The 72,089-nt window shown below is 43.9% G+C and overlaps 1 protein-coding gene across 2 annotated transcripts; it reads left to right on the top strand.

The window, feature by feature from the left end:
• Positions 1-31,075: 31,075 nt before the first annotated feature.
• Positions 31,076-65,779, top strand: LOC120048536 (dual specificity tyrosine-phosphorylation-regulated kinase 1B-like). Of its 2 annotated transcripts, none has more exons than XM_038994601.1 (11): positions 31,076-33,315; positions 46,950-47,092; positions 56,167-56,286; positions 57,010-57,198; positions 57,951-58,098; positions 58,596-58,882; positions 60,150-60,296; positions 60,378-60,518; positions 61,704-62,022; positions 62,719-62,822; positions 62,986-65,779. In XM_038994601.1, exons 1-11 carry the CDS (start codon positions 33,171-33,173, stop codon positions 63,745-63,747), a joined length of 2,505 nt encoding a protein of 834 aa, XP_038850529.1. In that variant the 5' UTR covers positions 31,076-33,170; the 3' UTR covers positions 63,748-65,779. The 2 variants fall into 2 exon arrangements, with proteins under 2 accessions (XP_038850529.1, XP_038850528.1); XM_038994600.1 differs by having other exon boundaries at positions 60,378-60,539; positions 61,704-62,007.
• The last annotated feature ends 6,310 nt before the right edge of the window (positions 65,780-72,089 follow it).

The raw sequence follows: 72,089 nt of genomic DNA, 5'->3' as shown, positions 1-72,089 counted from the left end.
ATTGGACTTTGGAGCAGTGGAAATGCGTTCTCTGGAGGGATGAATCACGCTTCACCATCTGGCAGTCCGACGGAAGAATCCGAGTTTGGCGGATGCCAGGAGAACGCTACCTGCCCCAATGCATAGTGCCAACTGTAAAGTTTGGTGGAGGAGGATTAAGGGTTTGGGGCCGTTTTTTCATGGTCCCGGCTAGACCCCTTAGTTCCAGTGAAGGGAGATCTTAATGCTTTAGCATGCAATGACCATTCTAGATTATTCTGTGCTTACAGCTTTGCGGCAACAATTTGGGGAACGCCCTTTCCTGTTTCAGCATGACAATGCCCCTGTGCACAAAGCGAGGTCCATACAGAAATGGTTTGTAGAGATCAGTGTGGAAGAACTTGACTGGCTTGGACAGAGCCTGACCTCAACCCTACAGTTAGGGATTTTTATTTTTAGTTGACGGTCTTATCCAGAGCAATTTACAGGAGCAATTAGAGTTAAGTGCCTTTCTCAAAGGCACATCAACAGATTTCCCCCCTGTACCTTGTTGGGTCTGGGATTTTCAGTTACTGGCCCAATGCTCTAACAACAAGGCTAACTGCCACCCTGGGATGAATTGGAACGCCGATTGCGAACCAGGCCTAATCTCCCAAATTCAGTGCCCGACCTCACTAATGGTCTTGTGGCTGAATGGAAGCAAGTCCCTGCAGCAATGTTCCAACATCTAGTGGAAAGCCTTCCTAGAAGAGTGGAGGCTGTTATAGCAGCAAAGGGGGGGACCAACTCCATATTAATTTCCATGATTTTGGAATGAGATGTTCAACAAGCAGGTGTCCACATACTTTTGGTCATGTAGTGTATGACAATCTGGATACCGCCCAAGCCTAGTGAACATGTTTTTGATGCACCAGGAAGATGCAGAACGGTGTGAGAGGGGTGAGTTGGTGTGTGTGAGAAAAATGCATGTTTCTGTGTGAGTGTGTTTGCAGTCAGCGGCTGCTCTCCTTGGTGCTGCTTTTTTCCTCGGCAGCCTGCTGACCTGCTTAACTCAGCTGAGAGGGAGCTGATGGAGGAGACAGAGACACTGAAAAGCAAGGTAACAGAGGAAGAAAATAAATAAGGAGATTAATCAAGTAAAGTGGAAAGGGGTTTACAAGGAGAAAGAAAGAGGGAGAAAGACGACAAGTCAAGATAAGAAAGTGTAGGTAGCCACTGTTTGTCAGTGTGGGGGAGGGAAGAGGGACAGCAGCTCTTAAATAGACCTTACTACTTCATCACTTCAGCAAGCCTTGATCCATGCCTGTACTGTACTAGATGATCCTCCTATGAATAAAAACATCTCTTCATTATGCATATTTTATATATGATGAGCTTTTATAGATGGTGGAGCATACAGAGACACAAAACCTGACTGATGGATTGGTTAATGACTCTTCTACTGTAGGTTTTATACATTTCCATGTGACCAAGGCTTGGAATTTAATCAAACCACCCATAGCAATGTTTACATTGTTTGTTAACAAACTACTATCACTGCACTCACCTATTCTGAAAACTGGAAGCATATGGGCATTTCCATATAATAGGACACATGAGCATCAACATGTGAAGTTCATAGGAGCATTTCAAATGAAAGTTGAGTCTATTTTTTAGAAAGTAAGGCATATATAACATTTTTCAACCATTTTCCATCCTAAAAATTAGGGATACGCAAAGGCTTTGATTTCTGGTCAAATAGATGGAAAAGGGGTCTTCGACAATATCTACCAGAAAGTCTTAAAAGGTATTAGAAATACATCAAAACACAATGTTAAAGACCCCTGCCAACTAATATTGAATTCATTTTTATTTAACCATTATTTAACTAATTAATATCAACACTTATATTTAGTTTTGGAGAAATTATTTACCTTCTGTAAGTTTAAGAAACATTGCCTTGTGCCTTGTAATTCCGTTACCAAAAGCACACATCTGTTTAAGTTTTTTCTAATTTCTCTCCCTCGTGAGGGAGGATACTGAAAGTTCACAAAGTAACAAGTAATGGTAGATCTACCAATTAGTTCGTGTTTTTACTGATATCAAGTTTGTTTTTGAATGATGTGACTAAAACTCTTAACTCTGTTACGAAATTGTAGTCACAAACCCCAGTTGGGTCACCTGCTACTGTTCTCCCTTCCACTGGCATACTGTTATTCAACTCAGAACAGTTATTTTGTCTTTCTGTCGTCTGGTGGTCAAAGCAAGACTGTGAAAACAGTCTGGACAATCCCTCCCTCGCTCTCTGTATCTCCAGTTGTCACCTCTCCCAGCCCTTACTGACACCTACCACCTACCCTGTTTCCATCTACTGTAACAAGCATCCTCGCCCCTCATCACCGACAAATACCGGATGTCCATGGATGTTGAAAAGTAGTTGAAATTTGGTCAGTCCGCCCTGGCCAGACCAAATCTGTGTTTGGACAGTACAGCACAGTAGAAAACAGTAAAGAAAAGTACACTACTGTAGAGCTCAGTACAGTAGCGCACACTACTATAAACTCTACGGTACTGTACTGTACTCTAGTGTGCTCTACTTTGCTGTACTGTAATGACCAAACTTATGAAGCATGTCTATGATTGTTTCAGATTTGGTCTGGTCCGGACAAAACTTATGGGGCCTTCTTTAGGGGCGGAGCTTATTACAATAATATGCAAAAGAAGGATATTGCTTATTTCTACCTTTGTATCTATTCAGGATACATCACCATGCAGGGGTCGTGTTAATAACACAGAATTCTGTTTTTTCACGCAGATTTTTTTTTTTTTTTTAAAGCATAAGAAATATCTTGCTGCGTTTTGTAAACGCAGATCTAATATGCTTCTTATTGTAATTTTTGCTCCGCATCAGACTAATTTTGTGCTTCCGTTGCACTTCTCCACTCGGATGAGAATTCACGGCATTCAATCAGCAGACAACGCTCTAGCTGGTGTGTAGCATCTTTTCTCCAGTAAAATGCAATATTAACTTCAAACAAAACATTAGAAAATGTTGCTGGCTACATTCTTTTTATGATAAACATTAGAAATATTATGGTCATGGATAGTTTTTGCAAAAGAAACCTTGCTTTTTCATTGTAATCTCATTTACTTGTGTGGCTGCTAGCCTAATAGTGTTGCACTTCTATTGTCATCTGATGACAATGAAGCTTTTTTCTGCGGAATGTTTTGAACTAATGTATTTCTATAAAGAAATACTATAGGAAAACACGCCCCTGATCACTCTGTTGAAGCAAAAAAAAAAAACACTGACTTTCAATATAAAACATAGATTGTTTTTATGATCTGCATTTTGAAAATGCTTATTTCTGAACTCTAATGCAACCCCTGCCATGAAGAGAATGCTATTCATATCCATAATTATGCAGGTCTGAATATTACAGGTCAGGGACCCATGATGTAAATCCATTTTACCTACTGTAGTTCAGTAACCAAAATTTAAAAAAAATCAAACTCAAGATGTCATAGCTGACACCCATTCTTTCTGCAGACATTATTGATTCTTAATTCTGCGATTTTGGAAAACATGGTCACACAAAAATAAGAAGTATTAAAAAAAAATAGTAAATGTGTTTTTGAGATTCTATTTTAAATTGTTCAAAGTAGTCCTTGTGTATGGTGTGTTAAACTTTGAAGTGTAATGTTTTTTTTAGCATACAATTTAGCATACAATTTAAAATGAGAAATCTGAGTCAAAGTGTAATTCCTTTACCGTGGTAATTCCCATCTACAAAAAAGCTAATGTGGAGACTAAATACACCATTGCAGATTTGATTGAATTGAGCCATAACTTCTTTACATTGAAGGTTAACCTGGAATGTATTACTGCTGTGGATGACTTTGCACTTGTGGAATACACTGTGCTGTATTTGTTAATGATAGGTTGGTGTATGAATGACAAGATTGTGACCTTTTATCCCCGCAGGTTCACATATTGCTCTTGTACTCTTACAGTGCATTCGGAAAGTATTCAGACCACATTTTGTTACGTTACAGCCTTGTTCTAAAATGGATTACATAAAAATGTTCCTCATCAATCTACATACAATACCCCATAATGACAAAGCGAAAACATGTTTTTAGAAATGTTTGCAAATTTATGAACAATTAAAAACAGAATATTTATTTACATAAGTATTCAGACCCTTTGCTATGAGACTCGAAATTGAGCTCATGTGCATTTCATTTCCCTTGATCATCCTTGATGTTTCTACAACTTGATTGGAGTCCACCTGTGGTAAATTCAATTGATTGGACATGATTTGGAAAAGCACACATCTGTCTATATAAGATCCCACAGTTGACAGTGCATGTCAGAGCAAAACCCAAGCCATGAGGTTGATGGAATTGTCTGTAGAGGCTTGTGTCGAGGCACAGATCTGGGGAAGGGTACCAAAAGCTATCTGTAACATTGTAGGTCCCCAAGAACACAGTGGCCTCCATCATTCTTAAATAGAAGAAGTTCGGAACAACCAAGACTCTTCCTAGAGCTGGGCGCCCGACCACACTGAGCAATCGGGGGAGAAGGTCACCTCCCTGACCAAGGCCCAAGAACTCGATGGTCACTCTGACAGAGCCCCAGAGTTTCTCTGTGGGTGGAAGATCCTTCCAGAAGGACAACCATCTCTGCAGCACTCCACCAATCAGGCCTTTATGGTAGAGTGGCCAGACGGAAGCCAAAGGGCACCTAAAGAACTCTCAAACCATGAGAAACAAGATTCTCTGGTCTGATGAAACCAAGGTTGAACTCTTTGGCCTGAATGCCAAGCGTCACTTCTGGAGGAAACCAGGCATTGCTCATCACCTGGCCAAAGAGTTCCTTACGGTGAAGCATGGTGGTGGCAGCACCATGCTGTGGGGATGTTTTTCAGTGGCAGGGAGACTAGTCAGGATTGAGGGGAAAAATGAACAGAGCTAAGTACAGAGAGATCCTTGATGAAAACCTGCTCCAGAGTGCTCTGGACCTCAGACTGGAGCGAAGGTTCACCTTCCAACAGGACAATGACCCTAAGCACACAGTCAAGACAATGCAGGAGTGACTTTGGGACAAGTATCTGAGTGTCCTTGAGTGGCCCAGCCAGAGCCCGAACTTGAACCCGATCGAACATCTCTGGAGACCTTACAATAGCTGTGCAGCGACGCTCCCCATCAACCTGACAGAGCTTGAGAGGATCTGCAGAGAAGAATGGGAGAAACTCCCCAAATACAGGTGTGCCAAGCTTGTAGCGTCATACCCAAGAAGACTTGAGGCTATAATCGCTGCCAAAGGTGCTTCAACAAAGTACTGAGTAAAGGGAGTCTGATTACTTATGTATATAGAATATTTCTGTTATATTTTGTTTTATATACATTTGCAAATTAAAATAACCCGTTTTTTCTTTAATTGTGGTATTTGTGTGTGTGTGTATATTGGTGAGGAAAATAATGCATTTAATACATTTTAGAATAAGGCTGTAACGTAACAAATTGTGGAAAAGTGAAGGGGTCTGAATACTTTCCTAATGCACTGTGTGTAAATGCCGAGGTCCTTGCTATCCAGATGTTGAATATTACAGAAAATCCATGATATCTCCTTTGACCAGCCGTCTGAATAATGAGACCCTTAAGTTTTGCTAGAGTTAACTCCTAAATCCAGTGTGTCCTCCTTTCAGCATGCAACAAACACATCTTTCATCAGAGATGACCCTCGAGGCACCGTCTGTGTAACGCTATCACATTGTCTATGGGGAATGTTTACGAGAGAGGAAGGGGTATCAGGTGGTCGGTTTGACTATAGGTAGTAGGCCTACTTGTTTGTTACTATCACTTTTAAGCTGTTGCTATGGCAGTATCCATCCACACAGTGGCTTGCTTGTTGTGAATATTGTCCATTCACATCTCCCACAGCAGGGTGTTTCACTGACGCAGGTCAGGTCCAGTTTAAGGGCAAACTCCACAAGAGTGAACCCTCTTCATTCCAAGGAGTATCTCTTACCTCTTATTCTCTCTTAACGTCTCTACTTGTGCCCTTCTATCCCACTCTCTATATCTACCTCATCTCACTCACCCTTTTTTCATTTCTCCCCTACCTTCTTCAGCTTGCTCTCGCTCCCACCTTCCTCCACCTTTCTACCTCTTCATTTCTTATTCCTCCCTTAGCTCTGTTTCTCCACCCCTCTCTCTTAGAGTTTTCATTCAGCCGCAAATTTTGAGAATTGTTTCGGCCGCCGGGATTCGGGCTTGCCGTGCTGTGTAAAATAAAACATTTAAATAATAACTCTATGTCTACATACCTTTTACTACTGCGCTCTCTCAGCAGCTGCAGCCACTAGCGGCGCCAGGATTCCAATATTGTCTGGGCTAGAGAAATTTGTGGCCATGATGAAACACATTTTTCTGGAGATTTCAATGTTTTAAATTGCATTACGAATATGCTGGAGTGTACTCGGCAGAATGATGATCCACAAGACCACGACTGGCAGCGCATCCCAGAATTAGGAGAAGCCCATATTCCAATGGCATATGTTAACACCGATACATCCTAAGAAATTACACCCTATGACTGCCCTGCTACTGTACCTTGCTGGACCTGGTAAACTATTGAAATTGGACCCAAAACTGATCAAAATGTTTTCCTAATCAGGCATAGGCTTCATGCAGTTATTTTGTAATAAAACATGCATTCATGTTTGGCAGAAAATCTTATTTATTTATTGTTTAATTATTAAAAGCTCTTTTATTTCCCTTTCAAAAGAAAATGGTTAATACACTTGATTTATGCTACATAATTGAATACTAAATGTTTCTGATCAGTGATAGATGACCAAATGAATAAATGAGCTACCACCTCCACTTGTTTGCCCAGCCATGTAGAGATCAATTAGTTAAACCAAATCACATTGATTCATTATCAGGCAAGTCACAGGCTTTTGTTTGGGAGTTGGACAGGCTGCTACTATGCGAGTGAAGATCTACTTGTTAAGCTACATAAAATTAGGGCTGCACGATATATCGGTGAGCATATCGGAATCGGCCGATATTAGCTAAAAATGCCAACATCGGCCCGATGTCTAGTTTAATGCTGATGTGCAAAACTGATGTCAAAGCTGACGTGCATACCTATATAACGTAGGTAGATGATGTAATGACGCCGCAAAAAATACAGCGCTACACAGAACAACGCAGAAAAATATTAAGCGCACACTTCCAACTACTAAACAAGTTCAAGTTGAGCAGTTGTGGGCTAGTTGTAAATCATGCAGCACCTTATGTCAAGATCGCAGATTTTAGAGAAACAACAAATGTCGGTACATATAAGTGTCTTATATTGGCTGAAAGCTTAAATTCTTGTTAATATAACTGCACTGTCCAATTTACAGTAGCTATTACTGCGGAAAAAATGCCATGCTATTGTTTGAGAGCTCCTAACAACAAAACACTTTTTTCACTACGATAGGTTTGATAAATTCACCTCTGAAGGTGAAATGTGTACTTACATTCTGAAATCTTGCTCTCATTTATCATCCCAAGGGTCCCAGAGATAACATGAAGTGTCGTTTTGTTAGATAAATCCTTTTTCATATCCTAAAAAGGTCCATATAGCATGCACGATCAATTTTGTATTTCCACTCGTTCAATTTGCAAAGAAAGGAATCTGAAAGTCTCACCCTAAACGTTGTTTCAACGAGTCAAATCACGGTTGTATGTATTCCTCAGAGATCCGAGAACGTAACAAGACTTCACTTTATCATTAGGGGTGTAGTATATCCTGTAGGACAGCATATTTGGTCAGAGAGCGACGCCTTAATGGCACGCCGATAATGCGGGCGGTCTTCACTTGAACGACCGTATCTTTGTCAAATAAGCACCAATCGGGGTCAAACAAAGCTAGCTAGATAGCCAATGAGCTGGGCTTTACACGAGTATCCGGAAACCCTGTGTCTGTCGCAAAATGTAGGTGCTTACCTTTTGCGACAGCATGCCTTTTCCTTTTGGACAAAAATTATAAGAATATTCAGAGTTATGAAGTTATGAAAACCGGTTGTTTTGCAAATGTTGAACTTATAATATGGCTACTAATACAGGAAAAGCTAAATCAAAGTCCAAGTATACAGATTTGACGATATTCTTGCAGAGAAATGTAATATGAATGCAACTGTCTCCTTCACGATTTGCCCAAATGGTTCTGGGTGACTTCACACTAAATGTCATGGAGAACGCTCATACTTCAAGTTAACCGTCTGAAGCTTTGCACATACACTGCCATCTTGTGGACACCATCGGAATTACAACCAGAATGATGGCTAGAACTGGGACCTTTCTCTTGCATTTCAAAGATGGTGGTAGAAAAAAACTGTTTTCCCCCTTTGTTTTCTTCTACCAGATCTATTGTTATATTCTCCTACATTCAATTCACATTTCCACAAACTTCAATGTGTTTCCTTTTAAATGGTACCAAGAATATGCATATCCTTGCTTTAGGGCCTGAGCTACAGGCAGTTAGATTTGGTATGTCATTTTAGGCAAAAATTGATGCCAAAAATGTCAAATCGGTGCATCCCTACATAAAATGCTATCAAAATGTTCTGATCAGTGATAGGCCTATATGAGAAAACTAGAATAAAGATGATCATGAGCACACCTCAATTTAGCCAGATATCCAGATATCTGGTAACCAGATATCCAAAGATTCAGTGAAAAGATAAGTCTGACATTGATTTATCAAGACGAGTCCCCACGCTTGTCTCAAAGCTACGTGATGGCACTGTCCCAATCAAAACGGTGCTGAAATTATCATCTTGTTGACCACACACTGCTATTACTTTACATTTTGTGTAATGGTTGGATATGACTTTTGGGAATTTCAGTATAAGCAACAGTTTGATACATGCATTGCCTTCAATTGCATTAGCCTACTTTATACCAATATTTTCCGTCATTCAGTTGCTCATAACTACGGTGAGTTTTCCTCTCTCGCTTTTCTAAGATGAGGCCTGTTTCCTCTCCTCACTCAGCTGCCTCCCGCCTCCGCTGCATTGTTCTCAACACCAGTTTTAAATTAATATACAGTTCTAGAAATCAGGCTTTTCCCCCGGGTTCGGGCTTAATACATTTCTGTGATGTAGGACCGAGCCTGGGTTCAGGCTTCAGTTCACCAGGCTGGGTTAAGACCGGGCTCTACTCTCTATACCCCTCACTCTGTCTTTTACCCATCCTCCTAACATCCCTACTCACCCTTCCCCATGTTTGACTTATGCAACTCATCCCTCCCCTCTCCCCCTCCAGTCTGCAGCTCCCTGCCTGCATGATGTTGGGACACTAATGCTACGGTGGTGGACAGTAGGGGGGTAGTGCTGTTGCTAGGGCTGCCTCCCAGCCCTCTTATGGAGAGAAGAGAGAAAAGTAGAATGGTTTGATTTCTGAGTCCTGAAACTGGAAAAATGTCAGTGTCAGGTCTCAGGAAAAGCAAGCATCCCATTTATCTTGGCATGAGGGGTTTTGAAAGCATTGAATGGTGTACCTGTATATGTTATGTGACTTCTCTTAGCAGGACTTTTACAGAGCGGTTGTGCGTGGTGTCACTGACAGGTGTGGCATTGTGACTTTTCTGAGGTGAACGGATTCCTGAACTGAGGGGTCTTACATCACTGTAAAGGTAAATAATTGAGGCCATCCCCTCGCATGTAAAGTAGCGTTGCTCATTTCCCCCCAAAAGAGGACTGTATTGTTAGCAGAAGTATCGTAATCTACATAGAAAAGATGGGGTGTCACATTCTAGTTGTAAGAGTGGGGGAAGCTATTTAGTGTGACACCTGCTTATTCCTCAATAGCTCTAAATGGGCTGTCGCTGATGGTGACTGTGCTGTTCCTGGCGCTTCACTTTAGCTCTAGTGGGTGGTGGTGGGGATGTGTCAGTGACCATTGACAAGTCTGCAGTTTCTCTCTCCGTCTCGCTCTGTCTTTCTCTTTCTCTCTGCCTCGCCCTCTCTCTGTCTCTGTTTCTCCCTCTCACAGCCTGGCTCTTCAGGCGCTGAACGCATCACTGTGATGTAATTTTACTTATGGAACAGGGTGGTTATGTGTGTGATGTCTATAAGGGCTGTTTGCTGTGGCGTATGATGGCTATAGGATAGGATGTACACTGTGAGCAGTGCGGAGAGCGTATAGGATCTGTATCAGGGATGATGCTGGCTGGGTCAGCAGAAAGTGGGTCAGCACTGGGGGAAGAGAAGAGAAGCTTTACACTGAAAACATGCCACACAGAGACAGCCACGGATGGAGCGGGCCTCTATTATTTCATCATGGTGCTCTCAAACACAGACGTGACCATGGTGGCCACCTTTCCACTCCCAGGTTGACAAATGTATCTGTGTCTTTCTGTGGGTTCTTAGAAGACCCAGTCGAGGAACAGAACATTACCCTGATCCCTTTCAGGCCAACCCAGGGGCTTTGTCCCCTAACTAGTAAATAGTCTGCTTGTCTCACAGCCTTTGTGATCCCTGAAATAAAAGCATCAGGCTACAGTTATGGGCTTTAATGAGTCATTGGTTTCACCTCAGAAAAGGTTTTCGATGGAACGGATACGAGGAGAGGTTACCAATTTTTTTTCAGGGACAAAGTAACAGGGGCTTAGGAGAGGGTTGAAGAGCCTATGACATGTGTGAACCTGTGTGACATATGGCCTAGTCAAACATTTGACCAATGACGTATATAAACCCTGGATAGCTGACGCTATGTCTTGGCCAATAAGAGCCTTTGAAGCCACCCGGCCGCCATATTCATACTCCTCCTTTCGAGGCTTTGCGTAATGGGAGTGAATCGAGGAAAAACGATATCTCCACATTAAAATACCCAACTTGTGAAAAATACCACGATGTACGGCATATGGATGCAGCCAGCCCCAATTCAAGGAATATGGGAAGACCTTTCAAATTTAAGTATTGAAATTATTAGTGTAGAAAATGTAATTGTAGGTCTATTTTGAGAGACTACTCCTGACAGCTTGTGGTCCTGTGTAACCATAGTAACGCATGTAAGCATGTGTCTGTGGTTTAACTAAATTACATTAGCTAGCTAGTTAACGGCTAATGTATGCTAGCTAGCTTACAAAGCAATAACCTATTGTTGATGTTATTAAGCATTGATAAGGTGGTGATAAATGTGTACCATTGAACTGCTGTTCTTACGGAATTATATATAGTCCTTTCACCGTTGTGACAATGGATGTAGTTAACGTTAGCAGCCAGCCTAGTAAGAAGGCCAACAGTGAACCAGTTCCTAGGTTTATTATACTAAGAGTAATTTATTGATCTTGACTTTCTTGCAATTTCTTTTTACTGGCTTCATGGGGGGAGTAAATTTACATCAGATTGATCTTAAATTGGTCAACAATATTTAAAACATTATGGGATCCTGCGTTAACTTCTCCAGCTTTACATTCTAGAAATTAACATTGTGCTGCTTTGTAGGGTAGAGGGGTGAGCTACATGTATTCATTTCAATCAACTTTTTCCCCCATTACAAACACTGTAATGCATACTTTTTAAACAATACATAATATTGTATGAACTGAACAGAAGTCAATCCTTTCTCAATAAATATGAAAAATATTAACAACATTTCAATAAATTTTTTGAGTTTGTATGTTGCCGTCCCCACTACAACAAATAAATACTTCAATGCATGTATTTTTGTCCTTGAAACATTCCATTGAAATAGTGTAAATTCCCATTAATTCCTACGGAGTCTGTTCCTAATGAGTAGTATCAATATGGCGGACGGTGACTTCAGAACAACCTCTGTCAGTCATCTAGTGAATACATATAGAGTACCAGTCAAAAGTTTGGACACACCGACTCATTCAAGGGTGTTTCTTAATTTCTACTATTTTCTACATTGTAGAACTATGAAATAACACATACGGAATCATGTAGTAACCAAAAAAGTGTTAAACAAATCAAAATATAATTTCGATTTTTCAAAGTAGCCACCCTTTGCCTTGATGACAGCTTTGCACATTCTTGGCATTCTCTCAACCAGCTTCACCTGTAATGGAACAGTGGGTTAACTGCCTTGTTCAGGGGCAGAACAATGTGTATATATACACTGCTCAAAAAAATAAAGGGAACACTAAAATAACACATCCTAGATCTGAATGAATTAAATATTCTTATTAAATACTTTTTTCTTTACATAGTTGAATGTGCTGACAACAAAATCACACAAAAATTATCAATGGAAATCAAATTTATCAACCCATGGAGGTCTGGATTTGGAGTCACACTCAAAATTAAACTGGAAAACCACACTACAGGCTGATCCAACTTTGGTGTAATGTCCTTAAAACAAGTCAAAATGAGGCTCAGTAGTGTGTGTGGCCTCCACGTGCCTGTATGACCTCCCTACAACGCCTGGGCATGCTCCTGATGAGGTGGCGGATGGTCTCCTGAGGGATCTCCTCCCAGACCTGGACTAAAGCATCCGCCAACTCCTGGACAGTCTGTGGTGCAACATGGCGTTGGTGGATGGAGCGAGACATGATGTCCCAGATGTGCTCAATTGGATTCAGGTCTGGGGAACGGGCGGGCCAGTCCATAGCATCAATGCCTTCCTCTTGCAGGAACTGCTGACACACTCCAGCCACATGAGGTCTAGCATTGTCTTGCATTAGGAGGAACCCAGGGCCAACCGCACCAACATATGGTCTCACAAGGGGTCTGAGGATCTCATCTCGGTACCTAATGGCAGTCAGGCTACCTCTGGCGAGCACATGGAGAGAAATGGAAAGAAATGCCACCCCACACCACATGGAAAGAAATGCCACCCCACACCATGACTGACCCACCGCCAAACCGGTCATGCTGGAGGATGTTGCAGGCAGCAGAACGTTCTCCACGGCGTCTCCAGACTCTGTCACGTCTGTCACATGTGCTCAGTGTGAACCTGCTTTCATCTGTGAAGCGCACAGGGCGCCAATGGCGAATTTGCCAATCTTGGTGTTCTCTGGCAAATGCCAAACGTCCTGCACGGTGTTGGGCTGTAAGCACAACCCCCACCTGTGGACGTCGGGCCCTCATACCACCCTCATGGAGTCTGTTTCTGACCGTTTGAGCAGACACATGCACATTTGTGGCCTGCTGGAGGTCATTTTGCATGGCTCTGGCAGTGCTCCTCCTTGCACAAAGGCGGAGGTAGCGGTCCTGCTGCTGGGTTGTTGCCCTCCTACGGCCTCCTCCACGTCTCCTGATGTACTGGCCTGTCTCCTGGTAGCGCCTACATGCTCTGGACACTACGCTGACAGACACAGCAAACCTTCTTGCCACAGCTCGCATTGATGTGCCATCCTGGATGAGCTGCACTGCCTGAGCCACTTGTGTGGGTTGTAGACTCCGTCTCATGCTACCACTAGAGTGAAAGCACCGCCAGCATTCAAAAGTGACCAAAACATCAGCCAGGAAGCATAGGAACTGAGAAGTGGTCTGTGGTCACCACCTGCAGAACCACTCCTTTATTGGGGGTGTCTTGCTAATTGCCTATAATTTCCACCTGTTGTCTATTCCATTTGCACAACAGCATGTGAAATTTATTGTCAATCAGTGTTGCTTCCTAAGTGGACAGTTTGATTTCACAGAAGTGTGATTGACTTGGAGTTACATTGTGTTGTTTAAGCGTTCCCTTTATTTTTTTGAGCAGTGTATATATTATTTTTACCTTGTCAGCTCGGGGATTTCATCTAGCAACCTTTCGGTTACAAGTCCAACGCTCTAACCACTAAGCTACCTGCCTCCCAAATGATTCCATATGTGTTATTTCATAGTTCTAATGTCTTCACCATTATTCTACAATGTAGAAAATAGTAAAAATAAAGAAAAACCCTTGAATGAGTAGGTGTGTCCAAACTTTTGACTGGTACTGTATATCATTGCATATGACCATGTTTGACAAAAAAAATAGCAGTAAAGACATGTCTTTTTCCCATGTCATTTCAGCAAGCCATGACACTGGAAGAAAGCAAGCCATGACACCCACCATCCCAGATTGTTCTGGAATTGTAGAGAACTGGTTGTTAGGTTGGAATTGGTGTGGGGGGTCCGCCAGTGGCTTTTGTTCATTTTATTGGATTCCTCATGTCTTACTCATTATTAAGAATATTATGGTCCAAATCAAATGTTCGGTACTATATTTATTGAAGATAGTAATCCTATGAATTAAAATGGCCAATTTGGGTGAAATCTATAAGCTTAATTTCTCAAATCAAATGATAGTTCAACTAAATGTTTCAGGAACGCTAATCTTATATGTTTCCTAATTACAGAAACAATTTCAGCACAATCTGAGATGGTGGGTGTCAAAACCCTCTTTCTTGTGCTTTTTGAGGTGGAACGACCCTATTACAATTAGGGATGCACGATATATCGGAATCGGATGATTATTAGCTAAAAATGCATTTGTCTGTCAAAAAAGATGCAGTAGCACTGCCAAAGCTGTACAGAAACGTCTGCAAACAAGCAAACAACGGCCACGACCAATGTGTTTACAATACCGTGTTGGTAATAATGCATCATTTGTTCAACCGGAACTTCTGGGGTAGCTAGCTTTAGCTTGTTACCTAGCTAGCACCAATACAACCAGCCTGAAAACAATGATCAGTAGAAACTGCAGTCATTTTCATTATTCTTAGCAATGATTTTCGGGAATCCTTTTTAGTAAGTATTAGCTATGTTGCCATTTGTTCATCTATTGAAATTGAACTTCAGTTCATGAAAATAAATAGCTAGCCAGCTACTTAACCCTGTTGCACAAAGCTAATGTTATACGCAGCCAGCTAGCTTCATCTGGCTAGTGAGGCTCGACCGGACCGGGTTATGTGTTGTGAAGCTAGCCACAATAAGGATTAGGCACAATAGTAGAGGTTGCCTTCATAATATAAGTATGTCTTTGACAGTGATGCAAATGAATAAAGAGTAGAATTATGCCATACCTTTATTTTGAAGGCTAACCGCAAAGTCCACTATTGTGGCTAATCCTCATTGTGGCTAGGTTCACCATTAATCAATTAAGAACTGTCTTATAAGTTAGGGTTATTTTAGATGATGACACCTAGCTATATAGTTAGCTAGCTAACTAAAGCTACTGAAATAGATTGTCGTGTTATTTGACATGTCTCTTTTTTGACACGCAAAGACCCAAACGGTGTTCCATAGAAATCCTGGTTGAGAATGAAACGACTGAACAAATGAACAACGAAACAGCACAGCAAGTAAGTGAAAGAAATAGGTTTTGATTATGTTTTACTGGTAATGGGGACATGCGTAAATGCCAACAAAATAACTTGTTGGTCAGTGTGTGTGTGTAACCTTTATTTAACTAAGCAAGTCAGTTAAGAACAAATTCTTATTTACAATGACGACCCGGACGACGCTGGGCCTATTGTGCCCCACCCTATGGGACTCCCAATCACGGCCAGATGTGATACAGCCTGGATTCGAACCAGGGACTGTATTGATGCCTCTTGCACTGAGATGCAGTGCTTGAGACCGCTGCGTCCATGTGTGTGTGTAACTATTTAACTGGACTAGAATGCTTAATAGGGATCGGCGTCCCGTCAACGGGCTAGTTGTAAATCATGCAGCACCTTATGTCAAGATCGCAGATTTTAGAGAAACAACAAATGTCGGTACATATAAGTGTCTTATATTGGCTGAAAGCTTAAATTCTTGTTATTATAACTGCACTGTCCAATTTACAGTAGCTATTACTGCGACTAGAATGCTTAAAAGGGCGCAAAAATGTTAAATATCGGTATAGTTGTTGTTTTTTTGCAAGGAAAATATTGGTATCGGCCGAAAATGTCATATTGGTGCATCACTAATTACAATTCATAAATCTGACAACATCAATGCGGGGTAGAGTAGTGTTTTTGACTTCGATACCAGGTTTAGTATCACAATACTTAATACCAAAACAATACCACTGCATAAAAAGGCATATTATCCAAAGTCACAGAATAGCACTTGATCCAGACAAACTCAGCTACTGCTTTATTCAATCGTTGGGCGTCTTGAGTTCAATATCAGTACATTTGCATTTTTTTACATAATGGAATTCACTTATTTGAATGGTAAATCTCTATTGATAAACTCGGTAAATCAAGCTGTAGTCTATCCACAATACAGGTGAATGTATATTCAATGTGTGCATGCATTGAATTAATAATTAGGCTACAAAATAAACTTTCCAGTGACACTGACACACCCAATGATGAAGATGAAGCATAGACTACTCACCGGAGATGGCCGAAGCACTCGTGCCAATATCTCAAGGTAAGCTACTTTTAAAAACAGTGCTGTTTGCTCCGACTCACTCAAAAGTTGAGAAAAAAATGGTTCGCTTTTACAGACAGATTAGTCTTCTCTTTTCAGCAGTAGGCATTTGCTTTACAAACGGTAGGCCTACATTTTTCTCACAATTGTATTTTGAAATTTGTGAAAGGCAAACTGACAGCCGCAACCAACCATAAAAATATAATTCATAGATGGCGGTTCCCATTCAAGTCAGGTGCACACAGTCCGACGCACAAAGTGCCAGGGTTAGAGCTTCCAAAATCCTTCTGTGGATTATATCTATGACCACAACGCAACAAGCTGTTTTACACTGAGTGTACAAAACATTAAAGACACCTGCTCTTTCCATGACAAACTGACCATGTGAATTCAGCTGGAAGCTATGATCTCTTATTGATGTCACTTGTTAAATCCACTTCAATCTGTGTAGATGAAGGGGAGGAGACAGGTTAAAGAAGGATGTTTAGGACTTGAGACAATTGAGACTGGGATTGTGTGTGTGTGTGTGCCATTCAGAGGGTGAATGAGCAAGACAAAATATGTAAGTGCCTTTGAACGGGGTATGGTGTCAGGTGAACCTGTTTGTGTCAAGAACTGCAACCCTGATGGGTTTTTCACATTCAACAGTTTGCTATGTGTACCAACAATGGTCCACCACCCAAACAACATCCAGCCAACTTGACACAACTGTGGGAAGCATTGGAGTCGACATGGGCCAGCAAAGCTGTGGAAGGCTTTCGACACTTTTGTGAAGTCCATGCCCCGATGAGTTGAGGCTGTTCTGAGGGAAAAGCGTTTCAGTATACAGAAGTTTCATATACTGTTCGTGCAACACTAGGGTAGAGAGCAGAGACCAAGTCACATATTCATAATTGCGTCTCTTGAAACACTTAGGCTGCATTTATACAGGCAGACCAATTATGCTATTTTTTCCACTAATTGTCTTTTGACCAAACACATCAAATCTTTTCACCTCAGCTCTTTTTCAGAGGTGATTAGATTGGTCGAAAGACCAATTCGTGAAAAAAGATCAAAGATGTGTGAACACCGCCATAGAGATCCACTCACACAAACAATTATCCACACCATAAAGATGTTCAGACACCTGAGGGGCCACATTACCCTTGAGCATACTGAGCCCATATCCATGCACTCGCTGATCCCATGGCAAGCAGACACATACCAACCCGCCTTGACATATGTTCACCCCTTGCACACACCTCCATGTGCCCACATACCCGAATGCATCCATATGACACTGGCAAACAGTGGCAGGGTCCAAAACATGCCACCAGTCCGAGCCGCCCAGCCCACCCACCTGCCACAAAGATCCCTTGTTTGGACACAGGAGTGACCAGTAGATCAGCCAGACCACTCAGACCCAGTTGGACTACGGACAAAGAGCACCATTCCTTAATCCCTTCCTTGAAGTAAACACAGATCTGAGATGGTATGGAGTGGTGAAAGCTCTCTCTTATCCAATCACACATAGATCTGTGATTACCTCTAGGAATGAGGAAACATTGTCCAACTATTGGAGCAGGGCCCTAAGAGGTAGAGTTATGTGGGAGTGTCAGGAAGCAGCGCTTGGAATTTCCAGGTGCGTGGCGTGATGGGTAGGGTGGGGAAAGGGGGTGGTGGATGTGCCCCCTCCGGTTGGTCTGCCCCAAGGTAACACCCGGCACTTTACCCGGATTGCCCTAGAGATGAACCCCTACTACAGAAATGGGTTCCACAAATTGTAAGTGGCTTTGGATTAAACATGTCAAATTAATTAGCTAGCTCGTCTGTCTGCTCAGTAGACTCTAGGCAATGGCTATCCATCTGTGTTAATGATTGTGAATATTTACATCTTTTGTCCCTTTTGACATCCTGCGCTTGTACACCTTTGCTTGTGCTGCAGACCGTGTGCTCCCATGGACAGGCTATTTGTGCTCACATACGTGTGTTTGTGTGTGTATGCTTGTAAGTGAAAGGCCCTGTTGTCTCTGTGGGAGTGTGAGACTGTTCCCAGCTTCAACAATGACAGCCAAAGTGACTGTCTGTGTGCCTGCATGCCTGCACATACCCTTTGCCAGCCACCATGCCAGCTCTAAACTGGCACAGCAAGAATTAAATAGCCAGAGCTTCTAGAGATTATAGCTGGCTTAACAGAAGCTTAATCACATCATATGTGCAGTATAGGGTGAATAGGAAAGGAACAGCGACCAAGAGGGGGAGGAATATATATATTTACAGTGAAGAGTGGGAGAGGACTTTTAAAAGGAGATGGGAAATTGTTATTTTAGGTACTTTGCAGGCTACAGCTCTACCACTGTGGATTTGAATAGAATGAATGGTAGGTGCAGGTTCCCCTAATAAAAGCCTGTTTAACCCTTAAGCCAACATCAGCTACCTTCTGTTTTTAGGGTTTTCAACTCTGGTGCTCTTTGTGCTGTAACACATCTCACAAAGTTTTTTTCACCACTGCTAGCTGAGTCACTGAAGTCAGAACTCTTCAGATAAACTTGACGACAGCACTCTTCACTGATAACGCAGAGCCAAACATGCTTTTGTGAGGCAAACCAGTAACCACAGGAGTAACGCGGTCCTTGTTATCGACGGACTGTCAAGCATGATCCTTTAAATTACAGTCAGATTTTCTCTTGGGGACTTTCCTTTACTCCTAAGGTGTCAGTTGGAATTAAATTGTGCAGCTATTTATAAACCGTGATCCATCTTTACCCATTTTGTCTGTGTAAGTAGTCCCATGTCCGGTGCTGTGTCAGTTACAGGGCAACCTTGTATCCTAGTGCCGATGCAGCGCTGGACTGGCTGGATCCTTCCAAGTGAGGCAATTATTACCCCACGAATGTGATAAGTAGTTAGTATTGATTGAATTTGTATTTGACTACATCCTCCACAAGCCCTCCCTCTGCAGGAAGAGGCCACATCTGTGACAGATCCATGTCAATTAACCCACAGTGGCCTGTTAACCCGTGTACCTGAAGTTAATGCAACGTTATTCAATACTCAGATGTGCCTGGTGTGAAACACTGGACATGAGAGGAAGACTCTAATGAAATGCTGCTGCAGAGTGTTGGGCTCCCGTGAGGAAAAGACCACCACATTTGAGACCTTGGGGTGATTGGAGGGCAGAGGCCCTCCAGTGCATTTTTGTCATCAGTTTAAAGGTGCAATATGCAGAAATCGCTCTGCTATTTCCTGGTCACATTGAAGTTCTCTTTTTTTTTTTTTTTTTTTTTTTTTTCACTTTTATTTAACCAGGTAGGCAAATTGAGAACACGTTCTCATTTACAATTGCGACCTGGCCAAGATAAAGCAAAGCAGTTCGATATATACAACAACACATAGTTACACATGGAGTAGAACAAACATACAGTCAATAATACAGTGAAAAATAAGTCTATATACAATGTGAGCAAGTGAGGTGAGATAAGGGAGGTGAAGGCAAACAAAATATATATAAAAATAAATAAAAATATAAAAAGGCCATGGTGGCGAAGTAAATACAATATAGCAAGTAAAAAAAACACTGAAATGGTTGGTTTGCAGTGGAAGAAAGTGCAAAGTAGAGAGAGAAATAATGGGGTGCAAAGGAGCAAAAATAAATAAATGAATACAGTAGGTAAAGAGGTAGTTGTTTGGGCTAAATTATAGATGGGCTATGTACAGGTGCAGTAATCTATGAGCTGCTCTGACAGCTGGTGCTTAAAGCTAGTGAGGGAGAGTTTCCAGTTTCAGAGATTTTTGTAGTTCGTTCCAGTCATTGGCAGCAGAGAACTGGAAGGAGAGGCGGCCAAAGGAAGAATTGGTTTTGGGGGTGACCAGAGAGATATACCTGCTGGAGCGCGTGCTACAGGTAGGTGCTGCTATGGTGACCAGCGAGCTGAGATAAGGGGGTACTTTACCTAGCAGGGTCTTGTAGATGACCTGGAGCCAGTGGGTTTGGCGACGAGTATGAAGCGAGGGCCAGCCAACGAGAGTGTACAGGTCGCAGTGGTGGGTAGTGTAAGGGGCTTTGGTGACAAAACGGATGGCACTGTGATAGACTGCATCCAATTTATTGAGTAGGGTATTGGAGGCTATTTTGTAAATGACATCACCGAAGTCGAGGATTGGTAGGATGGTCAGTTTTACAAGGGTATGTTTGGCAGCATGAGTGAAGGATGCTTTGTTGCGGAATAGGAAGCCAATTCTAGATTTAACTTTGGATTGGAGATGTTTGATGTGAGTCTGGAAGGAGAGTTTACAGTCTAACCAGACACCTAGGTATTTGTAGTTGTCCACATATTCTAAGTCAAAGCCGTCTAGAGTAGTGATGTTGGACAGGCAGGCAGGTGCAGGCAGCGATCGGTTGAAGAGCATGCATTTAGTTTTACTTGTATTTAAGAGCAATTGGAGGCCACGGAAGGAGAGTTGTATGGCATTGAAGCTCGCCTGGAGGGTTGTTAACACAGTGTCAAAAGAAGGGCCAGAAGTATACAGAATAGTGTCGTCTGCGTAGAGGTGGATCAGAGACTCACCAGCAGCAAGAGCGACATCATTGATGTATACAGAGAAGAGAGTCGGTCCAAGAATTGAACCCTGTGGCACCCCCATAGAGACTGCCAGAGGCCCGGACAACAGACCCTCCGATTTGACACACTGAACTCGATCAGAGAAGTAGTTGGTGAACCAGGCGAGGCAATCATTAGAGAAACCAAGGCTGTCGAGTCTGCCGATGAGGATGTGGTGATTGACAGAGTCAAAAGCCTTGGCCAGGTCAATGAATACGGCTGCACAGTATTGTTTCCTATCGATGGCGGTTAAGATATCGTTTATGACCTTGAGCGTGGCTGAGGTGCACCCATGACCAGCTCTGAAACCAGATTGCATAGCGGAGAAGGTATGGTGGGATTCGAAATGGTCGGTAATCTGTTTGTTGACTTGGCTTTCGAAGACCTTAGAAAGGCAGGGTAGGATAGATATGGGTCTGTAGCTGTTTGGGTCAAGAGTGTCCCCCCCTTTGAAGAGGGGGATAACCGCAGCTGCTTTCCAATCTTTGGGAATCTCAGACGACACGAAAGAGAGGTTGAAAAGGCTAGTAATAGGGGTGGCAACAATTTCAGCAGATAGTTTTAGAAAGAAAGGGTCCAGATTATCTAGCCCGGCTGATTTGTAAGGGTCCAGATTTTGCAGCTCTTTCAGAACATCAGCTGACTGTATTTGGGAGAAAGAGAAATGGGGAAGGCTTGGGCGAGTTGCTGTGGGGGGTGCAGTGCTGTTGACCGGGGTAGGGGTAGCCAGGTGGAAAGCATGACCAGCCGTAGAAAAATGCTTATTGAAATTCTCAATTATAGTGGATTTGTCGGTGGTGACAGTGTTTCCTATCTTCAGTGCAGTTGGAAGCTGGGAGGAGGTGTTCTTATTCTCCATGGACTTCAGTGTCCCAGAACTTTTTTGAGTTTGTGTTGCAGGAAGCAAATTTCTGCTTGAAAAAGCTAGCCTTGGCTTTTCTAACTGCCTGTGTATATTGGTTCCTAGCTTCCCTGAAAAGTTGCATATCACGGGGGCTGTTCGATGCTAATGCAGAACGCCATAGGATGTTTTTCTGTTGGTTAAGGGCAGTCAGGTCAGGAGAGAACCAAGGGCTATATCTGTTCCTGTTTCTAAATTTCTTGAATGGGGCATGCTTATTCAAGATGGTGAGGAAGGCATTTTTTTAAAATATCCAGGCATCCTCTACTGACGGGATAAGATCAATATCCTTCCAGGATACCTCGGCCAGGTCGATTAGAAAGGCCTGCTCGCTGAAGTGTTTCAGGGAGCGTTTGACAGTGATGAGTGGAGGTCGTTTGACCGCTGACCCATTACGGATGCAGGCAATGAGGCAGTGATCGCTGAGATCTTGGTTGAAAACAGCAGAGGTGTATTTGGAGGGCAAGTTGGTTAGGATGATATCTATGAGGGTACCCGTGTTTACGGAATTGGGGTGGTACCTGGTAGGTTCATTGATAATTTGTGTGAGATTGAGGGCATCAAGCTTAGATTGTAGGATGGCTGGGGTGTTAAGCATGTTCCAATTTAGGTCGCCTAGCAGCACGAGCTCTGAAGATAGATGGGGGGCAATCAGTTCACATATGGTGTCCAGAGCACAGCTGGGGGCAGAGGGTGGTCTATAGCAGGCGGCAACGGTGAGAGACTTGTTTTTAGAGAGGTGGATTTTTAAAAGTAGAAGTTCAAATTGTTTGGGAACAGACCTGGATAGTAAAACAGAACTCTGCAGGCAATCTTTGCAGTAGATTGCAACACCGCCCCCTTTGGCCGTTCTATCTTGTCTGAAAATGTTGTAATTAGGGATGAAAATGTCAGAATTTTTGGTGGTCTTCCTAAGCCAGGATTCAGACACGGCTAAAACATCCGGGTTGGCAGAGTGTGCTAAAGCAGTGAACAAAACAAACTTAGGGAGGAGGCTTCCTTCTACCAAGGTATGGTAGGATGTGAATACAGTGGAGGTAAACCTAGGTATTGAGTGATGATGAGAGAGATATTGTCTCTAGAAACATCATTGAAACCAGGTGATGTCATCGCATATGTGGGTGGTGGAACTGAAAGGTTGGATATGGTATAGTGAACAGGGCTAGAGGCTCTACAGTGAAATAAGCCAATAAACACTAACCAGAACAGCAATGGACAAGGCATATTTACATTAAGGAGAGGCATGCTTAATCGAGTGATCATAAGGGTCCAGTGAGTAGAGGTTGGTTGGGGTCACGGCGATCCAGACAGCTGGCCGGGTAGCTGGCTATCGGTAGCAAGATAGCATAGGATGGAAGTCTATTTTTAGACACCTCGTGCGTTTCCGTCGGTAGATTAGTGGGGTTCCGTGTGGTAGAGGGGATCAATCCAATTGGCAAAATAGATATAGTGACCCAAGAAAAATTGTCCGATATACTTATTCAGATAGCAGCCGATAAGACAGCTAACGATTAGCGGGCCCCAGATGAGCGTTCAGGTAACGTTGCGACGGAGGTGCCAGTTGGATAACTCCCTCGGGCAGATAATGTCGGCAGTCAGTCGTGAAGGCCCGATGGGGCTCCGCATCTGCAGCAAAAAATAAATAAAAAACGGGTCCGGATAGGTGACTGTAGCCCAGGAATGGCTGATGGAACTCCTCAGCTGGCTAGCTCCGGAATAATTGAAGTTTGCTCCGGGATCGACGTAAGCCAATAGTCACACGGTTTGCAGCTAGCTAGCTGCGAAATCAAGGTGCAAACGTCCAGAGCCTGCGGCTGAAATCCGGGGACACTGAGAAAAATAGGCCCGGTATGCTCCGGTCCGAGTCGCGTTGCACAAAAGTGCCGATAGATTATCGAGCTAAAGAAATAGCTGAAGACCACAAAACGTGGGCAGCTGAAACACCAACGCTAGCCAGCAAACCGGCTAACTTCTGGGCAGCTTCAGATCAGCTACTGGTTAGCTTCTGAGTAGCTTCCGGCTAGCTTCTGGCTAGTTTCGGCCGGCTTCTGGTTAGCCTCTGGCTAGCTTCCACTGTGGATTTCAGATTTGAGGTAAATAATACTTTTTTTTGTAATTGGTGAGGCGGGTTGCAGGAAAGCTTTTGTAGTTGAGTTCTTGGATAATAAAATATATAAAGATATGCAAAGAAAGGTGTAAATATATATGTATACAGGACACGACAATACGAGGACAAAAAAGACGTCTGAACTGCTATGCCATCTTGGAACGATGATAAGTTAATAGTTTGCCTAATTTCAGTTTGTGACCCAAACAAGTGTAGAGAATCATTGTACCATCTAAACCGCTGTGAAATATATTTTCAATAACCAAAAATATTGTATTTTCAACTGTTTGAAGCTGGTGCTCAAAACCAAAAGTAAAAGACGCAAAAATTAAACTTAAAAACGGTAAGCATAGAAATAGCCCACATAGAACAGATCTATTGCTTCTTAGACTTGCTTTCAATGAGTGACAGATCTATAACTCACATTTAAAATCAAATGTTATTTGTCACATGCGCCGAATACAACAGGTGTAGACCTTACAGTGAAATGCTTACTTACAAGCCCTTGACCAGCAATGCTTTAAGAAGTTAAGAAGAAAAATTTTAAATAGATAAGTAAAAACAAACAAAAAAAGGAACATAATTAAACAAGCACAATTTCTATGTCAATTTGGTCAGGTCGCCCAAAAAGTTATATATTGCAGCTTTAAACTGGATCGGTTGCTTGCTGGATGGCAAATTGAGTGTCTTATTATTTTTATGTCTCTGTTTAGATATTTGAATAGATCCTGCAGCTGTCCTTGTCTGTCTGTTCTTCCTTACTGTACTTTTTTCTGTAGCAATGCTACCGTACCTGTAGACTTACGGTAATTGTGCTAACGCTAGTTAGCATTGGCTTGCGAAACTTCCTTCTTACTGCACGCAGAGACATAAACATTTTATAACTCCAGATAAATGCCAGAATCTCGCAGTATCTCTAAGGCAGATGTTTAGATTTATATAAAGAAAACTGCCACTGCTGTTCATTGATAACAGCTAACCGTGTGGTGTTCAGCTGGGGGTTTTGGGAGAGACCACAGCCTACAATATATAATGTCCTCACTCCCCTATCAGAATTGAGTCGGTGTCTACAACCGGCCGGTACTTAGGCTACAATTTATTAATTTCAGTCGCTGTTATGTCACTGTTTCTTCATCATTATGCATAGATATTGTAATGAATCTAGGATGGAGAGCAGGTAGATTTGACTCTCCAAACTGTAGGCTAAAAATAACTTCAGCCTGTTTCCAGAAAATCTGCAAATTATTGTTGTGATGCTATTTCAGTTAGATAGTCAGTACAAGGTCTAGTCCTGGCTGTGGTGGTATGTGTTCTGTTTTCCAATAGATTTTGTAATGGGTTTGTCTTTTGGCAAGTCATACTGCCGGAGCCGTTTCTAATAATGTTATTGGTGACTGTGAAATGTTTCTGCCTGCCTATCCCTCTCCAAATCCATCCTGACAGTATAAACTGCAGCTATTTTAGGAGTTATAAGTTCATGTTGAAGCAGGAGCTGATGGTAAAAAGGAGTTTTTCTATACTTGACACTGAATCTAGAAAATGTTGACCTACATTTAAAAAAGCATTGTGTGATGTGATCCTAGCCACATCCATGTAGTATTTAATTGCACTTTGCACTGGAGTGAGTTGCTCCCCTATAACACAGTGTGTCAGAACTAGAACTGTGCCATTGCCTCTTATGGGTATATCCCAAACAGAAACCTGATCTCAACATAAACTCTCCCTGACCCCTTAAGAAAAAATAACCCTTAATCCTGGCATTGTAAACCATGACATAGTGCAACATTGGAAATGTCTACATGCATGCCGAGACAGCATTGTGTTATGTACAATAGATGAGGATCCTGTTTAACGCTTTTGGGTCTCTGTGTGACACCGTTTTGTGGTATGTGTGACTAGCCCCTTCTGTCTGTCTGCTGGAATGAATGTGTGCTTTTCAGGTGAAAGGTCGAGCAGGGGGAGGGGGAGCCTCATCAGGGATTAAGGGTGGGGATTCTCTGTCTCTCTCCGGAAAGGGTCAGGCATAAACGCAAAGACACTTGCATAGTGATGCCGTGTAAGCCCTCTGTGCCATTATCCCTCCCCCTTTAATACAGACACAGTAATGCACACAAATGAGGGTGGACCTGCACCTGCTTGAGAACAGGTTACAAGTTTCTGGCAAAAAAATATATATATATAAATAAGGAGCCAAAAGAAATTTGGGAATTAAAATATTGTAAAATGTAAATTATAGAGAAGTATAATTAATGAATTAAATTGTGATGAAAATTATCATTTATGTTGTAGAATGCTTCCTGAATTTATTAGAATTGAAATGGAAATGATGGTAACTCTGAGCAGAACACATTTATACCTCAGTTATGTTCAGCGGTTTCATACAGGAGAATGGAGACCTCTAGGTGTCATTAGCAGACATTGAAGGAGATGTTTGACTAGAAAGATTTTCCTTTTTTTTTTTTTTTAAGTGATCATACAAAAAAGTAATTTCCTCTTTTCTATTCAACAGTTATCATTTCTAAGCATCACATAACAAAAACATAAGAGATTATGGGACTTTATGAAATGCTTTCTGTGTTGAATTTCATTTGTAAATCTGCATGGTTACTCGCAAGGAAGCAAACAGTTTAAGTTTACCCCTGCTATAAAAAACAATGTCATAACTTTATGACACTAATATTATCTAGATTGCTCAATCTGTTTGTCCAGTATTCCCGGCACGGCCCAAGTATTTGCCTCCCCTTTACTTCACTCCTACACCTGTTCTTGCAAGGACCTCCCGGGTCCTATTTATGGACGAAGCGCCTCTAACTTCTTTCAGTGTTCAACTTGACTCTCTGCCTGCTCTTGGGTTTCTTGGCAGAACTCTAGTGGCAGTAGCAACATTAGGCCATTTTTGTCACATGTAACTCCAACCTTTCCTGTACACTATATAGCCCACTGGGAAACATAACACATGCTCATGCTCATCACCTATGACATGCCTTGCGCCTGTTTTGTAAACGCCTGTAGTTGCCGGGTGGAATTATGGGTCATGGCTAGAAGGGATCCAGCTTTTGTCAAATTAATGTCAAAAGTATACTTTTTTGCATTTTAGCTAACCCTAAACCTTTTCCTAACCTTAACCTAATTCTCCTAACATGCAACGAAAAGTCAACTCTGATGTTAATTTCACAAAAGCTGGATCCCTTCTAGGCATGACCAGGAATTCTGCCACATTTCCCATTCCTCCCTGAGGTCCTTGAGCTGTTGTGATGATCAGAGGGGCATGTTGTAACAGAGGATGAGGCATAGATGTATATTTTGTTTTACATTGTTTCACTCAAGTCAAAGTTAGAGATTCAAATATCAGTTTCTTGTCAGTGTGTTACTTTTAACAGTTGCAGCTTGATGTACCATACTGCAAGTTCTAGATAACTTTAATAAATCAAGCGTTTTACATCACTTTCTATTGCATATTTCTATGTTTTACAAAGTGAATTGTATTATTGGCTAATTTTATTATATTCCATTCCAAAGGGACTGGCATGGGGTGTCAACGGGTAGTAAAAAGGTTAGTGCCTATTTATAAAAAATAAAAAAAATCTGGAGACCTTGGCGTCACAAGGAGCCATGTAACCTTATTTAGTTGTCAGGATTTCACCGGTCGGCAATGAGAGCTATGATATATATTTGGATATTCTGCCTGTAGATAGGGAGGTTGAAAATACAGCAGAGAAGCATGTGATTCGTTGTTGGTAAGGATTCCATCATCCCTGCGCTGGGTGAGAATGAGTGATGATTAAGATGGGTGAAATCAGTGCTTGTCTCTGGGTCTACTTATCGCAGAAATTAAATGACATTTAGTTCAACAGTATACACACACCTTATAAAACATCTTCCCAGGCTTTAGCTGAGTTGAAACGCAACCCCGGTAACCTCCCCGCAGTGTAATTGTAATTCGCTGCTGTGTTACCCCTCCGTTCCTCTGGCGCTCGCTAGCTTCTTCTGTAGAGTTCGACTACCGTATCTTCCCACTGCATCATGTTTACCTAGCAACACGCATCACCCGCTGCCGGCCCTCCCATTGGTCATTTCAAAACGCACCCGGGACCAATGGCAGGGCTGTTACCATGGTACAGTGTGTAGTTGCCGGGTGGAATTTTGCTGCAAGGCACGTGAGTCCCGGAGTCTTCGCCTTGCGTTTTTAATCTCGGGTGTCTGGGAGCTTTGCAAACGTGATTTATTGGAACCGAGTCACACTCCCTTTGGAGAGTCAGCTCACATAATACACGTACACAGTTATCTATACATTTGTGTGTATACAATCAAAATAGTGTAATGACACAAGGAGGCTGCACCAGTTCGGTTTGGACTGTATGTGCCATGCTGTGCCTCTGTTCGGCGCTAAGGGGAAAGGGGGACTGAATTTGCTGGCTAATTGCTCAACCAAGTTTAGTATAACGTTATGATGTTGCTATTCATATTTGGTGTGTCATATTTTGGAACAAAGATGGAGAGCGGCTGTGGTGTCAGTCTCCAGATCCGATTAAAGACTGTCAAAGTCCCTGGCATTTTGGAATTAAGTTATAAGCAGTTTACACATACATTTGGGGACATAATTGTTATTTATTCTATTAGATAGTAAATGTATTGTTATTTTTCTCATCATTTGTATGTTTCTGGTAACACAGGTTTTTTTTATGTTCAGACCATTGAGTCATTGTTGTTGGTGACTGTTTACATCCTAATTTGTGGTCTAGAGAGCATTCGTAATTGAGAAATATAGCAATACCCTGCGACTTTTAAATTGCCAGTCTTCCCCAGAACATAGCAAATGCATACACAGTGCAAACTGCAGAGCAACCCCAGGTGCTATTGCAAAAGTAATTCTAAAGTTCTTGTCCTGCATGCAAATTGTACATTTATTTTGGGTGTGAGCACCCACACCCCCCTTCCCATGTCGCCTACCACCTCAGTAACATCCCTGACCTATAACCTGTCATTGGGGTTTAGTTTTTGCATCAACAGTGCTCTCTTATGGAAGTGACACGTGCTGCATAGCTATTGCAAATATCTCCAGCTCGCAGTTTGATTAAATTGTGTGCTGAAATCTATCCCAATCCTTGCATGACGACAGTAGCTGTCTGCAGTGAAGTGAAGTTAAAGTTTTTCTGAAGGGGGAACACGCACATTCACTGGCTACCGTGGAGGATGAATGACGGCATGGTTAACCTCGTTTTGTACATCCCCTCCCATCTCCAGTTGCTGTTCTTTTGGGGGAGAATATGGAAACGGATACCCAACATGAACACGCAGGGATTCACAACATGCAATCTCCTTGAGAACAGACAATGTTGTTTCAGCTCCATACTTCACAGGGAATTATTTTCAGAGCTTTCAAAATACCAAGGCTAAATTATCACAACATTACTTAACCTGCCCTTTTGTGTTTTACTGGATTGAGATACATATACATTTTTGAAGTCTGTTATTATGTCATAGATAATCATTTACCCCATTGCCATTTATTGGTGTCATAAGGGTGTAAAATAGTTTTTCTTCCTGTATTTGATCTGAAGAAACAAAGTATATTTTGTTAATATTCCCCAAAAAGTAACTCAGTTTGATCACATTGTCAGTGTTTTCAGATATCCTGGATCATGTAATTGCCTGTTTTGCTTGTTAGCCTAGTTTGTGTGACTTGCAGGCAAGTTTTTTATTTTTTATTTACTGGACATACTATTTTAACTAGATGTGAATGGTCACCTGACAGATGTCCCTGTGCATTAGATATTCTCGTTTTCAGTTTTTTTGTGCTCTATCAAGTAATGCATGCTATTTATGGGAAGTTTAAAGTATTGTTTGAAGTTTTCTATATAGATCTTTTTTGCATGACTTCATGAGCTACCCCTTTGGTCGCATTTCTAGTGGTATTTCCCCCTTCCCCTATCTGTCTACCTGAGGTATTTAACTGTTTCCGCGGGCACGTCTTTCTGCCTCCGCGATGCATTTGGCGACGACGAGGAGGCAAGGGGACAGGGCAGCCTCATTTTCTATCTCCGCCCACATATCCAATTTGACCAATTCAAGCAGCTGAAGGGACGTCGTCTGACCAATCACGCTCGAGCTGCCGCGGCGTCGGATAGCAACAGAGTCTGCGAACGCGCACACTGGGGGTGGGGAGTGTTGAGCTCACGATCGAGGAAGGCGCGCCAGGGAAAGCGGAGAGTAGTGGCGGTGGAAAGCAATAAGAGAAGGGGAAGGGTTTTGCCAGTGTGCGTTCTTTAGCACAGAAAAGGTGAAATCATTCTCAAGGACTGGTAGAACTAAATGAAGCTTGCAGAAATAGACATGGTGAAGGACAGCAAACAAATTAGCTGTCTTAGTAATTATTTTCTGAATAAACCTGAGGAACAGGAAACAACTTTTGTCATTATCATGACTTGTAATACACTTCTGAAAGATATAGTCATAAATAGGCTACAGCTTCAAGTTGACTCAAATATAGTGTCACAAAATGCTTGCTTTAACGATTACATTACTGGTTCTAAGGTAACTTGTTTGACTTTATCCAATACCTTAGTTATTAGTTAGTTATAACTCACTTGCATATTTTCGTTATGCTCCATCGGACTCAACCTTTTGTTATATATTGAGATGAGTTGACAAGTTTTACCCATAGCATGTATACTAGTTGCGGAATATTGTTGCGGTTGTCAATTTCAGATATTGTGTGAATAGTGGTAAGGGCTTTTATTTGGGCACGCGCACCTAGTGTCGCCCCATCAATGTAGTCTTTGTCTATATATATATGTGTATGTGTGTATGTACAGTATATATATGTAATGTATATATATCTGCCTGTTACTATAAATGGAGAGGAGCAACTTTGTGGCGCAACTACTCTCGAAAAGGGGGGATATGAAAAGTCTCAGGGTTGACATCATGTAGCTGTGTGTGTTACAATATTTAAAGTGCCCCGCGTGTAATTTCACATAAACAGATAAATAAATCTCTGCGTAATGTCTCCTTGCTGTACTGTGACTCTACGTAGCCCCGCTAATTTAAGAGTTTTAAACATTAATGTGCGTGGAGCTGCGTCAACCCAGCTGCTATCGGAGTGTATCTCCACAGCCCCCCCTGCGCTCGAATAGCTGTTGGAACAATCCGCATCGCAGGGTGTGGATCCAGAGCGGTCCAGAAAGGGTAGCCAGCACAGGGAGTAATAACGGGAGAGGGGCGAATATGAGTTAATGCTACCCGGGAAGAACACCACCTCGGAGGTGAATATCCTGCGAGAAAAATTAGAGGATTGAATGAAAGAATAGTTAATTGTTTGACCTGGAGGTATCAAAGGCGCGAGGAGAGAGCATCGAGCCACATACGGAAGCTCCGAACTGACTGGCAGCGAACGACTGCGTAGAAGACAGTGTGAGAGGGAGGTGACAGTGTTGAAAAGTATATTGCTTTTGTTCATTTGTAACTACGGAGTATTGGGTTTTGTTTTAAAGGCACGTTTTTATTTTACTTTCGCGGGGATCGCGACTCACTTCCGGAAACCCACTTTATTTTTTTGTTGAGCAGTCGCTACATTTTTGTATCAACACTGACGAAGAGACTCCAAAACCGGAATATTGTACTGTCGTCAATGTTTTGTCAGACGAGATACGGCAATTTAAAATAAAAAATATATGGGAGAGTGCGGACCGGATTTATTGAATATATGTTAAATATTATATTCAAGTATTTGACATTCTGTAGTTAAACAAACAGCCTTTGCCACCCAAGTGAACTGGCGAGAGAGAAGGATACATTTTTGCTACGTATGTGGACGCGTCTCTGGCACATCAAAGAAAATCGAAATTGAAGATTCACTTCTCTTTTTTTTATTATCAAGAGAGGCGCATTGACTCTACCTAGATCAGAGACTTTGGAATAGAGCGCAAGAAACTGACACTGAAAACGGTTTTACTTTTGTTGTGCCTTGGAATACCCTTACTTGCACATTAACACTTTGCTTTGTCGTATTTCTTTTTGCATGCACATGTTTATTTCCTCTTCCTGCACACGATAACATTTTTCACAAGCTAAAGGTTGTCACTCGTGTTTTTAGTTCCGTGTCCCTCTCCTCCCACCGTTTCGACCTGGCAGCGCTTAAGGGCACCAGTTAACTGTGGACTTCGCTAGTTCCGTTCAAGGGGGAAGGGTAGATTTTCATGTTTATGCATCTGGTGAAGGAGACAAAGACAAAAAGCTTTTACTGTGGATGATTTATCTCTCTGAACTGTACCTTTTGTGTCACTGGATTAAACCACCAGGTTGAAGTTCGGGAAAGAAAACAGCACAGATGTTTTTGGATTGCTTTCACCTGCTTATTTTTTGAGTGATTCGTTCACAATAGGATACTTACACAGAATCTAAGAGGCAAAGGCTATTTTTAGGGAGAGTGATGGGGTAAATGGTGGTAGTTGGAAATTGAGACCCCCACCCTCAGGCCAACAACACTTCCAGCTTTAGCTCTGGTTCCATTGTCAGCTGCTGAATTATCAAAACTGGAAATCCGAGTGGGGGTCCTGTCTCAGTCAAGCTCCCAGATATACATCTCACCCTTGTCTACAATCTGACTGTATCTTCTTTGCATCTTTGACTGGAATTAAAAAAGAAATTCAACAAGGAATAATGCATGAAACTCCGCACTTATAAGAAGCAAACTTGAGTAACCAAATATTTTCTTCCCCATATACACAGAGAAGCATATTTTTATATATAATATATATATATATATAATATATATATATATTAAATAAGAAATAGCTATGAATTATATAAGAATATGTAGTTTAAATAATTATATTATATTTTTACGTCAGAAATAAATAAGTATTGTTGCCTGAAACCCAGTTCATTGCCTTAGAGAATCATTGTAATAAAGAAAACAGGAAAGACGACGTGAAACTTTTTTGGAAACAAGTTAATGGTGCCTTTTTAGTTTCGTTGGTTCCTAATGTCTCCACCACTTCAGGATTGAATTGTTGACAAAGAAATATTTTTGTGTGAAACCCTTATATATACCTGCCTTTCCGGTTCAAACTTGAGTTTTATTGTCGTTGGATGTATATTGCTGAATTGCAGAGATTTCTGAAGATTTCTGAGGCGAGGATTACCCCTTCACTCTACACTTGATGCATCCTCATAGTTTTCCAAAGTAATTTTGGAATCCCCAAATTATAAACTTTGACTTGATTTCTGGGATACAGCGGCCCAACACACAAGAGTTTCCGATGGTGATCACTTCGTCAGTGGAGGAGAAGCCACAGCCTTCTAACAGAATGGTCGCAAATCTGCCGACTGAATCCTGGATCAACAACCCAGAGCAAAGTCGCTACTTACCAACTCAGTCACACCTACTCCGGAAACCGACAAAAAGTTAGTACCAACTTGAACATACTGATGCACATAAACACTCACACTCTCGCTCTCACTAATCACATGTGTTGTAAACTTTTAGTGGATCAATCTAAGCAAAGATAGTTATTTGTCATACTTGAATGATGAGTGTGGAATTATAAGTAGTAAAGTATGTCACTATTGCATCACCTGTGTAGTTCTCTGTGAAACCCCTCCTCTCTTCCAAAAGGTTCACCACCTCTGTGGGATGTTATCATGGAGCTTTTGTACCATGTGATATCCTCAATGCTCTTAGTTGAGATATGAGTGTTGTGTATCCTTACACGTTCATCCTGTATGAAACAAACCGATAAGACCAATGTTCATCATAGCATGAGTTGAATCAAGAAGTGTCTGCCTATGGCACAACTTCCTGGTTTCTCTTGGTTGGTTCAATGCGTGTAAATGTTCGGTGTTGTGAGCTGAAGCAGTTTGGTCTCTTTGACTTGAGCATTGTTCATGCACAGTTTTGACTTGTGCGTTGTTCATGCATAGTTTCTACGATCTGGGGTGTTGATGACACTGTGGCGCTTATCCTCCTCCAAAAGTCATGAACAATGACAAAACTGCGTGCCATCTTAATTGTAAAAAAACAAAAAAGAAGCAAGCATTATAGTGATGACGTAATGAGAGGAGGGCGAGAGAATCGGGGAAAGACCTATCCATTATTTCCATAAGAGTCGGAGGATTAAACTTGAAGCTGCAGAGCTCCATTGGTCGGTGTCCTACTACTGTTCTCATGGATGCATCAAGTACAGTTTTCATCATTGTTGTAGAGCGCTTCGGTGGAATAGCGTACACGTGTTTTAACGTAGTAGAATGGAACTAATACAGATATTGTAATGTTTTGTCACTGGCATAACAATGATGTAATTACAGACTCAACCTGTTCATATTGTTCTGACTTCATTTTGGACCTCGGGTTGGACAAAACCACTACCTCAACAATAGCTGTGTTAAACTTTTATGCTCTATCATTTTAAGTCGTTTTAGGTTTATTTTAGGTTTATTTTAGTAGGGCCTGGGATTTCCAGGAATACTCATCACAAAAACTCAAGCAAGCCCCACCTAGAGGAGTTCCACCTAGGAGACCCCTGCCAACCCCCTCTCCCCTTCTCCTTTCCCACAATTGTCTCCAGCCACTTGTTCAAACAATTGTGGGAATAAATTCATTCCCTTTCAAGGTTACTGTTGCTCAGGCTTTACTACTGGAGTCCATTGATCTTTTGGTCCCAGTGTTTCCATGGATGGACACATGCCTTTTATGTTCTGCACAGCTGTGCTCTACTTGTACGAGTCGTGTGGTTCACACTAGAGCGTGTTTTACCATGACAGCCCGGCAGCTGGGAAATCCTAGCGAAGCTGGGAGATCCACAGTCCGTGCGTGTGGTTGCAAAACACCTTTATTGATCTGAGTGTTAAACCTCAAAGCCTGTGATGGGGCCCTTCTCCACCTATCCTTTCTTGGGGTCTGATGCATATTTTTAATTCTTAGATTACGTTTCTATCACCTCTGTTGTGGAGATTCCCTTAAAGTTTCACAGGGTTACATAATATTTGACATTTGGGCAATTCACAGTTTATTTTACGAGTATCATGACAGATTTATGTTGTTGCTGTACAAGTCAAGTGCCTCACGGAATCCCTGCCCCTGGGGAATTGCACATCTTATGTTCTGTCACGTTTCACAGTATCTAACTGTTTTAGATGGATTCTCACTGTCTGGACCTGCTGGATCAATACAGGTCAATCAAAAGCAACACCTGGACCTACAGGTGCAGGGGTTCAAACTACTTTTGAACACCAGGCTTATTGTTGTGTTATTACAGAGGATGTAGCCTGTTTTATTAATGACAAAGATACCTTAGTGTGGTGACATTCAGGCAGTGAATAGCAAGGTCTGTGTTTAGTACAGGAAGCAGCTTGTGGAGATGGTGATGCCTATTCAATGGACGGAATAATAAAGGTGGAAGTGGAGGGAGAGTTGGGGATGGGGGTAGATGAAGGCATGAATGAATACTGAGTTTGGGGTTTATCGGTTTATCCTTTCATTTGATTATTTATTTGTATAGGGGTTTCCCATTCTTTCCCAGTTCCGGCACTGGCTCAAGAAGGGAATTCAATTGTCCGTCAATCATTTATCCACTTAATGCTCTTTAGATATAAATTACTTAATTGTCCCATTTTTAAGAAAGTTTTCAAGCAAGCAATCTAAAGCTTCTACGAGGACGACCACACCAGCCACCACCCCCACTGATCCCAGTCTAACCAGCTGGTCCAGCATGGTAGCATGGAGCCACCTCTGACACTGCCATTGGTCAATCACAGTCAGCCATGCACTTTGTCCATGGCTGTGCCCTTGATGCTTGACATTGTAGCACTTATTTTAAGGTCACAGCTTTCCATGGTGCTGTTTATCTCAGGAGTTTCCCATAAAGCTTAAGCGAGTTATCGGCATGCGGCTGAGAGGCCAGGAGAAAGGTTGGGTTGAAAAGTGAAGCACGAGGAGGACACTTGTTGAATAGCTGACGGGATTCACCTTGTAGACTGCTTAGTGTACTGTAGTTTAATGCAGGTTCTCCCCATAAGCCTTAAATTGGATTGCAGCTTGGCTCAGGAAAGGACTGTCTGTGTCCCTCGCTGGCCTGTCGTCCCATCCCCCCGCTGAGAGACTCCCTCTCGTGACAGTGAGCCGCCACTGAAGTGGGCACGGTGTCTGGGGGTTACATTGAAACTTAGCTCACCTACTGTTGTCTGTCATAGCATGGTTGGTAGAAGTCTAGTCGATATTCAACAAGGTTTCTGCTTGATCAGAAACAAAAATGATCATGCACTGAAATAACGACTTGGTGATTACCTAAGTTGGTGGCCAGAATGTTTTGGCAGTTGGAAAGTTATCTAGTCGCCCCGCCTCCCCTCAACCATAAGTATTTCTCATTGGCCAGACCTCGGGCTCACTCCTAATATTGCTATCTCTATTGGAAGGGGGTAGGGAGATGGTGACACTTTGAGTCCAAGTTTACAGCTGAGTGCATAACTTTTCAATGCTGCCATTATCACTTCCTAGTAACAGCGATTTAGCAGGCTAATTGTAAATCAACGCATGGCTGTAGTTGTCAATTGTAACTCAAAGCTCCTCTCTGGACTTTAAGAGGTATCAGACTCTGTGAGACAGGAATAGAAAGTGCAGTCTTTATACCCACATATCTGGGTGACTTCAGCTATTTCCCCCTTTAATTTAAGTTATTTTTATCTGAGTATCCAACTCTCTTTCTCTGCTGCCTATTTCCATCCTCACAGTGTGGTGCGGGCTGAGCGGACGTGTGTAGGTTACTGACTTGAGTAACTGGGTAAGCATTTCACTGTTAGTCTACACCTGTTGTTTACGAAGCATGTGACAAATAACATTTGATTTAACTGTCTGAAAGATGCCGGAGAGAAATAAGTAATGTTTGAGAAAGTGTGACTTTCTGTCTGGTTCATTTATTTTCTGTCTGGAAATGTTGAAGATATGATAATAGTTAGGCCTAAGGCCAAAGGTAAAGGCATGGTGGAAGCTTCTTTTCCAGAAGTAGAAAAACACACGGAGAAGACAAGGGCCATATCAGAGCTGGGGAAAGAAAACAAATCTCAGGTTAGGCCCTCCGTTAGTGGAGTTTGGACTGTGAGACTGAAAGCAGAGGTATCTGAAGCAGTCACACAAACACCACGCCCCCACCGCTGCCCTTTGCTCCTTTCCCTCCCTTCATCTTGTTTGTTTCCTGCACTAATTTATGGTCTAAAGGTGAAACGTCTCGTCCCCTTGCTTACTGTGGTTGAGTTCTGTTTATCCTTCTGACTTTCCAGTAAACAAGATACTGAAGTTATCATTCATTCCCCCCTCCAAGAATGTGACTGAAGTGATGTAATCAATGCTCTTGATTGCTGTGTTTAAAACAAGATCCCCAGACAGTATTGCCTGTTGGACTGTGTTGTGTTTTGTGTGGTTACAGTTCGTGGCAGGTGGCTGTTACAATGAGCCTGTCCTCCTATAGCTCCTCCCACCAGCCTCCTCTGGTGTAGAGGAGGTGGTGGTGGAGTGGTGCTCTATAAACTGCTGTCCCTTGAGATTGTCCCACTCTGTGGAATGTGATTCATGTGGAAGTAAACAAATGCACCGTCCAATAAATCAGTCTGGATTGAGTATCCTTGTTGTTGTAGCTTAGCTGGTATACAGGGTTAGGGGGGACCTCTGCAACGCTCCCAAGTCTGTCAAAATGGCCCTTTAGGCTTCACCCCTCCATCTCCCTCAGAATGTAGCTAAGGGGGAAAGTAAGTTTGTCCTTTTCTGTGGCTGTGACTTTTAGACTGGTGATGAAGCAATAGGGATGTGTGGACTAGAGATTGTTAGGGAGGCGAGTACGTAGGCTAAGTGTTTGTGGTGGGGGAGGGTTGAGGAGATTTGTGTTGTGGTGGTGTTTCGCTTCACACTAGTTAAAAACGTTAAAGGGTAGGAAGCATGAGTTTTTACTCACCAATGTAACACAGTGTGGTCAGAGACTTAGTTGGAGTCATGATCTGGTTACTTAAAAGTACAAACATAGTTATGTTTTTGGGTTATTACATATTTATTACCTTATTCCTGGATAACTTCTAAACTTCCTACAATGCGCTATTTCTCAGTCATTTGGAGGATATATGCTGTGCTATTGAGTTTGTATGCTTGCTCAGTAGCCATCTTAAGCTGGCTAACGTTAGCCACTAGCCATGCTAGCATGTAATTCAATTCCAGACCATGTGTTGGCGGTGGTGACCTACAATCCACCAATCACAGGAAGTGTGACGTGAACAAGAAGTAGATGGGGCACGTACGGCCATGGACACGGCAGGCTCTAGTGCCTTCGTGCAGTGGGCTTGTCTGTTCTCCTTTTTGTTTTGTCAACTTTTCGGGCATGTTCTCTAACATTAGCTCTCTAGTTAGCTTGCTGGCTAAGATAACTGCATATAGCTAGCATTCTTTGATAACTGGTTAGATGGCGTTATGTATTTCTAAAACTTTGGTTTACTTTGATGTAGCTATAAGCTAGTTGTTAATAGCAACTGGCTGACTCGTAGTGCTAAGGTAACGTTAGCAGCCTGGTAGGGCTAACCTTAGCAGGCTAGTAGGGTTAACGTTAGCAGGCTAGTTGGCTAGCAACCTTGCAGGTTGATTTGGTACAATAAATTGATAAAGTATTTGCTTTTAAGTTGGCTGAAAATGTATTTGAAACCAATAGTCATGAGTGCAAACAATTTGGTTTAATTTTAAGTTATACATTGTGTTAGTTTACCACCCCTTCGACCTCCTCTAAACCTTCCCTCCCCAACACCCCCTTTGATGACGCAAGTTTGAAAGGAAAACATTTATTGTGCAGCAGAAGCAGAGCTCAGTGTGCTTGTAGCCTGCATCTGCGTGACCAAGCGGTGGTCCAGCCGTCCGACATCTTTTGGCAGACAAACAAACCCCCCCGGCCTCCCCCTGCTGCGCATAACTCACAGTATCCACGCTGACACAGCCACTTCCATCATGGAAAGCACATAAAACATTTAGCAAGCAAACTCTCCCGTGCTTCTCTCCATCTCTCTCGACTCTCGACTCATCTCTCTCGACATGCCCAGGCTGCTGCCTACCAAAGGAGCTTGGTCACACTGAGATCGATTAGACAGTCTAATGAGTTAGTCCAGAGCTGAGGAGAACCTGCAGCCGTCCTAAGATGTGAACAAGCCCTTCTCAAAAGGGGGTGAGAACCTAAGGTCCTTTGGGTCACAGTTGAAACTTATTGGGAAAGGGGGAGTGGTGTAGGTGAGCGGCTGTAGGTTGCTAAGTTTTTGGAAACAATAACAAACATGGCCACCTGACCCAAGAGGCATGGGAAAGCTTGCATGACGTTGTGTGTGTGTTTGATACCTTCTGTTGTGCCACCCTATGTGCCATCAGGGGTTTCAGGCAGCAGATTAGCTTCAGTCGTTGCTGACAAGATGGGCATTTGGGTACTAAGCACATCCTCATCCGTACTAGCTCTCTCTGTAGTAGAAGTTGTCGAGCCAGAGCCCAGAAAGTACCACGGCCACAAATCGTCCTGTACCAGGGCTGTCGTCGGCCCTCTTCTCCCATTGCATTTGGGAGAGGATTTAGTTATATTTGTATGTACTGTGTGAGCGCTCAATTTACCAGTGTCACTGTTTGATTAGAGGTCGACCCAGATGGGTGTTATTTATTGCTTTCAGTCTGACTCAGCTTTGGGGGGCTGACTGTCTAAAGTTCATTGGGGGTGTTGGGGTAGAGGAGAATTATTTGAGCTGCTCTCAAATAAATAAAGCACTCTGTTGCTGCCCGCCGGCCGGCGCTGTGAGCAGGCCAGTGATATGAGGAGGTTTAGCTGGTGTCTGGGCATTGGCAGGTGGAGATTGTCACCAGGAGAACAAGGAGTTTTTCCTGACCTAATCGTCAGTCAGTCCACTCCATAGGATGGCTCACACTTCCAGGGAATGCCCAGAACTTCCTCCTTTATCAAACTACTGTGATCGGTCATATGATGCTACTTCCCTCCGGCCTGTCTTTATCCTGTTGGATTGTATCCAAAGCCAAGGTGGTTGTATTTTCAGTCCAGTGATTGACAATGACCAGATGTACAAGCCAGTCATGTCATGACAATGATCTGATGCAGCAATCATGTCGGGCAGTGCAGGCTGGAAGCGGACATTACCGCTGTGTTCTGATTGGATTGTTGCCCGGTATGTGGACGCAATAGTATGACATTTGACCTTTGAGAAGTAGCTAATGGTCAGGGTCAGTATAGTGAGGGTCCAGAGCCTTTACATTGAGGGACATACTGAGATTCTGGACAACTAGAGATGTCGTGTGGAGGGACAGGAGGGACACACAGGTACGGTATGACATAGAACATGACATGACAGATGGAATGTCATATTCATGATGTACAAGTGATGTACAAGTGATGTACAAGCAGCCAGTCTTGCTTTCACACACCCCCTTTCACACTCTTTCACAGTCTGGGCCTGAAAAGTGCAGTGTCAGAGTGCGCAGTATCTGTGTCTCAGCTGTGCCTGTCCCTCAGTGCCAGCGAGCCGGCCATGGAGGGAGAGAGGAGAATGAGTGTCCTCAGTGACCTGACCTGGCCCAGACACAGTCGGCACCACGAGGGCATGGGCTTAGCTTCCTCTGCCACTCTCCCTCGCCGGGTCTGCACCCTGCACGAGGTCAGCTCAGAGACAGTTCTAGAAGAAGATTTAGCTTTTGGAACTTTCTATAGACAGTGGTGCCTTCTCTTGTGACCACTGACAATGGACAAGATCAGTCAGGAAAGTAGTCTGGCTGTCGTCAGCGTGACAGAAGGAAAAGTGTTCTATTTACTGTTGTTCTAAACACTGAAGTAACTTGTTGGCAGCATTGTGAATGAGTTGCTGTCTTCAAAGTTCAAGGTGATCTTACCATTCACAGAGGGAGCTCTAACGGTACTGCATTACCTGCCTGTTACCTGGCTCTGTCAGGTGTGCCTGTATGAGAGCTTGGAGATCCTGACCGGACAGTGTAGAGATGACGGTGGTCCTCCTTGCCCGTGTTGTGGCGGTGAGTGTGTTAATGTGTGTTGTTAGTGTTGTTAGTGTGTCAGTGTACCAGCCAGGCATCCACAGTGTCATTGCCTGAATGGGAGCATACAGACCTGCCTCTTTACCTCCACTCTATCCCTTCCTTCCATCATTCCATAGCCCCCCCCCCCCCCGCCTTTTGCTCTGTGTCCAACTTTGGCTTGGTGGCACCACTGCTCCCGTTACCCTAACAGGGTATAAGAGGGGTCGACAGGGCCAGGGAGGGGGAAGGGACGGTGGGTTCAGCTGTTGGCCTTACACACCCCACCCCATTTCATTCCTGTTCCTTGGAGACAGGGAGTGGGCTAGTCTGTTGCTATGGTGACACCCTGATTGGCAGCTGTATTTGGTCAGCTGTAGAGGGGTGGGGTGGGATACCTCATGGTCCATGCACGGTTAATTGGTGTAAATGATTACTTTAGTATGTATATATTTAACCCAGTCCGATTTGACTCTTGCATAAGTGAGGATGAATTTTACCCTGTGCAGTACACCTGTGTGTCTGTCTATAGATGGCTGTGTGCCCTTACCTACTATATTTTATTAATATCCAGCCCCATTAGAGACAACATTTGTGTGAGTGCTTTGGCCGGTTAGGCGAGAGAGACTGGGGGAGACAGAGAGCGAGAGAGACTGGGGAGACAGAGAGCGAGAGAGACTGGGGGAGACAGAGAGCGTGAGAGACTGGGGGAGACGGAGAGCGTGAGAGACTGGGGGAGACGGAGAGCGTGAGAGACTGGGGGAGACGGAGAGCGAGAGAGACTGGGGGAGACGGAGAGCGAGAGAGACTGGGGGAGACGGAGAGCGAGAGAGACTGGGGGAGACGGAGAGCGAGAGAGACTGGGGGAGACGGAGAGCGAGAGAGACTGGGGGAGACGGAGAGCGAGAGAGACTGGGGGAGACGGAGAGCGAGAGAGACTGGGGGAGACGGAGAGCGAGAGAGACTGGGGGAGACGGAGAGCGAGAGAGATTGGGGGAGACGGAGAGCGAGAGAGACTGGGGGAGACGGAGAGCGAGAGAGACTGGGGGAGACGGAGAGCGAGAGAGACTGGGGGAGACGGAGAGCGAGAGAGACTGGGGGAGACGGAGAGCGAGAGAGACTGGGGGAGACGGAGAGCGAGAGAGACTGGCGGAGACGGAGAGCGAGAGAGACTGACGGAGAGCGAGAGAGACTGACGGAGAGCGAGAGAGACTGACGGAGAGCGAGAGAGACTGACGGAGAGCGAGAGAGACTGACGGAGAGCGAGAGAGACTGACGGAGAGCGAGAGAGACTGACGGAGAGCGAGAGAGACTGACGGAGAGCGAGAGAGACTGACGGAGAGCGAGAGAGACTGACGGAGAGCGAGAGAGACTGACGGAGAGCGAGAGAGACTGACGGAGAGCGAGAGAGACTGACGGAGAGCGAGAGAGACTGACGGAGAGCGAGAGAGACGGAGAGCGAGAGAGACGGAGAGCGAGAGAGACGGGGGGAGAGCGAGAGAGACGGGGGGAGAGCGAGAGAGACGGAGAGCGAGAGAGACGGAGAGCGAGAGAGACGGGGGGAGAGCGAGAGAGACGGGGGGAGAGCGAGAGAGAGACTGGGGGAGAGCGAGAGAGAGACTGGGGGAGAGAGAGAGAGAGACTGGGGGAGAGAGAGACTGGGAGAGAGAGAGACTGGGAGAGAGAGAGAGGTAACATGCAGAGCGAAATAGAGGAGGAAAGAGGGAGGGCGAGAGCGGCATTGTGGGAAGGGTTGCTGATACAGCACAAGCTACCAGGTTTATTTATAGAGACCTCGCCGCCCAGCCCTTGGATACTAGCAGCCAATGAGCAGCTAGAGAGGAAGGGGGTGTCACACTCAGGAAGTTCTCAATGTGTTCACTTCAGCATTTAAAGGCACAGTGTGACATTTCTCAGTGCTCGGCAGATAGCCCTCATAACTATCGTCATATCCCTCCCAACTGAGGCCAGGGCAGAACAAGGCCTCTCATAACAACAGCAGTTTCCGTGCGTTATGAAATTTCTCTTCTGTTTTTTGTAGACCGGTTTTCTACTGCTTTGCAATTCTGATTCCAGTGCATCTACAGTCATTACTGTAGCATAAAACCACAACATTGCAGGTGCAACTCCATTTTAAAGCTGGGTTGTATTGTTAACCTCTCACAATGCATGTCCAATGCTGATGGAGATTTATTAAACAGTCTTTGCTGTAGAACGTTGTCGTATTGATCTGAAAGGCTGATTAACTGTAGCCCTGTAAGCTTTTGATACAGGTCTGTGTGAGTGCGGTTACATGCACACAATAATGCAATTTATTGTGGATAGTCAGATTAATATAATAGTTTGATTAAAACGTTTACATGCTTTGCAAGAAATAATACTGTTTATATGGACACATCTGAGATCAGGCTACCTGAAAATAAATGTTCTACCACAGCGAGCATATTTCATTCTGAATTCGGACAAAGTTTGTATGTGAAAACGACTTCTAAAACGCATATATTGTTGTTCCAAACACACTTCACTCGGGCTACAGAGGGAGGCTCGCCCTGCTGGTGCTAGCACATGTGCAGATCAAAGACACCGCTGGAATGTCGGTGTTCACATGTCCTAATAATGAAAAAGATTGCTCAGAAAATGATCTGCCTACTGACATAATCAGTTTAATATTGAATTATTAGTGTACATATAAACATACTGTGTGTGTTTTTAAGTTTTATTAGTGGTAGTATGTACAGGATACACATGGCATACACTGTTCAACGAAGTGCTTACTTGCAGGTTCCTTCTCGACAATGCAACAACAATAAGAAATATGATAAATATTTGTGTCTGTGTTTCTTTCTTTCTCTCTGTATCTGTGCCGAGACAGAAAGCAGTTTGAGATGAGTCACATATGTAATGTTTCCTCCTTCCCTCTCAGCCCACTCCTGATGCCGGTGTTGGGACTCATCCTATCATTGGATGGAATGCGTGCAGTCACCCCTCAGGACTGATGGTGCTCAGATGTGCTGTTTTGCACTTTGTTTAAACTACGGCCATTGACCGGCGGGCTATTTCAAGTTGTAATGTGTCGTTGATAAATTTCACCCCGTTATTCCTCACTTTAAAAGCCAGTGATAAAAGCATTGGCTGTGAAATATCTCAATTTCATTAACCCCTTTTCATATTATTTTTTTCTGCACTTTACTGGAGATGTGCAATTAATCTGTTGGTTTTGCAGGACACTAGCACAGTGGTTGAGATTTTCATCAGCAACTTAGGACATTGCACTGTAAGATGTGTTGAAAGAGTTTGCACTAAAAGTAACCAAACCGTTGAACAGGACATGCTGTTGGTACTGTTCAGTAGTGTAAGGTCATTGGAGCCCCATGTCCTCTGTTTAATCTTCCTCACATCTGGAGGGAAGAACAGAGTTGGGGACGGACAGACTGTATAAGTTAAGGGACATCATTTCCCCGTCTTGACATTTGACCGGCAGCATTTTTAATTTACCGGACATTTGAGAGATTTACCGGAACCATATGCATTTGATGCATAACCTGATCAGGGAGTCCACCCACAGTCCTCAGAATGACAGAAATCACATTTTAAATGATGGTAATTCATATTAACAGAACATGCAATTCCAGGATGCAACGATGTGCGTCCTTCTTACTGAATTCTGACGTGCACTTTGAAGATGTTAGAATAACTGCACGTTTACTTTTCCTCAGCCAACAAGAAGAGTAACGAACAGCAACATCACTAGCCTGTCAATCTACTATCCCCATAGTGGAAAAGTTTACTGGTCAGCTTGTCGAGAAAGAAATAGCCCATTCCAAACAGACTCTGGGACAGTTGTGGAACGTTATATCCCAAATTCATACAACCAGTAGGCCTAGGCAACATGAAAATGAGTCTGATGCAACCGATCAGAACGTTTAGCTTAAAATGTTGATAAAATATTATTTCACATTATAAGCGCAGCAAAGCACACATGGTTGTAGGTTACGCGCGAATGTTCGTTCCATAATGCAATTCGCGGGAAAGACAGTTAGCAAAAGCGTAAAGCACATACGAGTGGTTTCATGTGACAGAGATGGAAAAATCTGTTCGAAATTTAAGAAAGAGGGAAATGTAATATGCAACAACTAGCACGGGTTGCTAATATGACTAGTATTGTGCCTTTGGCTACTGGACAATGAAAGAAAAGTTGTCTAATTTTGGCTAGGCTTTTTTGAGGCAAGGTAAGACATGCCTCATAGGTAGTAAAACGTTCATGTTTCAAACAATTAAGTATATGTTTTGAAAATGCGTACTGCCTCCAGCTCATTGCAAAGTGGTGTGTGACACGCTGATGAAGCCTGCTTTTCGTTGCCTATGCATTTTCTGTTTGAGCTGCTGTAGAAGCAGTTCTCGCGCTGTCTGACAGATTCTCCCCTCTGTATCTGTACGTGTGTGATAAATATGATACATAACCAATGTACTGTATATGCGCCAATTTAATTCCACTAAATTATGCAAATTAACCTAATAGACCGATAAGCATGACCAGTCAAATGTATTTCCATCGACTGGTATTTCCATCAATGAATAGCCTAAAAAGCATTAGTTTTCAATGTTTTGGCCGGCGCCAAATTTTATTCACCAGCTTTTCTTTCTTTTTTTTATTGGCTAAAAGCCGTCTATTACAGGCTAACGGAAACCCTGGTCTGAACTTAAATTTGATTCAAACTTTAACTTAGAACAACCAGGATGAACATCTTGTCGTAAACCTTCTACCATCCACAACTAGGTCAAAGCGTGGTCTGACTCCTTATATGTTTAATGCCAGTGGAATGAGTTTCCAGGCTGGTTTGCTGAGCCACTGGCGGATGTTTTTTGTTTTTGTACAAGCGACCAGCCCCCCTCTAGCTAAGTGAGTGAGTTCAAAATTCTGCAGAGGCCAAGGTTTACCCAGGAGCCAGCGGTCCAAACTGCTGTGTCTTGGCTTTGGTGGAAATCAGGCTTGAGCGTGCGGCACTGTCAACCCCACACTGGACTGCTCTTACCAAGCCTGCTGTGTTCCAGCCATGATTTTAGCTCGACTGCAGTCAAACTGCAGGCAAAGCAAAGTCTCAAGACTGCAGAGAATCTCAGTCAAGTTGAACCTGGGATTCTGACAGAAAAACAAGTCTGGTGGAACTTAATGACAAAGCAAAGCAGCACACTAAACAGTGACTCATAATTTTTTTGTAGGATGATGCAACAGTCTTGTCACACAGTGGTTTGTCCCATTGAAGCTTTAACCCACATTGTCCATCTTTGCTAGCTCCCTTGATAGAATCAGAAGATTTTAGTGCTCACAGCATTCAGCAACAAAAATGGTTTTGGTTAAGTTCCATCTTCTATATCTTGTGAGAAGCCACCTCTCCTTTCTCTTTTCATATAAAAGCAGGAGTTGCAGTGAAAGAGTTCTGCTTGGAAATGTCCTCCTGGTTTTGAGGTGTGACAATGTGGACTACTGACCTCCACAAAGGTCTCTTATATCTTTCTCTCTGTCACACACTCACAGACTCACACACACACACACACACACACACACACACACACACACACACACACACACACACATATACACTCACAGACATACCGGCTTTGTCAGGTTGACCTGCGCTAATGCTTTTTCTACTGAAACAGGACACCCTCTTGCATAGAGATATTTCACACCACCATTATTTGTATGATCTTTCTGACAGTGAGCTAAATGGCCCTGTGGAGTGGTACCCTACTAAGTAGCCACCCTACCCTCTTGCTCTACATCCTTGATAGGGTGTATGTGTGTGACTTCAAAGAACAGCTAAGAAGGGTGTGTGAGAGAGCACATGTGTGCTTCTCCTCTGCAGTGCAGTGCTCGTGCCCACACCCACGGCAGTGCCAGTGTATGTATGATGAGTTAGGAAGCTTCATGTCGATGTATTTTTTCTAAAAACCTCTCGTCCTTTCTCCCCCTTCCCTCCATCTCAACGTCTATCCTGCGAAGGTGGAAGCAGCTCAGGATGCAAGCCCCCCTCTACCCTCTGCCAGCCTGCCGCCTTGGGCTTCTCCCCCGCTGAGCCAACCATGTCGAGCCAGCACAGCCACCCCTCCTTCAGCAACATCCACTCCATGGCTGAACAGCAGCAGGTACCCAGCGGCTAACGCCCTCACAGGACACTCCTCTAATGCTCTGTTTAGAATAATACTCTGTTTAGGAACTGACCTTATACTGACGCTATATACACACACACACACACCCTGATGCTATACACACACCCTGATGCTATACACACACACACACACACATTCCTGATGCTATTCACACACCACACACATCCTGATGCTGTTCACACACCACACACACCCTGATGCTATACACACACACACACACACACAACCTGGCGCTATTCACACACACACAACCTGGCGCTATTCCCACACACCCTTATACTGACGCTATACACACCCACAACTCATCACGTGAACGTAGGTATTAGCATCACATACTGAATGGACATAATGATAGGCTACCTACCTGTTGGATTGTACTACACATCCACAACCTCAAACACGTCAGCATCACGTACAGTACCAGTCAAAATTTTGGACACACCTACTCATTCAAGGGTTTTTCTTTATTTTTACTATTGCAGAATAATAGTGAAGACATCAAACTATGAAATAACACATATGGAATCATGTAGTCAAGAAAAAGGATTAAACAAATCAAAATACACTGCTCCAAAAAATAAAGGGAACACTTAAACAACACAATGTAACTCCAAGTCAATCACACTTCTGTGAAATCAAACTGTCCACTTAGGAAGCAACACTGATTGACAATAAATTTCACATGCTGTTGTGCAAATGGAATAGACAAAAGGTGGAAATTATAGGCAATTAGCAAGACACCCCCATTAAAGGAGTGATTCTGCAGGTGGTGACCACAGACCACTTCTCAGTTCCTATGCTTCCTGGCTGATGTTTTGGTCACTTTTGAATGCTGGCGGTGCTCTCACTCTAGTGGTAGCATGAGACGGAGTCTACAACCCACACAAGTGGCTCAGGTAGTGCAGTTCATCCAGGATGGCACATCAATGCGAGCTGTGGCAAGAAGGTTTGCTGTGTCTGTCAGCGTAGTGTCCAGAGCATGGAGGCGCTACCAGGAGACAGGCCAGTACATCAGGAGATGTGGAGGAGGCCGTAGGAGGGCAAAAACCCAGCAGCAGGACCGCTACCTCCGCCTTTGTGCAAGGAGGGGCACTGCCAGAGCCCTGCAAAATGACCTCCAGCAGGCCACAAATGTGCATGTGTCAGCATATGGTCTCACAAGGGCTCTGAGGATCTCATATCGGTACCTAATGGCAGTCAGGCTATCTCTGGCGAGCACATGGAGGGCTGTGCGGCCCCACAAAGAAATGCCACCCCACACCATGACTGACCCACCGCCAAACCGGTCATGCTGGAGGATGTTGCAGGCAGCAGAACGTTCTCCACGGCGTCTCCAGACTCTGTCACGTCTGTCACATGTGCTCATGTAATCAGTGTGAACCTGCTTTCATCTGTGAAGAGCACAGGGCACCAGTGGCGAATTTGCCAATCTTGGTGTTCTCTGGCAAATGCCAAACGTCCTGCACGGTGTTGGGCTGTAAGCACAACCCCCACCTGTGGACGTCGGGCCCTCATACCACCCTCATGGAGTCTGTTTCTGACCGTTTGAGCAGACACATGCACATTTGTGGCCTGCTGGAGGTCATTTTGCTGGGCTCTGGCAGTGCTCCTCCTTGCACAAAGGTGGAGGTAGCGGTCCTGCTGCTGGGTTGTTGCCCTCCTACGGCCTCCTCCACGTCTCCTGATGTACTGGCCTGTTTCCTGGTAGCGCCTCCATGCTCTGGACACTACGCTGACAGACACAGTAAACCTTCTGCCACAGCTCGCATTGATGTGCCATCCTGGATGAGCTGCACTACCTGAGCCACTTGTGTGGGTTGTAGACTCCGTCTCATGCTACCACTAGAGTGAAAGCACCGCCAGCATTCAAAAGTGACCAAAACATCAGCCAGGAAGCATAGGAACTGAGAAGTGGTCTGTGGTCACCACCTGCAGAATCACTCCTTTATTGGGGGTGTCTTGCTAATTGACTATAATTTCCACCTTTTGTCTATTCCATTTGCACAACAGCATGTGAAATTTATTGTCAATCAGTGTTGCTTCCTAAGTGGACAGTTTGATTTCACAGAAGTGTGATTGACTTGGAGTTACATTGTGTTGTTTAAGTGTTCCCATTATTTTTTGGAGCAGTGTATATTTGAGATTCTTCAAAGTAGCCACACTTTGCTTTAATGACAGCTTTGCACACTTGGCATTCTCTCAACCAGCTTAATGAGGATTGCTGAGCACTTGTTGGCTTCTTTTCCTTCACTCTGCGGTCCAACTCATCCCAAACCATCTCAATTGGGTTCAGGTCAGATGATTGTGGAGGCCAGGTAATCTGATGCAGCACCTTCACTCTCCTTCTTGGTCAAATAACCCTTACGCAGCCAGGAGGTGAGTTTTGGGTCATTGTCCTGTTGAAAAACAAATGATAGTCCCACTAAGTGCAAACCAGATGGGATGGCGTATCGCTGAAGAATGCTGTTGTAGACATGCTGGTTAAGTGTGCCTTGAATTCTAAATAAATCACCAACAGTGTCACCAGCAAAGCACCATCACACCACCTCCTCCATGCTTCACTGGCGGAACCACACATGCAGAGGTCATCCGTTCATCTACTCTGCGTCTCACAAAGACACGGCTGTTGGAACAAAAAATCTCAAATTTGGACTCGTCAGACCAAAGGACAGATTTCCACTGGTCTAATGTCCATTGCTTGTGTTTCTTGGCCCAAGCAAAGTTGTTCTTATTGGGGTCCTTTAGTAGTGGTTTCTTTTAGAGGTCGACCGATTAATCGGAATGGCTGATTAATCGGGGCCGATTTCAAGTTTTCATAACAATCGGAAATCAATATTTTTGGGCGCCGATTTGCTGTTTTTTGTTGTTGTTTTTTTACACTTTTATTAAATCTTTATTTTTTTTTATTTTTTTTTTTAAATAAATTTTATCCCCTTTTCTCCCCAATTTTCGTGGTATCCAATCGCTAGTAATTACTATCTTGTCTCATCGCTACAACTCCCGTACGGGCTCGGGAGAGACGAAGGTCGAAAGCCATGCGTCCTCCGAAGCACAACCCAACCAAGCCGCACTGCTTCTTTAACACAGCGCGCCTCCAACCCGGAAGCCAGCCGCACCAATGTGTCGGAGGAAACACCGTGCACCTGGCCCCCTTGGTTAGCGCGCACTGCGCCCGGCCCGCCACAGGAGTCGCTGGAGCGCGATGAGACAAGGATATCCCTACCGGCCAAACCCTCCCTAACCCGGACGACGCTAGCCCAATTGTGCGTCGCCCCACGGACCTCCCGGTCGCGGCCGGCTGCGACAGAGCCTGGGCGCGAACCCAGAGACTCTGGTGGCGCAGTTAGCACTGCAATGCAGTGCCCTAGACCACTGCGCCACCCGGGAGGCCCTATTTCATCTTTATTTAACTAGGCAAGTCAGTTAAGAACACATTCTTATTTTCAATGACGGCCTAGGACAGATTTTTTATCTTGTCAGCTCGGGGGATCCAATCTTGCAACCTTACAGTTAACTAGTCCAATGCTCTAACACCTGATTACATTGCACTCCACGAGGAGCCTGCCTGTTACGCGAATGCAGTAAGCTAAGGTAAATTGCTAGCTAGCATTAAACTTATCTTATAAAAAACAATCAATCAATGACTATCATTGCTCCAATGTGTACTTAACCATAAACATCAACACCTTTCTTAAAATCAATACACAAGTATATACACGGCTCAAAAAAATTAAAGGGAACACTAAAATAACACATCCTAGATCTGAATGAATGAAACATTCTTATTAAATACTTTTTTCTTTACATAGTTGAATGTGCTGACTACAAAATCACACAAAAATTATCAATGGAAATCAAATTTATCAACCCATGGAGGTCTGGATTTGGAGTCACACTCAAAATTAAAGTGGAAAACCACACTACAGGCTGATCCAACTTTGATGTAATGTCCTTAAAACAAGTCAAAATGAGGCTCAGTAGTGTGTGTGGCCTCCACATGCCTGTATGACCTCCCTACAACGTCTGGGCATGCTCCTGATGAGGTGGCGGATGGTCTCCTGAGGGATCTCCTCCCAGACCTGGACTAAAGCATCCGCCAACTCCTGGACAGTCTGTGGTGCAACGTGGCGTTGGTGGATGGAGCGAGACATGTTGTCCCAGATGTGCTCAATTGGATTCAGGTCTGGGGAACGGGCGGGCCAGTCCATAGCATCAATGCCTTCCTCTTGCAGGAACTGCTGACACACTCCAGCCACATGAGGTCTAGCATTGTCTTGCATTAGGAGGAACCCAGGGCCAACCGCACCAGCATATGGTCTCACAAGGGGTCGGAGGATCTCATCTCGGTACCTAATGGCAGTCAGGCTACCTCTGGCGAGCACATGCAGGGCTGTGCGGCCCCCCAAAGAAATGCCACCCCACACCATGACTGACCCACCGCCAAACCGGTCATGCTGGAGGATGTTGCAGGCAGCAGAACGTTCTCCACGGCATCTCCAGACTCTGTCACGTCTGTCACATGTGCGTGTGAACCTGCTTTCATCTGTGAAGAGCACAGGGCGCCAGTGGCGAATTTGCCAATCTTGGTGTTCTCTGGCAAATGCCAAACGTCCTGCACGGTGTTGGGCTGTAAGCACAACCCCCACCTGTGGACTTCGGGCCCTCATACCACCCTCATGGAGTCTGTTTCTGACCGTTTGAGCAGACACATGCACATTTGTGGCCTGCTGCAGGTCATTTTGCAGGGCTCTGGCAGTGCTCCTCCTAATCCTCCTTGCACAAAGGCGGAGGTAGCGGTCCTGCTGCTGGGTTGTTGCCCTCCTACGGCCTCCTCCACGTCTCCTGATGTACTGGCCTGTCTCCTGGTAGCGCCTCCATGCTCTGGACACTACGCTGACAGACACAGCAAACCTTCTTGCCACAGCTCGCATTGATGTGCCATCCTGGATGAGCTGCACTACCTGAGCCACTTGTGTGGGTTGTAGACTCCGTCTCATGCTACCACTAGAGTGAAAGCACCGCCAGCATTCAAAAGTGACCAAAACATCAGCCAGGAAGCATAGGAACTGAGAAGTGGTCTGTGGTCACCACCTGCAGAACCACTCCTTTATTGGGAGTGTCTTGCTAATTGCCTATAATTTCCACCTTTTGTCTATTCCATTTGCACAACAGCATGTGAAATTTATTGTCAATCAGTGTTGCTTCCTAAGTGGACAGTTTGATTTCACCGAAGTGTGATTGACTTGGAGTTACATTGTGTTGTTTAAGTGTTCCCTTTATTTTTTTGAGCAGTGTATTTTTAAACCTGCATATTTAGCTAAAATAAATCCAGGTTAGCAGGCAATATTAACCAGGTGAAATTGTGTCATTTCTCTTGCGTTCATTGCACGCAGAGTCAGGGTGTATGCAACAGTTTGGGCCGCCTGGCTCTTTGCGAACTAATTTGCCAGAATTTTACGTAATTATGATATAACATTGAAGGTTGTGCAATGTAACAGGAATATTTAGACTCATGGATGCCACCCGTTAGATAAAATACGGAACGGAATAAACGTTTTGTTTTCGAGGTGATAGTTTCCGGATTAGTCAAAGGTATATGGTTTAGAGAGAAATAGTCGACGCGTTATAATTCCTGTAATAACTTGCGGCTGAACTTGAAAGGGGTTCCTTCGTTATTTTACCGTTCATGTCTTCCATAGAGAATGTCTTGATCTACTTCAAATAAGGTCTGTGTTTCGTGCAGGCTTAAACCGCCTCGACGTTTTGATACCCTTGTAAATCTCACTAGGATAAGGTAACGTTTGTCAACATATTTTCATAAATCCACTCTACAAAAAAAATGATCTTCACTTATCAGAGTTACCTTGTCCTATGGATATCTACACAGTTATAAAATTGGCAAGGTGGTGTAAGCCTACACGAAACACAGACCTTATTTTAAGTGAATGTAAAAAATATCCTATGGAATAAATGAAGGCACCGCTTTTCAGATTTTGCTAGAAGGTGTCATGGGAATTATGACTCGCACTTTGGTCGTCAATTCTTACCATGCCCATTATTAAAATAGGATTTCCTGCATATAGAAATGACAGTTTTTGTTTTCAACATTCATCACAGGTAACTTACTCTATTTTTATTCAAACAGTTGAGAGTATTTGTCTCCTAAGCAGACTCTTCAGTATCATTGTCACTTCAGAGCGGTGTGTGTGTGTATTTATGTATTATATTAAGTTCAAATAAAAGTGTTCATTGTTCATTCAGTATTGTTGCAGTTGTCATTATTACAAAAATGTGTGTGTGTGTGTGTATTTTATATATATATATATATATATAATACACATAGCCCTATATAGCCCTATTTGGGCTATATACAGTAGGGAGAACAAGTATTTGATACACTGCCGATTTTGCAGGTTTTCCTACTTACAAAGCATGTAGAGGTCTGTAATTCTTATCATAGGTACACTTCAACTGTGAGAGACGGAATCTAAAACAAAAATCCAGAAAATCACATTGTATGATTTTTAAGTAATTAATTTGCATTTTATTGCATGAAATAAGTATTTGATACATCAGAAAAGCAGAACTTAATATTTGGTACAGAAACCTTTGTTTGCAATTACAGAGATCATACGTTTCCTGTAGTTCTTGACCAGGTTTGCACACACTGCAGCAGGGATTTTGGCCCACTCCTCCATACAGACCTTCTCCAGATCCCTCAGGTTTCGGGGCTGTCGCTGGGCAATACGGACTTTCAGCTCCCTCCAAAGATTTTCTATTGGGTTCAGGTCTGGAGACTGGCTAGGCCACTCCAGGACCTTGAGATGCTTCTTACGGAGCCACTCCTTAGTTGCCGTGGCTGTGTGTTTCGGGTCGTTGTCATGCTGGAAGACCCAGCCACGACCCATCTTCAATGCGCTTACTGAGGGAAGGAGGTTGTTGGCCAAGATCTCGCGATACATGGCCCCATCCATCCTCCCCTCAATACGGTGCAGTCGTCCTGTCCCCTTTGCAGAAAAGCATCCCCAAAGAATGATATTTCCACCTCCATGCTTCACGGTTGGGATGGTGTTCTTGGGGTTGTACTCATCCTTCTTCTTCCTCCAAACACGGCGAGTGGAGTTTAGACCAAAAAGCTCTATTTTTGTCTCATCAGACCACATGACCTTCTCCCATTCCTCCTCTGGATCATCCAGATGGTCATTCGCAAACTTCAGACAGGCCTGGACATGCGCTGGCTTGAGCAGGGGGACATTGCGTGCGCTGCAGGATTTTAATCCATGACGGCGTAGTGTGTTACTAATGGTTTTCTTTGAGACTGGTCCCAGCTCTCTTCAGGTCATTGACCAGGTCCTGCCGTGTAGTTCTGGGCTGATCCCTCACCTTCCTCATGATCATTGATGCCCCACGAGGTGAGATCTTGCATGGAGCCCCAGACCGAGGGTGATTGACCGTCATCTTGAACTTCTTCCATTTTCTAATAATTGCGCCAACAGTTGTTGCCTTCTCACCAAGCTGCTTGCCTATTGTCCTGTAGCCCATCCCAGCCTTGTGTAGGTCTACAATTATATCCCTGATGTCCTTACACAGCTCTCTGGTCTTGGCCATTGTGGAGAGGTTGGAGTCTGTTTGATTGAGTGTGTGGACAGGTGTCTTTTATACAGGTAACGAGTTCAAACAGGTGCAGTTAATACAGGTAATGAGTGGAGAACAGGAGGGCTTCTTAAAGAAAAACTAACAGGTCTGTGAGAACCGGAATTCTTACTGGTTGGTAGGTGATCAAATACTTATGTCATGCAATAAAATGCAAATTAATTACTTAAAAATCATTCAATGTGATTTTCTGGATTTTTGTTTTAGATTCCGTCTCTCACAGTTGAAGTGTACCTATGATAAAAATTACAGACCTCTACATGCTTTGTAAGTAGGAAAACCTGCAAAATCGGCAGTGTATCAAATACTTGTTCTCCCCACTGTGTATGTATATATATATATGTGTATATATATATATATATATATATATATATATAAAACATTTTTGTTGTTGTTATTAATCGGCCGATTAATCGGTATCGGCTTTTTTTGTCCTCCAATAATCGGTATTCGACCATGAAGGCCTGATTCACGCAGTTTTTGAGATGTGTCTGTTACTTGAACTCCGTGTAGCATTTATTTGGGCTGCAATCGGAGGCTGGTAACTCTAATGAACTTATCCTCTGCAGCAGAGGTAACTCTGGGTCTTCCTTTCCTGTGGCGGTCCTCATGGGAGACAGTTTCATCATAGCGCTTGATGGTTTTTGCGACTGCACTTGAAGAAACTTTGAATTTCTTTAAATGTTCCACATTGACTGACCTTCATGTCTTAAAGTAATGATGGACTGTTGTTTCTCTTTGCTTATTTGAGCTGTTCTTGCCATGATATGGACTTGGTATTTTACCAAATAGGGCTATCTTCTGTATACCACCCCTACCATGTCACAACACAACTGATTGGCTCAAACACATTAAAGAAGGAAAGAAATTCCACAAATTAACTTTCAATTAACAGATGTGCCTTATTAAAATGCATTCCATGTGACTACCTCATGAAGCTGGTTGAGAGAATGCCAAGAGTGTGCAAAGGGTGGTTACTCTGAAGAATCTCAAATATAAAATATATTTTGATTTGCTGAACACTTTTTTTGGTTACATGATTCCGTATGTGTTATTTCATAGTTCTGATGTCTTCACCATTATTCTACAATGTAGAAAATAGTCAAAATAAAGAATAACCCTTGAATGAGTGGGTGTTCTAAAAATTTGACTGGTACTGTACTCTATTGACAAGCAACTACAACCACCATCACTGATAGATTGTTCTGTGGCTAGGCAACAGTGTTGCCTGTATACATAGGTTAACTCAAACATGCAGTTATTTCATTGGAAATTACTCCTTCCACTCACATTGTATAGTGACCTTTATTTACTTTAGTTCTTTTAACCGCTAGTTAGAATACTGCAGGGATGTCTTGGACAGTTTTGGGGCTCCCCTCACCACCTGTCCCTTCCAGGTGCTGTCTGATGCGACCATACTGCAGAGGAGGATCCCCCCAAGTTTTAGAGATCCCGCCAGCGCCCCGCTGAGAAAACTCTCTGTCGATCTGATCAAGACTTACAAGCACATCAATGAGGTGAGTGGAGTGTGTATGTCAGCCAGCCATCAGGTCCAACAGGACTCTGCTGCTGCAGGAGTCATAATCTCCAGGAAACATCACCTCACAGCTCACCTGCTGGGATCCGGCCCTCGAGGGTCCAATCCGGCTCTGGGATGGTTTGAGTAAAATAAAAATGCTTTTTTTTGGGGGGGGGGGGTAGCTTTCAATATACTTTCAATATACTTTTAAATGACTAAAACAAAATCAAAACTGTGTAGAAATGATAATGGATTTATTACATTCATACAGTTTCTTGACTGTCCAGCTCACTTAGCACCAAAATCAAAGCTAGCAAGTCAGGGAACAACAGACATTTTTTTGCAAATATTGATGGCGAGGAAGTATAACCAATTTTCGGTGCCACCCTCCGGACCTCGTTGAAGACCGAATGAGGCCTCCAGGGCAAAATTTGTTTTACACCCCTGGTATAAACATTAGATTCTGGTTGCTTTCCCAAATGTCCCTGGTTTTCCAGAAATCCCAGTTGGAAAGTTACCAGAGTTTTGCAACCCTAGGTATATGTAACTGCATTAGCATAAACTGATGTACAAGTGAAGGATATCAGTTTTATCATTGGTTTGGTCCTCCGAGATCTATCCAAACAGTAGTGTGGCAAAATGAGAAATATCAGTGACTTACCCCTCTTTCTCTTTTCCCGCCCGGCCCTTCCTCTCGCCATCTCCTCTCCTCCGTGTCCAGGTGTACTACACGAAGAAGAAGCGGCGTGCCCAGCAGGTGCCCCCGGAGGACTCGAGCACTAAGAAAGAGCGGAAGGTGTACAACGATGGCTACGATGACGACAACTACGACTACATCGTCAAGAACGGGGAGAAGTGGCTGGACCGCTACGAGATTGACTCGCTCATCGGCAAGGGCTCCTTCGGGCAGGTCAGTGGACATGGGGGAGAGAGTTTACAATTTAGAGAGAGTATAGGGTAGGGGGGAGGATAGGTCATGGGATAGGTCGGGGGGGTAGGGGGAGGATAGGTCAGTGGGGAGGAGGGGGGGGGGGGTAGGTCAGGGAGTAGGGGGAGGAGAGGTCAGGGGGTAGTGGGAGGATAGGGCATGGGGAGGATAGATCAGGGTGTAGGGGGAGGATAGGTCAGGGTGTAGGGGGAGGGAGGATAGGTCAGGGGGTAGGGGGAGGGAGGATAGGTCAGGGGGTAGGAGGGGGGAGGATAGGTCAGGGGGTAGGAGGGGGGAGGATAGGTCAGGGGGTAGGAGGGGGGAGGATAGGTCAGGCGGTAGGAGGGGGGAGGATAGGTCAGGGGGTAGGAGGGGGGAGGATAGGTCAGGGGGTAGGAGGGGGGAGGATAGGTCAGGGGGTAGAAGGGGGGAGGATAGGTCAGGGGCTAGGGGGAGGATAGGTCAGGGGGGAGGAGGGAGAAAGAAGAGGATGGAAGAAAAGAGAGGAGAAACACTTCCAAAGTTTAAGGTGAAGAGTTGCATGGGGTGAATGAAGTATGTCTACGGGCGTGAGGAGAATAAACGGGTCATTGCTCTTGTGGGCCAGAAGAAAGAGGAGAGGGATAATGACTGTATTTTGTTTGGTGAAGGAGCTTTGCCTTGGCCCCTACCACCTGCATATACTACAAACAACATGGCCACCTGTCTGACCTGTCACCTTTTCCATCCCGCAGGTGGTGAAAGCCTATGACCACCACGAGCAGGAGTGGGTGGCCATCAAGATCATCAAGAACAAGAAAGCCTTCTTGAACCAGGCCCAGATAGAGCTGCGACTGCTGGAGCTCATGAACAAACATGACACCGAGATGAAGTACTACATAGGTGAGAACACACACACACACTCTGCTTTAAGCCCCCACTTATGATCTAACACTATTGCATTGTATACCATCTACTAAAATGAATTCATACTGTGCCTCTTTGACGTCACATGCAATCTGCTCCACATTTAACATCTCAATTGAAATAGACCAATGCCCTACTTCTCATATATCCCTATGTATAAATATCATGCTACATACATATCAATCCAGTAGCCTTCGCAATGATAAACCTGTCACAGAATCACCTCTATCTTACTAAGCTCCTATAGCGCTGAGCGAGGTGATTGACACACAATAATATAAAAATAGATGGCATTTATATGGCCGAGCTGTTTCCATGTGTTCAAAGCACCTTGCTCTCCACTCCAAGGGCACACTGTCACTCTGGAAGTCACCTCAACCACTACCCATGTAGAGCAGAGCACCCAGATAGGTTACTGCAGTATACCGCTTCCCCTACTAACCTCCCTCCTCTTCCCTCCTCTTCGCCTCTAGTCCACCTGAAGAGGCACTTCATGTTCCGGAACCACCTGTGCCTGGTGTTCGAGCTTCTCTCCTACAACCTGTACGACCTCCTGCGCAACACCAACTTCCGCGGCGTCTCTCTCAACCTGACCAGGAAGTTTGCCCAGCAGCTGTGCACGGCGCTACTGTTCCTGGCCACGCCCGAGCTCAGCATCATCCACTGCGACCTCAAGCCCGAGAACATCCTGCTGTGCAACCCCAAGCGCAGCGCCATCAAGATCGTGGACTTCGGCAGCTCCTGCCAACTAGGCCAGAGGGTGAGGAGACTAGCTGACTAACCAAGCACAGAGATATAGAAGACCCTAATGAACCCAATGCATGTGCTGGGTGGGGGTCGGGGGGGGGGGGGGGGGGGGGGGGTGTTGAGGAGAGAACACCATTGGGTTAGGAGAGAGGGAGAAGCAAGGGGAGGAAGGACTACACCTTACCAAGCACATCAATATACACAGTCCACTCCTGAAATCAGTGCACTGCAGTTCACCACTCCCAATGTATCCTTTGTGAATTGTTCTGGGTATATCTGCATGCTCCTGTGTGTTATATTTAAGATCGACTTAAACCAATGCATACATCAGCAGTCGACTGTGGTTTATATAGTAGGCCCTTAATGCACGCTATATACCCTCTAGATGCTGGGGAGGAGGTTGGGTAGAGAAGAAAATTGGGGCAGGGAGAGAGGAGGGAGCTGTTGGGGGGTATAGAGAGAGAGATGCCGGGGAAGGGAGGAAATGGTAGAGGTAGAATGAATAAGAGACAGCATTTTGTACACCAGATAAATGTTCATTGTATATTAACCTTTTCTGAAACATTGTATTATTTGTCTGCTAATGCCTCTGGATATCTCAGGAAGAGAGAGAAGAGAAGGGTGGGGTAGACGGATGGATGGATGAGGGAGAGAATAGCCCAGATGATGATTTCGTCTCTCCGTTTCAAAAGAGAATGAGCTCAGTTTTCTGCAGAGGGTAAATAGACATGGAGAGGGAAGCTATGGAGGGAGGCCGTTGCCAGGTTGAATAGGAACTGGCATTCACAGCACGTCTTTGAGGACTCTTGGGAAGATGAGGAAATGGGCCTCACTACAGTGCTCAAGTATAGAATCCCAGCGGCTCTGCTGCACCCAGTTTAGATATTTCTACTCAGCTTGGCCTGCCCCCGTGTGGACGAACGGTGTCACTGCACCACTTCCACCATTCTGTCTCCCTCCACCAGTGAGTGTGCTCTAATTTAGATTAGAAATGTTATTAAAGGGACACAGCTCTGTTCTGCTGTAACCAACATACTGGAGCTAATACCTCTATCTTTTGTCATCACATTTTCTCCCCTCGTCTTTCTATCTCGCTCTCTTCTTTGGTAATATATTTTATTTCTTTACCTCACCCCTACCTGTCCATCCCTCCTCTGTCTTCTCTCCCCTTCTCCCTACCTTCTTCTCTCCCTTTCTCCCTACCTTCTTCTCTCCCTCTCCACCTCTTTTTGTTTCTTATATCACCTCATTCTGTCCCTCCGTCTTCTCCTCCACCACAGATCTACCAGTACATCCAGAGTCGGTTCTACAGATCTCCGGAGGTGTTGCTGGGCATGCCCTATGACCTGGCCATTGACATGTGGTCCCTGGGCTGCATCCTAGTGGAGATGCACACGGGAGAACCCCTCTTCAGCGGCTCCAACGAGGTAGGCTGTGAGAACACACACAGCATTGGGTGTCGATGCAGAATTTGCCCCTGACCTGTCCTGTTGTTTCTTTCTCTCCAGGTGGATCAGATGAATAAGATAGTGGAGGTACTGGGGGTCCCTCCCAACCACATGCTGGATCAGGCTCCCAAAGCACGGAAGTACTTTGACAAGCTGTCCGACGGTCTGTGGACTGTCAAGAAGAACAAGGACATAAAGAAGGTACTTTACCCCTCAGCCTCCGTGAGTAAAACTCTGCTCTTACTTAATCTTCTCATCTCATCTCCGAACCACATCCTTCCTGTCACTCACAACGCAGTAGGTTCAAGTTCTCCTGTCACCCCACAAATCTTGGATCAGGTTACCTTGCTCTTACCTCCAAACCTAAACTTAACTACTAGGGGGATGGAAAGATATTTGACCCTAGTGTCAGAGGTTAGAGGCAACTTCTCTACGAACTTCCTACTTGTATTAACCATTCACCCGTAGATAGAGAAAGAGAGATGGGTAGAAAACCGAGGTGGAGGGTTAGCTTGATTTTGGTAAGTAGTTTGTGCAGAAGAGGTATTGTCTCCCTTTTCTCATTTCCAACCTAAACTCCCACTCTTAGGAAGGAGATCTGAGCCCTCAGCATCTTCCTCTCCAGTCATCATCATCTAAACCGTAAAACCCCTCATCATATAACTTTCCCTAATTGTCTAAAAAGCTCCTTATCGTTCCATTATTCTGTGTGTATCAGAAGCATTACATAGCCCTTAATAAGATAGAGGGATGAGATGAAGGAGCAGTGGAGGCAGGTGAAAGGTAGAGGTTGAACAAAGGGAGATGCCTGGGTTACGTTGGAGGTGAGAGAAAGAGGGGGAGAAAAGTTTGGATCAGATGTTAATTAACTTTGTCCAAAAGGGATTGGAGATGGTGGGGGATCAGCCATCTCACCCCAGAGGCAGGCACACCTGGGTGGGTGTGTGAGCACGGGTTTACACCTATGGGTGTTGCCTTGAATTTTCACTAGACGATTAGGGGTTAAGTGAATGATATAGTGCAGGATAAGACAACTTATTGTTAGTTTTAGGACTAGGAGCTGATGGTCTTTAGAAGGGAGACCATCATGTAAGGATACATGTTGGAGGTCTCATCCAGCTTCTCATCACTGGCTTGTTGTTATGTAAATAAAGTAGGCCTAATAGTGAGTCTATCCATTCATAATATGCATTCTACTGACCATCAATCATTTCACCGTCATAACATCATGCATGCTTGCATGTGTGAAATTCAACCATAATAATAACTAAAAGTCACTAAAACTGCCTCGAAGAAAATGAGAACTCAACAGTGTTTCTCTGCACCTCCCCACATCCATATTCTCTGTTCTCCCCCTTCTCTCTCTCACTCTATCCCCCTCTTCAGGAGTACAAGCCTCCTGCGACGCGGCGGCTCCATGAGATCCTGGGGGTGGAGACTGGGGGTCCTGGCGGGAGGCGGGGCGGAGAGCAGGGGCACGCTCCCTGCGACTACCTGAAGTTCAAGGACCTGATCCTGCGCATGCTGGACTATGACCCCAAGACGCGCATCACGCCCTTCTACGCGCTGCAGCACAACTTCTTCAAGAAGACGACGGACGAGGGCACCAACACCAGCAGCTCCACCTCCACCAGCCCGGCCATGGACCACAGCCACTCCACCTCCACCACCAGCTCCGTCTCCAGCTCCGGTACGGGACACAGCAGTTAGTATACAGTATACCCTTACCATAAGCCACAGTCACAGTCCACTGCATGGGGAAACATCTAGCAGAAACCACTGCAGAGGTCAAACCTCAATAGAGAACTAAGCATTGGCAGTCAATTTGATCCCATATTACCACTGCAGTGTTTCCCCCCCAGATAATTCTCTCCTATGTTTGTGAAAAACACCAAGATTTCCTTAGATTGAGAGCTATTGAAAGTCCATTGAAGCCATGTTGGTTAGTACTGTAAAGGATCTTGTCTGGGAGATCCCTCCCACCTACATAGTCTTCGGGGGAACACTGCAGTCTACTGCGTCATAGTGATGGTTGTTCAATGTTACATCTCAGCCAGCCCCTCACTCTCTGCAACAGCTACACAGTCTCCATAGAAACAAGCTCCTAGTTACTTCAGCCGCAGCTCAGTCCCTACAGCCTGCAGCACACCGTCACCATAGCAACAGCTCAGCCTCAGCGGCCTCTCCTCTGCCACAGCTACAGCTCCCATTCACCATGGCAACAGCTAGTCACCTTAGCTACAGCACCATGTTCAGCAGCTCAGCAACAGGTTATGGTCCCAGCAGTGATGGACTGTCAGTATGTTGACGTAACACAACTATTGTGTATTCTGACTGACCGAGTGTCTCCTCCCCTTCTCCTCCCCTACTCCGTCTCTCCTCCCCTACTCCCTCTGTCCAGGTGGATCTAGCGGTTCTTCCAATGACAACCGGAATTACCGGTACAGTAACCGGTACTACAACAGTGCAGTTACTCACTCAGACTATGAGATGCAGAGTCCACAGGTGAGCGGTTTAAATCTGACCTCACTCTGATGTCTCAGATCTCATCACATGGAACAACATGTTCTTCCTCTATACCAGCTGGAACTGACATTTGTATGATGTACTGTAGATTCTGCATTCTCTGTTTCTAACAATGACCTCTCTTCCCCCCCACACTGCCAAGGCTCCATCTCAACAGCAGCTACGCCTCTGGCCGGGTGGAGAGGGGGGCATGGGTCCCCTGTCCAACAGTGGCAGTAGCGTTGGCGACCCCCCATATCCCCAGCTGCTGCTGCACAAGCCGGCGGCCACGCAGCACTCGCGCCACTTCCTGGGAGGCAGCGGCGTCGGGGGCATGATGGAACCACACCACCCGCACCCCATCTACGGCGGTCACCACGGCAACGGGCGGGGCCTGCGGCAGACTGGGCAGGGGAACCAGCCCCAGGGCCAGGCTTCACAGGGCCAGCAGGGCCAGCCCCTGATGCCCATCTCCTCCCCACAGTTGCCAGACAGCATCGAGCTCAGCCTCACACACCACCACCATCTGGGTCAGTCTTCCATCATGCCGCCCCCATCCAGCTTGGACTCCAGCCAGTACGGCTCCTCCAACCTCCACCTGGGCCTCTCTGCCTTTCGGACTAGGACGGTCATGGCCCCCCAGCCGCCCCCCGCCGGCTCTCAGCAACAGTTGGCCCAGCCCCCAGCCTCTCAGGACAGCTTGGTCGCTGCCTCCGGGCTTGGATACATCCCCCCATGCTACCCGGGCAGTAACAACAATAACAACCCTCCCCAGGGTAGCGTGGTCGGGGGCGGGATGCTCACCGGGGGGCCCCCACCTAGGGGAGTAGGGGGCGGCGGGGGGAGGCCGGACTCTGAGGAGTCCACCATGATGGGTGTGTGCGGCAGTGGAGGTGGTGGTGGTCAGAATGCGGCCAACTCTTGATAAATCTTGAACAAATTCCAAAAGCCATACAATTTTAACAACGACAACATTACAATTTCAACACGCATACATATACATTATACACACTTGAGTTTGAAACAAATACGGCCACACATACAGAGACAAACTTATGAAATATCAAAGGAATTTAGTTTTGTTTTGCATGGGAGAAGGTCGAGGGAGAGTAAGAGAGGCTTTGAAACCATTTTTATCCTTTTTTCAGTTTCTTTGTTTTTCTTTTGTTGAAGGAAAGAAACGGGGCTCAGTAGTTGGAATGGAAAGTTTCAGATAAGTTTGTTTTATTGTTATTAATATTATATTATTTGATTTTATGTGATTTAAGGAAAGGTTTGCAGCGAGATTTTTGTTGTTTGGGTTGTATTTTGGAATGAAGACCGCAAAAGTAAATGAATGGTTTGAAAAGTGGTAATTGTTGGTTAAGAAGCGGGAGGCACGAGAGAATACCCTTATGCTATTTTTAACATCTTTTTTATTTTCTTTGTTTTTGTTTAGTTTTTCTAAAGTCTAGGTTTAATTGTACATGTTTTATTTATTAAACATCACTACATGAGGAGGAGGGTAAGCGGGGAGATCGGAAGAGCGCTAAATTGAGAGGTGGTTTATTTATTCATTTTAATTTTAATTTATACAGGTTTTTTTTCTTTGTTTTTTGCTGATGGACAGAAAACACTTGTGCATACACAGAGAAACAAACAAACTAGGGTCTTTTTAGTTTGTTTTTCAGTTCAGTATATCTCACCCCTGAAACACACACACACACACACACTTTTGTTACATTTTTTTTTATGTTTCCAATCTTCTATCGCTTGACACTGGCTTATATATCTGAAACTATGAAACAGATCATAGAAATAAAATGAAGCAAATTACAAAAACCGTAGTCACCACACAGTGAGAAACTATACGATGAGGAGGCTGAAACATTTGACGAAGTGAGAGGCTTTCAAGAGGAGAGGGGGAGCAGAACTTCTTCACAAAAGGAGGAAGTGATTCAAGAACGAAAAACAACAAAACATTTTGCCACAAGGAAAACCAAAATGCTTCCCTGTTGTTTAAAAAAAAAATGTCTGCCTTCTACTTCAACATCTAACCATCTAACCAGACTCTTTCACCCTCTTTCTCTGTCTTTCTCTGTCTTTTCTTATTCACTTTTGTTTTGGACCATAAACTACAGAAATGTAACACACATTTTGGGTTGGAGTAACTGGATATGCTAAGCCAAATCTTGCTCGCTCTCTCTGTCTCGCTCTCTTCTCCTCTGCCCCATTTTTCTGTTGGAAGGAGGGGGGAGGGGGGCAATATATAGCAGGAGGGAGGAGTACATACTAATGAGGGGACACTTTCATGCCCTCCTTACCCCTACAGCCCCAGTGACTGACTTCTCTGGCCTCTTTTCTTTCTCCTGTCTTTTTTCTCCCCTTCCCTCCCTCCTTCACGACACTCTGTGAGTGCTGTTTGCCATCAAGTCAAAAAAAAAGTGAACTACTTCTCTCTCGGCTGCTATCTACACTTTCAACCATGTACGGATTGCTGCTAAAGAAAACAGACAGACAGATAAATAAAAATGAAACTTTTTAACCCTCCTGCTTCAGAAAAAATGGAAAAATAAACCACTGCATCATGTATTTATTACTATTTAACAAGAAAAAGAAAAGGTAAAAATTAACCTGTTTTCTGTTTTTTGTTTGGTTGCCTTCCTGCTGGTGAAAGTTGGGCATTGACTAAATGTAACAGTTAAAGGTGTTATTAAAACACTCTTAGTTTAAGTCAGCCACTGGGCGGGGCCTGAATGGGGAACCTGGGTGAGAATAAAGTTGGATATATAAGAATAAAGAGTATACTTTTGCACACAAAGGTCAAATGCAAATCACAGCTTTCAGTCGACAGACCCTCATCTGAGCAATGTGCATACAGTAGCAGGCCTACCACAAAGACAAACTGTTGATGTGGCAAGCTAAATGATCACTGACATGGCATAATAAATCTGAGATTTGCGTTTGACCTCAAGTTATTTCATTCTTTTTGTTGTTGTACCTGAGTGTAACTGGTGTTGGTTGGGTGTGGTGGGGATGATGTCTGTGAAGAACCACAAAGTTGGTGTTGCTACTAATGAACTTATTAGGAATCAGTCGCGTCATTTGGATAGTCTTGCACTCTTGTGACAATATTTTATTGTTACCAATATACAGTAGCAGGCAGCTCTGAGTTAAGTGTAAACATAGTATTATAGCTAGATACAATGATTGGTGTTTTACTATCAAATGGGTACACAGTGTCCCCACTGTATTTGAACCAGTGTCTTCCTGGAGGTAACGATTGATGAACACGTGCTACTGGAAGTGTTAAAGACAGGTTATTGTTACCCTGAAGACCTACTCTATGCCCCTAGCTGTATCTTTGGTCGCAGCTTACGTTAGCACAATCCTCCGTTTATCTATTCCATTGTCAATGGTAAATGCTGTTTAGTTCAAAATGTTGTCTGTGGGGTCACCTATACCATAGAACGACATGCAATTAGAACCAATTTAGGACCGTTTGACTCATGTTCATCAACACATTTGCGCTCTTCCTAGTTGAGAGTTATTGAATATGAATATAACAGGTGAAGGCCAAGTGTTGTATTCACACAAGTCACTGAGTAAAATTGAGAGCACAGTTTATACTGGCATCTGGTGGAAAGATAAGTGAATTACATACTCAAAGTTTACATTGTAACAACATTGTAGGCTATGCATAATACGTTTTCATATATCATTGCGAATATAATGAAGTGAATCATTAATTGATCATCTACGCCCAGTAGCCTACATGCAACGAACGTCGCCGTGTGTGCCAAGTGCGTAATTGTTGCGCCAAAACCAGGTGAGCGCAATTATCAAGCGCCTACATGATTAATCTTTGAATGGTCACTAGTTTGCTAACAACAGTGTGTCCACGAGGCGCTCTGGACAACGGAGTTTTTTTTTTTGCGGCTTTGGTCACGTTGAACATGGCACAAGTTGCGTGGATGTTTTGTCTATTTGTATGGATTTTTTCTGCCTTTCCATTCACACAAGTATCAGCAGAAGCTGATTTTAACGTTGACAGATGGGGTGGTCAAGAGCATCAAGACTACCAATTTGCGGAGCGGCACCTCCCTGGCAATGTACCAGTGCGTGAGGTGATCAGGCCTCAGATAGTGGAAGACGATGCCATCGGTGCCCCTCGGTCAGAACCACCATACTACTTCCTTCCCATGTTCCAGCACTCTGCGGTTCCCGTCGTCGATAGGGACTTGTTCAGACCAGTCGCCGGGAAAATACGTTTCCCCAGTATCTTGACCAACCTCTTGCTTCCGCTACAAAATAGTCCAGAGCGCAACCACTTCTCTCCCGTGCGTAATCCGCGTGGAGTGGAGGTGTGGTGCGGGTACAACAAGATATCCGTGCGCATCAACAGAGGTCAGCTCAGGTTTAGGTGTCTGGCCTCCATGCTCTTCCTGGGCACTTGCCCCGTCACCCGGGTCACCCCACTTTTCTTTTACTTCCATTATGACCTGAATAACTGTGGCAGTACTCAAACGGTAAGATGTGTTGGGATACATTTTGCCCTCTATCCATTTGAAGCACACTCTTAAACTGACCCTAAAATATGTACTCTTTATTCTGTTAATGACTTCCAGACCATGAATGGCCAGCTGGTGTACTCCAACTCACTTCGCTTTTCTCCAGAACCACAAGGGCCAGTGATAAGAGCCATACCTCTCAACCTCCCCATTCAGTGCATTTATAACCGGTACAGTGCCCAATAGACTAGTCTACAGTAGGCATTTATACTTCAGTCTTACTACTCTGAATGAGTGTTTTTTGCCGTTTACCATCCATTTCCTTAACAGATTCCACTACTCCTACAAAGTTGGCTATGTACCTGAGGTGCATGACCGCACTCTCTTGAAGAGTATGAATGGCAAACACATGTTTAGGCTCACTGCATGCAATGGTAAGTAAACATGTCCCATTACAAGAGTTGGCAAGATGATTTAAGGTGCAGAGAATGAGGGGGAAATATTTTTCTCCAAATCTAGAGCGATGGGTACAATTGTCGTCAGAAGAGAGCTACATGCTTGGGGAGCCAATGTACTTCAAAGCCTACGCAGCTTTTGTCCCCAAAGATGAGAGTGTGTTTGTTGATTCCTGCTTTGTTGCAACATCCAAGGACCCAAATACCACACCCCGCCATGAAGTAATTCACAACTTTGGGTAATCAAACACTTAAGTTCTCACACACTGCTGTAGCTATAGCATTTGTATCTATTCTAGTGGTGGGTATATCCACGTGTATGTGTTTTTAGATGTATGGTGGACAGCAAGCGGAAAGGAAGTCAGTCCCAGTTCTTCTCCAGAGAGTCAAATGACCTGCGCTTCACTGTGGATGCTTTCCTGTTCCCCCAAATCACTGCCAAGGTTAGGCTATATCCTTTTATGGAACACAAATGTTTCCACAACGGTAGCGAATAGTGATTTATATAATCCGTACTCTGTTCCACAGCGTCTCTACCTGCACTGTATTATGACTGTCATGAAATCCACTTCAAAGCAGAGCGCCAAATCCTGCACGTACAATAACACAGTGGGAAGGTAAACTGTCTTTTTAGAGTCTCAACAGTAACCTTGACCAATCTGATCTATTTCTATATCCAGTGGTGGGAAAAGTACCCAATTGTCATACTTGATTAAATGTAAAGATACCTTAATACTCAAGTAAAAGTGAGTCACCCAGTAAAATACTACTTGAGTAAGTATTTTATTTTAAATATACTTAAGTATCAAAAGTAAATGCTAAATCTTTTCAAATTCCCTGTATTATGCCAACCAGACAGCACTATTTTATTTATTTATGGATAGCCAGGGGCACACTGACATACTTTACAAACAAAGCATTTGTGTTTAGTAAGCCTGCAAGATCAGAGACAGTAGTGATGACCGTGAGTTCTCTTGATAAGTCTGTGAATTGGAACATTTTCTGTCCTGTTAAGCACTCGAAATGTAATGAGTACTTTTGTGTGTCAGGGAACATGTATGGGAGTAAAAAGTGCTTTTTCTTTCGGAATATCTGTAGTAAAATAAAAAGTTGCCAATATAAATAGTAAAGTACAGATATCCACAAAAAGTTGTACTTAAAAGTATTTTTACTTATACCACTGTCGATCAATCATCGCCCAAGAATTACTTCACAAGTTACATATACGGTGGTCATGATCAGTGTGTAGGACACTGATAATAATGAAATCATTAAGTCATTTAGTTGTCATGCATTGTTTTTTGCACTGGTTAAGTAGAGGTTTATTCACTAGAAACCAAACGGAAGCTAACGAAACAGGGAGTGACCTACCTGAATTTGTCCAATAGAAACTCTCGTTTTTGTTGCAAAAGTGTTTACTCCAAACTGAAAAATCTCCATTGCAAAACGTTTTGGACTAATGATTACACCCCTGGTTGTTATGTCTTGTTAGGTGGGAGGAGCTGTATGGCCCTCACTCTGTGTGCTCCTGCTGTGATTCTGTCTGTGACGTGTCAGAGTTTTGTAAGTATACAACACAGTTAATGCTGGACCACCTTTTTTCTCTCTAATTCATCAAAGATGAATTAGTCAATATAATGTATGCTGATATGTAACCTGTGGTTCTGCCTGATGTAACCAGGGCCAGCCTTGAAGTATCCTTCAGTGAAAAGCCTGATCACCAGTGAACCCTGGAGAGTGTTGGAGGACAGGGAGAAGAGTTTACCCATTCAGGCTGAGAGACAGCCAGACAGTGAGGAAAGGGTGGAGGAGACCTTGGCAGTCACTTATAAAGAGGAGGAGAAGGTGAAGTTTCAAAGTTTGGCAGTCACTCCATGGGAGGAGGACAAAAACATGTCAGTCGCTGTTATGAATAAAGTAGAGGGGGTGCAGGAAGGGATAGTTATAGGAGTGAGAGAGGGGGTGGTAGCCAGAAAAGAAGGGGGTGTGGAGGAGCCGATTGGGGACAAACGGGCTGAGGAGGAGGTGATTGAGGTGGAGGCTGAAGAGAATGGCACAGACAAAGTGACAGCAAGTGTAACTTTGGAACATGTACCTGAGGAGGAGATACCTGAGGGTAAAGAGGTGGAGGTAAAGATTGGCAATATTCCTGAGGAGAATACTGTGATGGTTAAGGAGGTAGCTCAGTGGAACATGTCAAGTGAGTTGAGTGTTGTCACCACAAATGCTAATGTGTCAAAGAAAGAGCAGGTTGCTGGGATAGAAGGGTCAAAGGTTGAGAGAGTAGTGGTTGGACAGATGCCTTTGGTGGACGAAGCAGCAGCGTTTCTGCAGGGGTACATGGAGCCTGCCGAGTGGAGAGAAGATTACCAAGGACCAGCCCTAGAGGAGGAGCTGGGGAGGTTTTGGAAACCATCCACAAAGGTTAGTTTTCATATAGTCTAGTCAATGTTTCAATGCCGCCTACTTGAGTTTTAATGTCAGTTTCAGTTGCAATCATTTCAAGTGTTTGTCATACCAGCCATTTTAAAATTGACCTATTTCTTCTTTTCAGGACAAGCTTGCTGTGCTGGAAACTTCTGTCCCTATTGGAACATTGACATAAATTAACTTAAATATTTGATAAGAATTACATTTAAGTGTCCTTGTATGATTGAATATTAAATTACCCTTGTTATAAGCAATGAACAAAGCTCTGAATGTTTTCATGGTAGCTGGACATTTGAGGGATGATTTATTTTTGTGTGGGTGTACAGTGGCTTGCGAAAGTATTCACCCCTTGGCATTTTTTCTATTTTGTTGCCTTACAACCTGGAATTAAAATAGAGTTTTTTGGGGGGGGGGTTTGCTTCATTTGATTTACACAACATGCCTACCCCTTTGAAGATGCAAAATATTTGTGAAACAAACAAGAAATAAGACTGAACAGGAAACTTGAGCTTGCATAACTATTCACCATCCCAAAGTCAATACTTTGTAGAGCTACCTTTTGCAGCAATTCCACCTGCAAGTCTCTTGGGGTATGTCTCTATAAGCTTGGCACACCTAGCCACTAGGACTTTTGCCCATTCTTCAAGGCAAAACTGCTCCAGCACCTTCAAGTTGGATGGGGTTCCGCTGGTGTACAGCAATCTTTAAGTCATACCACAGATTCTCAATTGGATTGAGGTCTGGGCTGTGACTAGGCCATTCTGAGACATTTAAATGTTTCCCCTTAAACCACTCAAGTGTTGCTTTAGCAGTATGCTTAAGGTCATTGTCCTGCTGGAAGGTGAACCTCTGTCCCAGTCTCATCTCTGGAAGACAAACAGGTATCCCTCAAGAATTTCCCTGTATTTAGCACCATCCATCATTCCTTAAATTCTGACCAGTTTCCCAGTCCCTGCCGATGAGAAAACATCCCCACAGCGTGATGCTGCCACCACCATGCTTCACTGTAAAACATTTCTCAACATAAACCATTTAACTTAGTGAATACCATTGGTGTTTAATATGAGGATTTCAGCATTAAATATCCTTTATTCTTTTTACAAACGTATCTCTGTTAATGATTTCGCACCCAACTGGTAGCAGTTGTGAAAGAAAATCAAGTTGGAAGAGTTGCAGAGTTTATTGAAAATAATGCCATTCAGATTTTTTCATTAATTAGGCTATTTTCTCATTAACCATAAAGTCTATCCACCAGAAACTCATGGACAATATGGACCCAAATATACACTTAAAAAAATACTATGAATGTATTTTAAAAAGTTATTCAAGTATAAAATGACCAACATTACCATAGATTAATTACCAAAATTACAGAATGTTCCAGGAACTTTGGTAAATTACCAGTGGCTTTGCAACCCTAGTTCTGCATTCTTGTGTGTAAAATAGTTATGGCATTCTGTTTAAATCTTCAATATACAGTGCCTTGCAAAAGTATTCATCCCCCTTGGCATTTTTCCTATTTTGTTGCATTACAACCTGTAATTTAAATGGATTTTTATTTGGATTTCATGTAATGGACATACACAAAACAGTCAAAATTGGTAAAGTGAAATTTAAAAAAATCACTTGTTACAAAATAATAAAAAAATAAAAATACAGAAAAGTGGTGCGTGTATATGTATTCACCCCTCTTGCTATGAAGCCCCTAAATAAGATCTGGTGCAACCAATTACCTTCAGAAGTCACATAATTATTTAATAAAGTCCACCTGTGTGCAATCTGTGTCACATGATCAGTCACGTGATCTCCATGCACCACACAGAACGCCCTGCAAATGCCTCTGCAATGCAATGCTGCAAGGCAAACGCAGCGTTCCATTGGAAATGAATGTA

The sequence above is a fragment of the Salvelinus namaycush genome, chromosome 5 (genome assembly GCF_016432855.1).
Source record: "Salvelinus namaycush isolate Seneca chromosome 5, SaNama_1.0, whole genome shotgun sequence".
Lineage (NCBI taxonomy): Eukaryota > Metazoa > Chordata > Actinopteri > Salmoniformes > Salmonidae > Salvelinus > Salvelinus namaycush.
This window is presented reverse-complemented; position numbering and strand designations above follow the sequence as displayed.

What these genes read in the sequence shown, in the direction of transcription:
- LOC120048536 (XM_038994600.1), top strand. Translation starts at nt 33,171, where the DNA reads ATGGTGATCACTTCGTCAGTGGAGGAGAAGCCACAGCCTTCTAACAGA. An exon ending in TACTTTACCCCTCAGCCTCC is followed by an intron (nt 60,540 to 61,703) that starts GTGAGTAAAACT and finishes CCCCCTCTTCAG; the next exon opens with GAGTACAAGCCTCCTGCGAC. An exon ending in CAGCTCCGTCTCCAGCTCCG is followed by an intron (nt 62,008 to 62,718) that starts GTACGGGACACA and finishes CCCTCTGTCCAG; the next exon opens with GTGGATCTAGCGGTTCTTCC.